At 46.1% G+C, this 63,238-nt stretch overlaps 4 protein-coding genes across 6 annotated transcripts in view; all 4 read left to right on the top strand.

The window, feature by feature from the left end:
- Positions 1–24,151, top strand: part of ctc1 (CTS telomere maintenance complex component 1) — a 29,444-nt gene extending 5,293 nt beyond the window's left edge. Inside the window, exons 4-24 of one of the 2 annotated variants that reach the window (XM_034557290.1) lie at positions 449–671; positions 3,547–3,785; positions 4,564–4,693; positions 4,791–5,066; positions 5,687–5,809; positions 9,399–9,628; positions 9,716–9,860; positions 10,975–11,189; positions 11,359–11,528; positions 11,608–11,722; positions 14,973–15,405; positions 15,481–15,570; positions 15,650–15,772; positions 16,150–16,196; positions 16,314–16,538; positions 17,582–17,650; positions 17,729–17,888; positions 22,783–22,838; positions 22,912–23,068; positions 23,699–23,813; positions 23,889–24,151. In XM_034557290.1, coding sequence (XP_034413181.1) covers positions 449–671; positions 3,547–3,785; positions 4,564–4,693; positions 4,791–5,066; positions 5,687–5,809; positions 9,399–9,628; positions 9,716–9,860; positions 10,975–11,189; positions 11,359–11,528; positions 11,608–11,722; positions 14,973–15,405; positions 15,481–15,570; positions 15,650–15,772; positions 16,150–16,196; positions 16,314–16,538; positions 17,582–17,650; positions 17,729–17,888; positions 22,783–22,838; positions 22,912–23,068; positions 23,699–23,813; positions 23,889–23,980 — 3,433 coding nt within the window. In that variant the 3' untranslated portion in view covers positions 23,981–24,151. Of the gene's footprint in view, positions 1–448; positions 672–3,546; positions 3,786–4,563; positions 4,694–4,790; positions 5,067–5,686; positions 5,810–9,398; positions 9,629–9,715; positions 9,861–10,974; positions 11,190–11,358; positions 11,529–11,607; positions 11,723–14,972; positions 15,406–15,480; positions 15,571–15,649; positions 15,773–16,149; positions 16,197–16,313; positions 16,539–17,581; positions 17,651–17,728; positions 17,889–22,782; positions 22,839–22,911; positions 23,152–23,698; positions 23,814–23,888 lie in introns of those variants that run through there. The other variant, XM_034557291.1, reaches the window with a different exon arrangement.
- A 4,860-nt stretch (positions 24,152–29,011) lies between these two features.
- LOC117747619 (H-2 class II histocompatibility antigen, A-U alpha chain-like) lies at positions 29,012–35,699 on the top strand. The gene is made up of 4 exons (XM_034556988.1): positions 29,012–29,177; positions 31,633–31,878; positions 32,837–33,115; positions 35,088–35,699. Exons 1-4 carry the CDS (start codon positions 29,105–29,107, stop codon positions 35,207–35,209), a joined length of 720 nt encoding a protein of 239 aa, XP_034412879.1. The 5' UTR covers positions 29,012–29,104; the 3' UTR covers positions 35,210–35,699.
- Positions 35,700–36,561: 862 nt separating this feature from the next.
- Positions 36,562–46,376, top strand: LOC117747618 (H-2 class II histocompatibility antigen, E-S beta chain-like). 2 transcript variants are annotated; one of them, XM_034556986.1, is made up of 6 exons: positions 36,562–36,687; positions 38,666–38,938; positions 45,127–45,340; positions 45,544–45,614; positions 45,705–45,821; positions 46,049–46,376. In XM_034556986.1, exons 1-6 carry the CDS (start codon positions 36,633–36,635, stop codon positions 46,072–46,074), a joined length of 756 nt encoding a protein of 251 aa, XP_034412877.1. In that variant the 5' UTR covers positions 36,562–36,632; the 3' UTR covers positions 46,075–46,376. The 2 variants fall into 2 exon arrangements, with proteins under 2 accessions (XP_034412877.1, XP_034412878.1); XM_034556987.1 differs by having other exon boundaries at positions 45,547–45,614.
- A 3,212-nt stretch (positions 46,377–49,588) lies between these two features.
- tfr2 (transferrin receptor 2) lies at positions 49,589–60,738 on the top strand. The gene is made up of 18 exons (XM_034556981.1): positions 49,589–49,610; positions 49,819–49,854; positions 50,812–50,989; positions 51,081–51,267; positions 51,398–51,538; positions 51,609–51,717; positions 51,793–52,035; positions 52,126–52,265; positions 52,338–52,513; positions 52,596–52,715; positions 52,791–52,873; positions 52,967–53,030; positions 53,123–53,190; positions 59,366–59,436; positions 59,544–59,628; positions 59,724–59,948; positions 60,089–60,229; positions 60,423–60,738. The coding sequence occupies exons 2-18, from the start codon at positions 49,825–49,827 to the stop codon at positions 60,675–60,677; spliced, it is 2,316 nt and encodes a 771-aa protein (XP_034412872.1). The 5' UTR covers positions 49,589–49,610; positions 49,819–49,824; the 3' UTR covers positions 60,678–60,738.
- Positions 60,739–63,238: the final 2,500 nt, after the last annotated feature.

Raw genomic sequence — 63,238 nt, forward strand, 5'->3', positions numbered from 1 at the left:
ATTATTATTATATGATGATTATTATTAAAATATAATTATTAACAATATAATATGATTATTATATTTATAATGGTTATTATAATTGTATTGTATCATTGTTCTTTTATTCTTATTCATATCATTTTTTCTAATAATTGTAATTATCATTATGATGATGATTGTATTAATATTTGTATAATAATAATTTGTAATATAATAATAATTCTTATTTATTATTATTTTTTATAATAATTGTAATTATAATCATTAGGGTGATGATGATAATAATAACTTATGAACGCTGTCGCCACGGCCGCACTGCATTGTGGGATATTTAGACCATAAATTCAATTCATGTACTTTTGTTTTCACATCTCATCTCCCGTACTGTTTCAGTGTACTAAATATAATCAATAACCCCTTTCCTTTGTTCCATGTGACCTTTGACCTCTCCTGGCCCCTTCTCCAGACCCGTGTCCGTCTCAGGGCTGCTCTCCCTGCAGCACCTGGCTTGTGTCAGCAACCTGTCCTGGAGCACCAATCAGCAGCGAGCGTGGGCAAAGGAGGCAGGGATTTCTCTGCCGGGTCACCTGACTCTGCCGCGGGTCAACCTGCTGCTGATTGGCTACCTGAGAGAAGGGCGGGCCGGAGAGTGGAGGCTGACGGACACAAGTGGCAGCGTCAGGTGTGAAGTAAGTCCGTAGGACGCTGTGAGGCTTTCAGGTGTGAGGCGAGTCCGTAGGACGCCGTGAGGTGAGTCCGTGAGGCGTTCAGGTGTGAGGTGACGCCGTGAGACGTTCAGGTGTGAGGCATTCAGGTGTGAGGCGGTAGGACGGCGTGAGGTGTTCAGGTGTGAAGTAAGTCCGTAGGACGCTGTGAGGCTTTCAGGTGTGAGGTGAGTCCGTAGGACGCCGTGAGGCGTTCAGGTGTGAAGTAAGTCCGTAGGACGCCGTGAGGCGTTCAGGTGTGAGGTGAGTCCGTAGGACGCCGTGAGGTGTTCAGGTGTGAAGTAAGTCCGTAGGACGCTGTGAGGCTTTCAGGTGTGAGGTGAGTCCGTAGGACGCCGTGAGGCGTTCAGGTGTGAAGTAAGTCCGTAGGACGCCGTGAGGCGTTCAGGTGTGAGGTGAGTCCGTAGGACGCCGTGAGGTGTTCAGGTGTGAAGTAAGTCCGTAGGACGCCGTGAGGCGTTCAGGTGTGAGGTGAGTCCGTAGGACGCCGTGAGGCGTTCAGGTGTGAGGTGACGCCGTGAGGCGTTCAGGTGTGAGGTGACGCCGTGAGACGTTCAGGTGTGAGGCATTCAGGTGTGAGGCGGTAGGACGGCGTGAGGTGTTCAGGTGTGAAGTAAGTCCGTAGGATGCCGTGAGACATTCAGGTGTGAGGTGAGACTGTAGGACGCCATGAGGCGTTCAGGTGTGAGGTGACGCTGTGAGACGTTCAGGTGTGAGGTGACGCCGTGAGACGTTCAGGTGTGAGGTGACGCCGTGAGACGTTCAGGTGTGAGGTGACGCCGTGAGACGTTCAGGTGTGAGGTGAGACTGTAGGACGCCATGAGGCGTTCAGGTGTGAGGTGACGCCATGAGGCGTTCAGGTGTGAGGTGACGCCGTGAGACGTTCAGGTGTGAGGTGACGCCGTGAGACGTTCAGGTGTGAGGTGAGACCGTAGGACGCCATGAGGCGTTCAGGTGTGAGGTGACGCTGTGAGACGTTCAGGTGTGAGGTGACGCCGTGAGACGTTCAGGTGTGAGGTGACGCCGTGAGATGTTCAGGTGTGAGGTGACGCCGTGAGACGTTCAGGTGTGAGGTGACGCCGTGAGACGTTCAGGTGTGAGGTGAGACCGTAGGACCCCATGAGGCGTTCAGGTGTGAGGTGACGTTGTGAGACGTTCAGGTGTGAGGTGACGCCGTGAGACGTTCAGGTGTGAGGTGACGCCGTGAGACGTTCAGGTTTGAGGCGGTAGGACGGCGTGAGGTGTTCAGGTGTGAAGTAAGTCCGTAGGATGCCGTGAGACATTCAGGTGTGAGGTGACGCTGTGAGACGTTCAGGTGTGAGGTGACGCCGTGAGACGTTCAGGTGTGAGGTGACGCCGTGAGACGTTCAGGTGTGAGGTGACGCCGTGAGACGTTCAGGTGTGAGGCATTCAGGTGTGAGGCGGTAGGACGGCGTGAGGTGTTCAGGTGTGAAGTAAGTCCGTAGGATGCCGTGAGACATTCAGGTGTGAGGTGACGCTGTGAGACGTTCAGGTGTGAGGTGACGCTGTGAGACATTCAGGTGTGAGGTGACGCTGTGAGACGTTCAGGTGTGAGGTGACGCCGTGAGACGTTCAGGTGTGAGGTGACGCCGTGAGACGTTCAGGTGTGAGGTGACGCCGTGAGACGTTCAGGTGTGAGGCATTCAGGTGTGAGGCGGTAGGACGGCGTGAGGTGTTCAGGTGTGAAGTAAGTCCGTAGGATGCCGTGAGACATTCAGGTGTGAGGTGACGCTGTGAGACGTTCAGGTGTGAGGTGACGCTGTGAGACATTCAGGTGTGAGGTGACGCTGTGAGACGTTCAGGTGTGAGGTGACGCTGTGAGACATTCAGGTGTGAGGTGACGCTGTGAGACGTTCAGGTGTGAGGTGACGCTGTGAGACATTCAGGTGTGAGGTGACGCTGTGAGACGTTCAGGTGTGAGGTGACGCTGTGAGATGTTCAGGTGTGAGGTGACGCCGTGAGACGTTCAGGTGTGAGGCATTCAGGTGTGAGGCGGTAGGACGGCGTGAGGTGTTCAGGTGTGAAGTAAGTCCGTAGGATGCCGTGAGACATTCAGGTGTGAGGTGAGACCGTAGGACGTTCAGGTGTGAGGTGACGCCGTGAGACGTTCAGGTGTGAGGTGACGCCGTGAGACGTTCAGGTGTGAGGCGGTAGGACGGCGTGAGGTGTTCAGGTGTGAAGTAAGTCCGTAGGATGCCGTGAGACATTCAGGTGTGAGGTGACGCTGTGAGACGTTCAGGTGTGAGGTGACGCTGTGAGACGTTCAGGTGTGAGGTGACGCTGTGAGACATTCAGGTGTGAGGTGACGCTGTGAGACGTTCAGGTGTGAGGTGACGCTGTGAGACGTTCAGGTGTGAGGTGACGCTGTGAGATGTTCAGGTGTGAGGTGACGCCGTGAGACGTTCAGGTGTGAGGCATTCAGGTGTGAGGCGGTAGGACGGCGTGAGGTGTTCAGGTGTGAAGTAAGTCCGTAGGATGCCGTGAGACATTCAGGTGTGAGGTGACGCCGTGAGACGTTCAGGTGTGAGGTGACGCCGTGAGACGTTCAGGTGTGAGGTGACGCTGTGAGGCATTCAGGTGTGAGGCGGTAGGACGGCGTGAGGTGTTCAGGTGTGAGGTGAGACCGTAGGACGGCGTGAGACGTTCAGGTGTGAGGTGAGACCGTAGGACGGCGTGAGACGTTCAGGTGTGAGGCATTCAGGTGTGACGGCGTGAGGTGTTCAGGTGTGAGGTGAGACCGTAGGGCGCTGTGAGACGTTCAGGTGTGAGGCGCGTCTCACCTGTGTCTCTCTCTCTCTCTCTCTCTCTCTCTTTCCAGTGCCTGTCTCCCTCTCCTCTGTGGCTGAACCGGCCGGTCTTCCTCCCTCACTGGAACTACATCCCCCATAATATCCCGGGACAGGATCAGGAGGAGGCCGGAGGCTACGTTGAGCTGATTGGTTCTCCGGTTCTGTTGTGTCCCGGCCCTGGTCAGGGATTGGCTGTTAGTCCTGCAGGAGGGGCGGGGTTTAGCAGAGCAGTTGGAGTGAGAGAGGCTGCTGGTTTAATGGACAACAGGTGAGTCACCTGTTCCCTCCAGGTGACCTGAGGTGTGACTGAAGGAACAGAACTACACTGTGACTGCCTGTCTCATTCCCCCTCTCTACCTTTCTGTCTGTCTTTCTACCTGTCTGTCTGTCTGTCTCTCTAGCTGTCTGTCTGTCTGTCTCTCTACCTGTCTGTCTTTCTCTACCTGTCTGTCTGTCTTTTTCTCTACCCATCTGTCTGTCTCTCTACCTTTCTGTCTGTCTGTCTCTCTACCTGTCTGTCTCTCTCTACCCTTCTGTCTCTCTCTACCTGTCTGTCTGTCTTTTTCTCTACCCATCTGTCTGTCTCTCTCTACCTTTCTGTCTGTCTTTCTCTCTACTCATCTGTCTGTCTCTCTCTACTCATCTGTCTGTCTCTCCCTTTCTGTCTCTCTACCTTTCTGTCTGTCTTTCTCTCTACCCATCTGTCTCTCTACCCGTCTCTCTCTCTCTCTCTCTCTATCCATCTGTCTCTCTCTCTACCTTTCTGTCTCTCTCTCTACCTTTCTGTCTGTCTCTCTCTCTACTCATCTGTCTGTCTCTCTCTACCCTTCTGTCTCTCACTCTACCTTTCTGTCTGTCTCTCTCTCTACTCATCTGTCTGTCTCTCTCTACCTTTCTGTCTGTCTTTCTCTCTACCCATCTGTCTCTCTCCCCGTCTCTCTCTCTCTCTCTATCCATCTGTCTCTCTCTCTACCTTTCTGTCTGTCTCTCTCTCTACTCATCTGTCTGTCTCTCCCTTTCTGTCTCTCTACCTGTCTGTCTTTTAGGACTCGTGGACAGCGTCTCTCAGTCTTTGGTCTCATGGGTACTGTGTGCCCTCAGCTGGTCGTGGCAGGAACAACCTTCTTCTGCTTCTGGCTGACAGACGACTCTCACGCTCTTCGTGTCCTTGTCAAGGTCTGTGATGTCACTTCCTGTCCACCTGCTGATCTATGAGACTTCACTCTGAACTATCACTCAGTTAATGTGAACAGGTCTGTCTGTCTCTCTACAGGACAGAAGCCGGCTGTGGTGGACTCAGTGTGTGTGCGTTGGTCAGAGTGTGTGTGTGACAGCGTTGCGTGTGTGTGTCCTACGAGGCTGGAGAGGAAACAACATCCTGTGTGTGACCGACCAGTCGGACTTGCACACAAACTACACGCACACGCTGTTGGATACGCCCCCACCACTGATGATGTCACACGTTGATGATGAAGAATGTGAGGAGCCTGAGAGATGCGTCAACCAATCAGGTGTCAGGATGAAAAAGTCCAGAGTCATCAGTTACCAGGTAAAAATACTGATTGCTCTGACGTCATGCACACGTGGTCAACGATAATCCCACGAGACCGAGGCGGCTGCAGATTTTAGAGCCAGGCGCCGCAGTAGCTCTCCAACGACTGCGTGGCCCAGTGCATGATGGGAAACGCCTGGCTGTCGCCACATCAGAGAGCTGATTGGCTGTTAGATTTGACACCAAAGAAAATTCTTATTCTATGTGTAGTTGTAATACTTAACGCTCGATTGTTAGTTGGTTTAATCTAAAAACATCTCTTGTGTGGTTGATAATAATAATAATAGAGCTTATTTATATATTATATATATTTATATAACACATCAAAACAAGCAGCAGAGTGTTTCACAGGCAGACATGAAAAGAACAAAGGATGCAGCTACAAGCACATTTCTACATAAATATATATTTATAAACAGATCAGAACTAACAGGAAGTCACTTTTGTCGTGACTTCCTGTGTATTCTTCGAAGGCAGCCAAAAACTTTCCGACTTGACCTCAGTTCTTTGTCAACGCCTGATGACGCTGCTCTCGTCTGCATTCCAGACGAGACACAGTTCTCTCCAACGAACCTATTGTGACCTGTCTGGTAAGTCCTGCCCCTCTTTTCTGATAGGGCACTGTGACTAAGGTGGTGAGTGAGGGGGCCGGACTGTACGTGATTGACAGGAAGGTGGGACTGTGTATGGCCTATCAGCCGACAATGAGGAGGAAACTGAGAGCAGGAGACTCTGTGGAGGTGAGTCTCAGTCCAGGTGCTAGTCCAGGTGTGATTCTCAGTCCAGGTGTGATTCTCAGGTGTGAATAAAGGTGAGTCGCACCACACCAGGTGTGAATAAAGGTGAGTCTCTAGAAGGACGTAGAATAGAACAAACAATCTTAAACGTCGGAGGCGTTTGAATCTGCAAGAGTAAAGTATGGCTCAAGATGCAGATCAGAACCGGTCCGTGTGGACAAGGAGGATTCACGTCCACCGCTCAGACGGACCCCAGAGACCTCTAGTAAGACCCCGAAGGTGAGACCCCAGAGACAGAAGGAACACCTTAGACCGAGAAGAACACATGCAGATCAACTCAACCAAAGGATCAAGTGGCCCAGGATGTGTCCAGGTTGGACAAAGACCAGGACCAAGTGCTTGAAGTTGCTTCAGCAGGAACTGCAGAAATAAAAGTTAACTTACTTAAAGCCTTCACCTACAACTGAATCAAAGAACGCTTTGGAACATTGGCAAACAGAGAGCAAGTCTGACTGGAAAAGAGAAAAGATCAAAACTCTAAACAAGCTGTTTAAAATGGCCGTTATTGAAAAAGAAGGAACCCGTCTCAGAGAACTTCTGATCGGAGCAAGAACAGGAAGTGAGAAGAAAGAATCCACACAAGCCCACTTAGTATCATCACTTCACTAAGTCCTCTTTGGGGAAGGAGGTGGAACAGTTTGAAACCTTCAGTGATCCATCAAGAGATGTCGCTTTATAGGAAAAACAATATTTGCACCATTGATAAACCAACAACACCATCTTGGAGAGAGAGGTCCAGGAGGTTGACAAGCAGTCTAGATGCTCTAGGACCCAGCGGGGTGCCATACAAAGAAAGGAATGGGTTCTAACCCACCTCCGAAGGCGCTGGGGTCTTTGTTCTACGGTCACCGACAGATCGACCAGTTAAGGATCTCCTTAGTGAGGAGCTTCCATCTATAGTTGCTGAATACTCATGAGCCAGAACAGATCTGTTGGTCTATCTATGCATGTGGTTCCTGTTGCCATCGACCACATGGCAATGCCACCCAGGGCCGGATCTACTCAGGAGGCATCAAGCAGGAGAAAGAGTCACTGCTGAACACCATCACCTTCCTCAAGGAGGGCAGAAACACTAACCACTGCTGAACACTATCACCTTATTCAAAGAGGGCAGAAACACTAACCACTGCTGAACACCATCACCTTCCTCAAAGAGGGCAGAAACACTAACCACTGCTGAACACCATCACCTTATTCAAGGAGGGCAGAAACACTAACCACTGCTGAACACCATCACCTTCCTCAAGGAGGGCAGAAACACTAACCACTGCTGAACACCATCACCTTCCTCAAGGAGGGCAGAAACACTAACCACTGCTGAACACCATCACCTTATTCAAAGAGGGCAGAAACACTAACCACTGCTGAACACCATCACCTTCCTCAAGGAGGGCAGAAACACTAACCACTGCTGAACACCATCACCTTCCTCAAGGAGGGCAGAAACACTAACCACTGCTGAACACCATCACCTTCCTCAAGGAGGGCAGAAACACTAACCACTGCTGAACACCATCACCTTATTCAAAGAGGGCAGAAACACTAACCACTGCTGAACACCATCACCTTCCTCAAGGAGGGCAGAAACACTAACCACTGCTGAACACCATCACCTTCCTCAAGGAGGGCAGAAACACTAACCACTGCTGAACACCATCACCTTATTCAAGGAGGGCAGAAACACTAACCACTGCTGAACACCATCACCTTCCTCAAGGAGGGCAGAAACACTAACCACTGCTGAACACCATCACCTTCCTCAAGGAGGGCAGAAACACTAACCACTGCTGAACACCATCACCTTATTCAAAGAGGGCAGAAACACTAACCACTGCTGAACACCATCACCTTCCTCAAGGAGGGCAGAAACACTAACCACTGCTGAACACCATCACCTTCCTCAAGGAGGGCAGAAACACTAACCACTGCTGAACACCATCACCTTCCTCAAGGAGGGCAGAAACACTAACCACTGCTGAACACCATCACCTTCCTCAAGGAGGGCAGAAACACTAACCACTGCTGAACACCATCACCTTATTCAAAGAGGGCAGAAACACTAACCACTGCTGAACACCATCACCTTCCTCAAGGAGGGCAGAAACACTAACCACTGCTGAACACCATCACCTTCCTCAAGGAGGGCAGGAACACTAACCACTGCTGAACACCATCACCTTCCTCAAGGAGGGCAGAAACACTAACCACTGCTGAACACCATCACCTTCCTCAAGGAGGGCAGGAACACTAACCACTGCTGAACACCATCACCTTCCTCAAAGAGGGCAGAAACACTAACCACTGCTGAACACCATCACCTTCCTCAAAGAGGGCAGAAACACTAACCACTGCTGAACACCATCACCTTCCTCAAAGAGGGCAGAAACACTAACCACTGCTGAACACCATCACCTTATTCAAAGAGGGCAGAAACACTAACCACTGCTGAACACCATCACCTTATTCAAAGAGGGCAGAAACACTAACCACTGCTGAACACCATCACCTTCCTCAAGGAGGGCAGAAACACTAACCACTGCTGAACACCATCACCTTCCTCAAAGAGGGCAGAAACACTAACCACTGCTGAACACCATCACCTTCCTCAAGGAGGGCAGAAACACTAACCACTGCTGAACACCATCACCTTATTCAAAGAGGGCAGAAACACTAACCACTGCTGAACACTATCACCTTCCTCAAGGAGGGCAGAAACACTAACCACTGCTGAACACCATCACCTTCCTCAAGGAGGGCAGAAACACTAACCACTGCTGAACACCATCACCTTCCTCAAAGAGGGCAGAAACACTAACCACTGCTGAACACCATCACCTTCCTCAAAGAGGGCAGAAACACTAACCACTGCTGAACACCATCACCTTCCTCAAAGAGGGCAGAAACACTAACCACTGCTGAACACCATCACCTTCCTCAAAGAGGGCAGAAACACTAACCACTGCTGAACACCATCACCTTCCTCAAGGAGGGCAGAAACACTAACCACTGCTGAACACCATCACCTTCCTCAAAGAGGGCAGAAACACTAACCACTGCTGAACACCATCACCTTATTCAAAGAGGGCAGAAACACTAACCACTGCTGAACACCATCACCTTCCTCAAAGAGGGCAGAAACACTAACCACTGCTGAACACCATCACCTTCCTCAAAGAGGGCAGAAACACTAACCACTGCTGAACACCATCACCTTCCTCAAGGAGGGCAGGAACACTAACCACTGCTGAACACCATCACCTTATTCAAAGAGGGCAGAAACACTAACCACTGCTGAACACCATCACCTTCCTCAAAGAGGGCAGAAACACTAACCACTGCTGAACACCATCACCTTCCTCACCGAGGGCGGAGGCCAAACAGCCTGAGAAGAGGGCGGAGCTGGGCGGTTAGGGTAACTAACTCTAGCTCCCCAGAAGCAGCAACACAGCGTGAACGTTACGTGTCATCATGTTTACGGTATCATAACACAACCAGTTTGTTTTGTGTCCTTTTTTTTAATACCTCCCTGCAGCTCCATCACGTCCACTTCCTGTACCGGCCCTGTCCTGACTTTCCTCCCAGCATGCTTTGCACCTGCTTGCGCTCTAGCCTCCGGGTCACCGCCTTCAGCCGGGTGGCGGCGTCGTCACCTGACTCCAGCTGCCCCGGTGATGGCGCATTGCCCCGGTTACTGCTGGAGAAAAACACGGGAGTGTCCGAGTACCTGTGGGCGTGTCACCTGAGCTCACAGCTCACTCACAGGTGAGGAGGCGTGGAGAACACACACCTGCACAGGTAATGATGGGGATGCAATAATATAAAGATCATTAACTGTCTGTTCTTCTCCAGTCTGGTCCCCCGTGTGTTGAAGAAGCAACAGTGTGTGTGTGTGTTGTCCTGGAAGCTGATGGAGTATGTGTTAGGAGGAGGAGGAGGAAGAAGGGATATCTACTCAGAGATGTTGGACGAGCCTCACACCTGTCCTCTGACACAGGTAGCTACTGTCCAGTGTCTCCCAGTACAGGGCTGACCCATCAGTGTCCCCTATGTCTATCAGTACTGTGTCTCTGTGTCTCTGTGCCCTGTGTCTCCAGTGTCCTCAGTGTCTCCAGTGTCCTCTGTGTCCCCCATGTCTCCCAGTACAGGGCTGACCCTACAGTCCCTCAGTGACTCACAGTGTCCCCCATGTCTCCCAGTACAGGGCTGACCCTACAGTCCCTCAGTGACTCACAGTGTCCCCCATGTCTCCCAGTACAGGGCTGACCCTACAGTCCCTCAGTGACTCACAGTGTCCCCCATGTCTCCCAGTACAGGGCTGACCCTACAGTCCCTCAGTGACTCACAGTGTCCCCCATGTCTCCCAGTACAGGGCTGACCCATCAGTCCCTCAGTGACTCACAGTGTCCCCCATGTCTCCCAGTACAGGGCTGACCCTACAGTCCCTCAGTGACTCACAGTGTCCCCCATGTCTCCCAGTACAGGGCTGACCCTACAGTCCCTCAGTGACTCACAGTGTCCCCCATGTCTCCCAGTACAGGGCTGACCCATCAGTCCCTCAGTGACTCACAGTGTCCCCCATGTCTCCCAGTACAGGGCTGACCCTACAGTCCCTCAGTGACTCACAGTGCCCCCTGTGTCCCCCATGTCTCCCAGTACAGAGCTGACCCATCAGTCCCTCAGTGACTCACAGTGCCCCCTGTGTCCCCCATGTCTCCCAGTACAGGGCTGACCCTACAGTCCCTCAGTGACTCACAGTGCCCCCTGTGTCCCCCATGTCTCCCAGTACAGAGCTGACCCATCAGTCCCTCAGTGACTCACAGTGCCCCCTGTGTCCCCCATGTCTCCCAGTACAGGGCTGACCCTACAGTCCCTCAGTGACTCACAGTGCCCCCTGTGTCCCCCATGTCTCCCAGTACAGAGCTGACCCATCAGTCCCTCAGTGACTCACAGTGCCCCCTGTGTCCCCCATGTCTCCCAGTACAGAGCTGACCCATCAGTCCCTCAGTGACTCACAGTGCCCCCTGTGTCCCCCATGTCTCCCAGTACAGAGCTGACCCATCAGTCCCTCAGTGACTCACAGTGCCCCCTGTGTCCCCCATGTCTCCCAGTACAGGGCTGACCCTACAGTCCCTCAGTGCATCAGTGTCTCAGAGCTCAGCCGGTCTCTGGAGTCCGACTGCTGGTCTTTGGTCTCTCTAAGCTCTCTGCTGCCTGCTGGTGGATCTAGTCTGACCAGGTCTCAGATCAACACAGCACTGGCCTGGTCCTGCAGGACTCTGACCTCTAACCTCCAGGAACGGCCCCAGACTGGAGACAGACTCTGGTAAAGAGAAGTTACTGTATATCTCTGTCTCTCTCTCTAATAATATAGAACATGTATATATTGGAGAAGTTACTGAGCACTAATAATCTATATTATGAATGAGTGGATAGTCTGTTATTGGCAACACCATAACAGATCAATAGCTGACCTCCAGGTGTGTGTTGGTCAGGCGGCGCCCCCTGCTGGTGGTCGGGGTGCTGGAGCTCCCGTCACAGACGTCATCATGTGACCTCACGCTGCACCTCAGAGACACCACGGGAGCTGTGGCCTGTGTTGTCACGGAAACCAGCGAAGAAGAGGAGGGAGGTCAGAGGGCAGCCTTCAACACTGCCTGGCTAGGTACACACACACAGACACACAAACAGGTGAGGTCAAAGATCACCTCACAGCCTGATATGAATGTGTGTGTGTGTTGCAGGCTGTCTGGTGTGTGTCCAGCAGTTCACCATGGTAACGGAGAGGTTCCTCCAATCAGATTTCCCCTCCTACCAACACCTGGACCAGGAGGAGTACATCACACACAGACACTGCAGGTACACACACACACACTGCAGGTACACACACACACACACACACACTGAAGGTACACACACAGACACTGCAGGTACACACACACACTGCAGGTACACACACAGACACACTGCAGGTACACACACAGACACTGCAGGTACACACACACACACACACACTGCAGGTACACACACAGACACTGCAGGTACACACACACACACTGCAGGTACACACAGACACACACACACACTGCAGGTACACACAGACACTGCAGGTACACACACACACACACTGCAGCTACACACACAGACACTGCAGGTACACACACACACACTGCAGGTACACACACAGACACTGCAGGTACACACACACACACACTGCAGGTACACACACACACTGCAGGTACACACACACACTGCAGGTACACACACAGACACTGCAGGTACACACACACACACTGCAGGTACACACACACAAACTGCAGGTACACACACACACACACACACACACACACACTGAAGGTACACACACACACACACACACACACACTGAAGGTACACACACACACACACACACTGAAGGTACACACACAGACACTGAAGGTACACACACAGACACTGCAGGTACACACACACACTGCAGGTACACACACAGACACTGCAGGTACACACACACACACTGCAGGTACACACACAGACACTGCAGGTACACACACAGACACTGCAGGTACACACACACACTGCAGGTACACACACAGACACTGCAGGTACACACACACACTGCAGGTACACACACACAGACACTGCAGGTAAACACACACACACACTGCAGGTACACACACAGACACTGCAGGTACACACACACACTGCAGGTACACACACAGACACTGCAGGTACACACACACACTGCAGGTACACACACAGACACTGCAGGTACACACACACACTGCAGGTACACACACACACACACACTGCAGGTAAACACACAGACACTGCAGGTACACACAGACACACACACACACTGCAGGTACACACACACACACACACTGCAGCTACACACACAGACACTGCAGGTACACACACACACTGCAGGTACACACACACACACACTGCAGGTACACACACAGACACTGCAGGTACACACACACACTGCAGGTACACACACAGACACTGCAGGTACACACACACACACTGCAGGTACACACACTGCAGGTACACACACACAGACACTGCAGGTACACACACACACATTGCAGGTACACACACACACTGCAGGTACACACACACACTGCAGGTACACACACAGACACTGCAGGTACACACACAGACACTGCAGGTACACACACAGACACGCACACATTGCAGGTACAAACACTACAGGTCCACACACACACACTGCAGGTACTAACAGACACTGCAGGTACACACACACAGACACTACAGGTACACACATACACTGCAGGTACACACACAGACACTGCAGGTACACACAGACACTGCAGGTACACACACAGACACTGCAGGTACACACACACAGACACTGCAGGTACACACAGACACACTGCAGGTACACACACACAGACACTGCAGGTACACACACAGACACTGCAGGTACATACACACACACACTGCAGGTACACACACACACACTGCAGGTACACACACAGACACTGCAGATACACACACATACACTGCAGGTACACACACAGACACTGCAGGTACACACACAGACACTGCAGATACACACACATACACTGCAGGTACACACACACACACTGCAGGTACACACACAGACACTGCAGGTACACACACAGACACTGCAGGTACACACACACACACACACTGCAGGTACACACACAGACACTGCAGATACACACACAGACACTGCAGGTACACACACAGACACTGCAGGTACACACACACACAGACACTGCAGGTACACACACAGACACTGCAGGTACACACACACACACTGCAGGTACATACACACATACACTGCAGGTACACACACACAGACACTGCAGGTACACACACAGACACTGCATGTACACACACAGAGACACTGCAGGTACACACACAGACACTGCAGGTACACACACACACACTGCAGGTACATACACACATACACTGCAGGTACACACACACAGACACTGCAGGTACATACACAGACACTGCAGGTACATACACACAGACACTGCAGGTACACACAGACACTGCAGGTACACACACACACACTGCAGGTACACACACACACAGACACTCCAGGTACATACACACAGACACTGCAGGTACATACACACAGACACTGCAGGTACATACACACAGACACTGCAGGTACATACACACAGACACTGCAGGTACACACACACAGACACTGCAGGTACACACACAGACACTGCAGGTACACACACAGACACTGCAGGTACACACACACAGACACTGCAGGTACATACACAGACACTGCAGGTACACACACAGACACTGCATGTACACACACAGACACGCACACATTGCAGGTACAAACACTACAGGTCCACATGCAAACACTGCAGGCACACACACACACACACACTGCAGGTACACACACACTGCAGGTACATGCACACATTGCAGGTACACACACACTGCAGGTACACACACACTGCAGGTACACACATTGCAGGTACACACTGCAGGCATACACATTGCAGGTACACACACTGCAGGTACACACACTGCAGGTACACACACTGCAGGTACACACACACTGCAGGTACACACACACTGCAGGTACACACATTGCAGGTACACACACACTGCAGGCATACACATTGCAGGTACACACACTGCAGGTACACACACTGCAGGTACACACACACTGCAGGCATACACATTGCAGGTACACACATTGCAGGTACACACACTGCAGGTACACACACACTGCAGGCATACACATTGCAGGTACACACACTGCAGGTACACACACTGCAGGTACACACACACTGCAGGCATACACATTGCAGGTACACACACTGCAGGTACACACACTGCAGGTACACACACACTGCAGGTACACACACCCACCCACTGCAGGTACACACACACGCTGCAGGTACACACTCACACACACTGCACGTAGACACACTACAGGTACACACATGCTGCAGATACACTCACACTGCAGGTAGACACACAGACACACTGTAGGTACACGTTGCACGTACACATGTACACATTGCAAGTGCACACACACACACTGCAGGAACACACACACATAATAATGTCTGTGTGACAGAGTCTACCTGCAGTTTTCTCTGGACCACCTCCACATCCTGAGTCCGTCTGTTGCCATGGTTACACATCTGGGACAGAGGGGGGAGGAGTCAGGATGGGATGTCACAGGCAGGAAGCAGAGAGAAGAAGAAGAAGGAGAGGCTCATTCTGCAGGTAAGAAGAGACGAAGAGAAGCCTCCGCTTCCGCCGTTACCGCGACTACCGGCCCTGTGGGCGGCGGCTTCCGGCCCTGCATCTCCATGGTGATCAGGGTAGAGCAGAAAGAGGCCGCGGCCTGGAGGAACATGACAGCGAGGCTAAAGGGGGAAGAGGCGGGGCTAACACTGTGCTTCTCGGTCAGAGCCACTGTGATTGGTCCAGTGGTCAGCTGGGGGCGGGACCCCAAGAACGGACCAATGACAGACAAAGAGACGGAGACAGAGAGCGAGGACAAGGTGAGACCCTTCTTCACCTGAAACATCCCATAATGCACCTGTGTTGAGTGCATCAACCTGTCTGTCTGTCTGCAGGTGGTCCTGGTGCTCTCAGGTGGGTCCGCTCGCTGGTTCCCTCTCCTCCAGCCCGGATGTTTCTACAGACTCACTGCTCCCAACACACAGGTAAACACACCTGTGGTGATGTCACAGCTGAGAGTTCAGAGATGTTCATCTGTATGTTTGGTGTGTGTCTGGCCATCAGGATCCCAGTGTTTTGATTGGCTGTGGGGTTTCTGGGCTGAACGGGGTGGAGCTACACACTGACTCCACCCTCCAGGTCGGATCTGATTGGAGGCTCCACACTCTACCCCGCCCACTGCTGCAGGTGAGTCAACTCGTCCTTCCCTCCGTATCTTTGCTGCTCCATCCATCACTTGCACAATGCGCCGAGCAGCCATCTTGTACAAATCCGACTTCAGGCAACTTTACAGTTTAAATTTCCGAAGCTTAAACTGGTCACCATCTATGAAGAGGGGGTGGAGCTGGAAAGGAGCACGGCCAGGTAGCGTTAGCACGGTTAGCTTGTGTAAATCAGATTACCTCGGCAACGTTACCGATGATGGAAACCCTTTGATTTGTGCACCTGGTCGAAGACAAACAACGAATACATGACGATCATTAATAGAAAAACAACAACGACCCCTTCTCGTCTCTGTCCAGCTTACGAGGTAAATAACCCTCTCTCCCCCTGTGTGTCATCAGGCTCGCTCGCCCACAGTCCGGTCCGTCTCTGACATCTTGGACTGCAGGTAAACTGAGGATCACTCAATGTGTTGATGGTCTCAGGTGTGTGTTCCCTGCTCTATGACTCAAAGGTTCCTATTATTCTCCCACCGTCCGACACTCACCTGTTGATGTGTGTGCAGGTCAGAGTTGGTGTGTTTTCAGGCTCAGGTGTGTGACAGGATCAGTCTCAACGACAGGACCAGTGACTCTGGTGCAGGTGTGTGTGCCGGTGTACGACTCACAGTGTGTGACCAAACTGGGAGGACTCTTCAGGTGTACCTGGACTTGAGCCACACCCCCTACCCACCAGGCCTGTTGCCCGGCAACAAACTGCTGCTGTCTTCTTTCCAGCGGAGAGTGTCCAGGTAACACACAGTCTGAATGTTGTATTGTTATCTGAACGTGAATGGATCTTTTCTAGTCTTCAACACTACACCATTCACCCTAACCCATTCACCCTAACCATTCACCCTAACCCATTCACCCTAACCCATTCACCCTAACCATTCACCCTAACCCCTAACCCATTCACCCTAACCCATTCACCCTAACCCATTCACCCTAACCCATTCACCCTAACCCATTCACCCTAACCCATTCACCCTAACCCCTAACCCATTCACCCTAACCCATTCACCCTAACCCATTCACCCTAACCATTCACCCTAACCCCTAACCCATTCACCCTAACCCATTCACCCTAACCCATTCACCCTAACCCATTCACCCTAACCCATTCACCCTAACCCCTAACCCATTCACCCTAACCCATTCACCATACCCCTAACCCCACTACATCATTCACCCTAACCCATTCACCATACCCCTAACCCCACTACATCATTCACCCTAACCCATTCACCATACCCCTAACCCCACTACATCATTCACCCTAACCCATTCACCCTAACCCATTCCCCCTAACCCATTCCCCCTAACCCATTCACCCTAACCCATTCACCATACCCCTAACCCCACTACATCATTCACCCTAACACCTTTAGGCTCGTTGAGATTCAATTCAATTCAATTCAGTTTATTTTGTATAGCCCAATATCACAACCTCCCCTCAGAGGGCTTTACAATCTGTACACATAGACATCCCTGACCTTTGACCTCACATCGAATCAGGAAAAACTCCCCAAAAATAACCTTTGACAGGGAAAAAAGTGAAGAAACCTTCAGGAGAGCAACAGAGGAGGATCCCTCTGTTGCTCAGCTGCCTTCAAAGAATAAAAAGAAAGTCAAAGTGACTTTTGGATCTGTAGGCTGCTTGTAGTTTACAAACTGTGTGTGTGTGTGTGTGTGTGTGTGTGTGTGTGTGTGTGTGTGTGTGTGTGTGTGTGTGTGTGTGTGTGTGTGTGTGTGTGTGTGTGTGTGTGTGTGTGTGTGTGTGTGTGTGTGTCAGGTCAGGAGGTGTGTACTGCAGCTCTCTTCCTGTCAGCTCAATAAGTGTCATCGCACTGGGAGATACGAGGTGACCACTCACACACTCTGGATCAATAGTGTGCATTTATATTGGTACTTATTCATTTATGGATCTGTTTCCCATCAGCTCTGTCCGGCCTCCTCCTGCTCCCATGATGCATCTGGGTGTGTGGGCCGTGAGCAGAGAGCAGAGGTGCATTGTGGGTCAGGTCAGATGTCATGTGGTGTGTTTCCTGTTCCTGCAGCTGCAGTGGAGCTGCTCGCTATGTGGGAGTCTGTACATACAGGTGCTGTACTCTACTGGGTTCTACTGTACTCTACTGGGTTCTACTGTACTATACTCTACTGGGTTATACTGTACTCTACTGGGTTCTACTGTACTCTACTGGGTTCTACTGGGTTCTACTGTACTATACTCTACTGGGTTCTACTGTACTCTACTGGGTTCTACTGTACTCTACTGGGTTCTACTGTACTCTACTGGGTTATACTGGGTTATACTGTACTATACTCTACTGGGTTATACTGTACTCTACTGGGTTCTACTGTACTCTACTGGGTTCTACTGTACTCTACTGGGTTCTACTGGGTTATACTGTACTATACTCTACTGGGTTATACTGTACTCTACTGGGTTCTACTGTACTCTACTGGGTTATACTGGGTTATACTGTACTATACTCTACTGGGTTATACTGTACTCTACTGGGTTCTACTGTACTATACTGGGTTCTACTGTACTCTACTGTACTCTACTGTACTCTACTGGGTTCTACTGGGTTATACTGTACTATACTCTACTGGGTTATACTGTACTCTACTGGGTTCTACTGTACTATACTGGGTTCTACTGGGTTATACTGTACTATACTCTACTGGGTTATACTGTACTCTACTGGGTTCTACTGTACTATACTCTACTGGGTTCTACTGTACTATACTCTACTGGGTTATACTGTACTCTACTGAGTTCTACTGGGTTCTACTGTACTATACTCTACTGGGTTATACTGGGTTCTACTGGGTTCTACTGGGTTCTACTGTACTATACTCTACTGGGTTCTACTGTACTCTACTGGGTTCTACTGGGTTCTACTGTACTATACTCTACTGGGTTATACTTTACTCTACTGGGTTATACTGTACTATACTCTACTGGGTTATACTATACTCTACTGGGTTCTACTGTACTCTACTGGGTTCTACTGGGTTCTACTGTACTATACTCTACTGGGTTATACTGTACTCTACTGGGTTCTACTGGGTTATACTGTACTATACTCTACTGGGTTATACTGTACTCTACTGGGTTCTACTGTACTCTACTGGGTTATACTGTACTATACTCTACTGGGTTCTACTGTACTATACTCTACTGGGTTATACTGTACTCTACTGGGTTCTACTGTACTATACTCTACTGGGTTCTACTGTACTCTACTGGGTTCTACTGTACTCTACTGGGTTCTACTGGGTTCTACTGTACTATACTCTACTGGGTTCTACTGGGTTATACTGTACTATACTCTACTGGGTTCTACTGTACTATACTCTACTGGGTTCTACTGGGTTCTACTGTACTATACTCTACTGGGTTCTACTGGGTTCTACTGTACTATACTCTACTGGGTTCTACTGCACTCTACTGGGTTCTACTGTACTATACTGTACTATACTCTACTGGGTTCTACTGTACTCTACTGTGTTCTACTGTACTATACTCTACTGGGTTCTACTGCACTCTACTGGGTTCTACTGTACTCTACTGGGTTCTACTGTACTATACTGGGTTCTACTGTACTATACTCTACTGGGTTCTACTGTACTCTACTGGGTTCTACTGGGTTATACTGTACTATACTCTACTGGGTTCTACTGTACTCTACTGGGTTCTACTGTACTATACTCTACTGGGTTCTACTGCACTCTACTGGGTTCTACTGTACTATACTCTACTGGGTTATACTGTACTCTACTGGGTTCTACTATACTCTACTGGGTTCTACTGGGTTATACTGTACTATACTCTACTGGGTTCTACTGTACTGCACTCTACTGGGTTCTACTGGACTCTACTGGGTTCTACTGTACTATACTGGGTTCTACTGTACTATACTCTACTGGGTTCTACTGTACTCTACTGGGTTCTACTGTACTATACTCTACTGGGTTATACTGGGTTCTACTGGGTTCTACTGTACTATACTCTACTGGGTTCTACTGTACTCTACTGGGTTCTACTGTACTCTACTCTACTGTGTTCTACTGTACTCTACTGGGTTCTACTGTACTATACTCTAATGGGTTCTACTGTACTCTACTCTAATGGGTTCTACTATACTCTACTGGGTTCTACTGTACTCTACTGGGTTCTACTGGGTTCTACTGCACTCTACTGGGTTCTACTGGACTATACTCTACTGGGTTCTACTGCACTCTACTGGGTTCTACTGTACTATACTCTACTGGGTTATACTGTACTCTACTGGGTTCTACTGGGTTATACTGTACTATACTCTACTGGGTTCTACTGTACACTACTGGGTTCTACTGTACTATACTCTACTGGGTTCTACTGCACTCTACTGTGTTCTACTGTACTATACTCTACTGGGTTATACTGTACTCTACTGGGTTATACTGTACTCTACTGGGTTCTACTGGGTTCTACTGTACTATACTCTACTGGGTTATACTGTACTCTACTGGGTTCTACTGGGTTCTACTGTACTATACTCTACTGAGTTCTGCTGTACTCTACTGGGTTCTACTGCACTATACTCTACTGGGTTATACTGGGTTCTACTGTACTCTACTGGGTTATACTGTACTCTACTGGGTTCTACTGTACTCTACTGGGTTCTACTGGGTTATACTGTACTATACTCTACTGGGTTCTACTGCACTCTACTGGGTTCTACTGTACTCTACTGGGTTCTACTGTACTATACTGGGTTCTACTGTACTATACTCTACTGGGTTCTACTGTACTCTACTGGGTTCTACTGTACTATACTGGGTTCTACTGTACTATACTCTACTGGGTTCTACTGTACTCTACTGGGTTCTACTGTACTATACTGGGTTCTACTGTACTATACTCTACTGGGTTCTACTGCACTCTACTGGGTTCTACTGTACTATACTCTACTGGGTTCTACTGCACTCTACTGGGTTCTACTGTACTCTACTGGGGTCTATTGTACTATACTGGGTTCTACTGTACTATACTCTACTGGGTTCTACTGTACTCTACTGGGTTCTACTGTACTATACTCTACTGGGTTCTACTGCACTCTACTGGGTTCTACTGTACTATACTCTACTGGGTTATACTGTACTCTACTGGGTTATACTGGGTTCTACTGCACTCTACTGGGTTCTACTGGACTATACTCTACTGGGTTCTACTGCACTCTACTGGGTTCTACTGTACTATACTCTACTGGGTTATACTGTACTCTACTGGGTTCTACTGGGTTCTACTGTACTATACTCTACTGGGTTCTACTGTACTCTACTGGGTTCTACTGTACTATACTCTACTCCACAATCCATGAGACAGAAGGAGGTAGAGAGGAGCGGGGGGGGGGGGGGGCATCAGCAGGGCCACGGAGGCAGGAGGCATCGCAAAAGAGGCGGGACCAATGAGGTCGGCCTTTGAGGCAGGAAGCACAAAGAAGGAGGCAGGGCCAATGAGAAGGAGGCCAGGTCCAGACACAGCCAGGACCCTCTGAGGCAAGAAGTCACAACGACTCCGGGGAGGAAGCAGAGTTAGTAATGTGCAATGGAGAGATGTAAATTCATCCATAAGGAGAGAGAGAAGAGGAGATAGGTGCTCAGTGTATCCTAAAACATCCCCCAGCAGCCTATAAGCCTATAGCAGCATATCAAGGGGCTGGACCAGGGCAAACCTGATTCAGCCCTAACGTTCAAAATAATACGTATCAAATTAAATAAACCGTGAATAAAATGAAATAATGTGCCAATGAAAATATCGCTATAATCTGTGAACGCTTCAGCAGTCTGTTTGAGTTGCTCTTCATATCTGTAACAGCTGGAGTACACACACACACACTACACACACACACACTACACACACACACACTACACACACACACACACTACACACACACACACTACACACACACACACACACACTACACACACACTACACACACTCACACTACACACACACACACTACACACACACTACACACACACACTACACACACACACACTACACACACACACACACACACACACTACACACACACACACTACACACACACACTACACACACACTACACACACACACTACACACACACACACACACTACACACACACACGCACACACACACACTACACACACACACTACACACACACACACACACACTACACACACACACACACACTACACACACACACACACACTACACACACACACACACACACACCCACACACTATACACACACACACACTATACACACACACACACACACACTACACACACACACACTACACACACACACTACACACACACACTACACACACACACACACTATACACACACACTACACACACACACACACTACACACACTACACACACACACTACACACACACACACTACACACACACACACACACACTACACACACACACACACACTACACACACACACACACACACACACTACACACACACACACACACACACCCACACACTATACACACACACACACACTATACACACACACACACACACTACACACACACACACTACACACACACACTACACACACACACTACACACACACTATACACACACTATACACACACACTACACACACACACACACTACACACACTACACACACACACACACACTACACACACACTACACACACACACACTACACACACACACACACACTATACACACACACACACACACACACACACTACACACACACACACACACTACACACACTACACACACACACACACACACTACACACACACACACACTACACACACACACACTACACACACACACACACACACACACACACACACTACCCTGATTGGTGAAGAACCCGTGCTCTAGTGTTCTCTACTGCTTCATACCGAGCACATGAAGAAGGGACAGAAACAGTTGTTCTGACGTCTTTGTTTCACAGACTTGTTCCAGTTCTCAGTGTCCGTCGACTTCGTCCGTCTTTCAGTCCAAAGCAAAGTAAGACTTCTTCTCTTCATATGTGTGTATTTTTGTGTACTTCTACTTTATAAGTGTGTACTTGTGTGACCAGGCTGGTGATCGATGACGGCACCGGTGAGGCCCACGTGTGGTTCTCGGGTGCTCTGGTTCGTCCTCTGCTTGGATTGGCTGATTCTGAGTGGGAGGGGCTTCAAAGAGCACTGAGGGTCAGAGGTCACGTCAGAGTCTACCCCCGGGGGCGGAGCGTGGTCAGTGTCACTTCCTGTTTGATTCGGCCCAGCCCCAATGCCCCCTCAGGCCTCCCTGACGTCAGCTGAGAGGGCTTGAAATGGTGTGAATATGTGTGTATGTATATATATATATATATATATATATATATATATATATATATATATATATATATATATATATATATATATATATACACACACACACACACACACACACACACACACACACACACACACACACACACACACACACACAGCTCTGCTTGCATTCTTCTGATTTCATGTGCTTTTATGCTCCATCTTTATTTTTGTTGTAAATGTATCGGGCTGAACGTTGTCGTCCTATTTGTTTTTACATCTCCATGCTCCCATTGGTAGCTGCCTATTTAATGCCACGTTGCAATGAATTGTGGGTAATTCCCTTGGGCACAAAGTCGGCATCTAAAGCAATTAGTTATGGGTTCAAGATGTCTGGACATGCAAGATTGTTGTGAAACATGGTGCTACAAAGAGATGGTATGTTGTGTGGCTGGAGAAGAGCTCGTGTTGAACCTTTAATACAGTGTGAGGAGCAACGAAGATGTTCTGTTCATTCATGTTGCTATAAGTAAGTCAAATAAAGGTTTTCTAAAAGTCTCTCTCTCTCAGGTGTGTGACCCTGACGACCCCCTCCTCCATTTCCTGTTGTGCGTGTGCAGCCGTGACGTTGTGTGTCGTCAGCTCTCTCTCACCTGCCGAAAACAGAACAAGCCGATATCAGAAGGTACTCAGACATTCTCACCTGGTCGACACCTGCAGACGGCGGCCATGTTTAAGAAGTTCATGTTGTTGGTTTCAGATATGAAACGGTTCAGCAGAGGAGAACGAGACTTCCTGACCAGAGTGACTCCTCCTCCACAGCTCACCTGTCTGCACCTGAACTCTGACTGATCTCACCTGAACTCTGACTGGTCTCACCTGAACTCTGACTGGTCTCACCTGTCTACACACTGACACACAGACAGGATGTCGGCCACAGGAAGAGGCGGAGCCAGTTTACTTTCCTTTGAATGGTATATCTTAATTTTACAGGATTTGTTGATAAAAGTTGTTAAATCTTCATTTATTTCTCCTGAAGTCTGTTTCCTTTTTCTCAGTAGAGTCAAGTTCATTGATCTCACACGCGCACACGTACACACACACACACACACACACACACACACACACATGCGTACAGGCACACGCATACACACACGTGCATATACACACATACACACACACACAGACACATGCGTACAGACACACGCATACACACACGCGCATATACACACGTACATACACACACACAGACACATGCGTACAGACACACGCATACACACACGCGCATATACACACGTACACACACACACACGCGCACGTACACACACACGTGCACACAGGCGTGCACATACACACACACATGTGTACAGACACACGTGTACACACACACACACACACTGGGTGTCCTGTGCTGCTCTGGGTTCTCCACTAGAGGACGCTGTTCCACATTAAACTAAACTGCTCTATAAAGAGTTGAGCTAACAGGTCTCAGCCTGGAGGAGGTTCTGCAGGTGCTTGAGGGTCTCAGCCTGGAGGAGGTTCTGCAGGTGCTTGAGGGTCTCAGCCTGGAGGAGGTTCTGCAGGTGCTTGAGGGTCCTTGAGAAGCTTCTGGGGTTCTCAGGGCTTTGCAGGACTATATTCATGTATTTATGTGTGAAGCTCCTTGTGAGCCCTCAGCTTCACCTGCTCAGGTTTCCACACCTTTGAGACTAGAGCTTGATGAACCTGTAAGGGGCGGAGCTCCTCCTCCTCTCTGATGTTCACTGACAAACTTCTGCTCCTGGTAACTGATGACTCCTCTCAGCTCTGCTTCTGATTGGCTGCTGACTGAACAGGAAGTGAAAATAAAGAGTGGGACTTTCCAGAGACGCTGAGTTCAGGTTTCTGATGCTCGAACAGAGACAGAGACACACACACACACACACACACACACACACACACACACACACACACACACACTTTGTCATGTGTAGCCACCAAGAGGATCCAAACACCGACAACGTTGAAAATAAACTTTATTCTCCACTTCACTTGTGGAATTATTTAAATTGAGGAATAACAGATGGTTGATCACTAGGCCGGACCAACACTGGGGAATGACACAAACGGGTTAAATACACTGGGAAGGTGCAGCTGGTTGGACACAGGAGGAAACAATCAGGGACAGGAAGTGAAGGGAAACAGAGGACACGAGAGACGGGGACTTCAAAATAAAACAAGAAAGACACTCCAGATCCTGACATTTATTAATGTTATCTCCACTACAGTAATAATAAAAACATTGATAGTAACTATATAATACATAATATATACTATATAATATATATAATACATAGAATATAATACATAATGTATAATGTATAATATATAATATATAATACATAATATATAATGTATAATATATAATATATAATACATAATATATTATATATTATACATAATATATAATGTATAATATATAATACATAATACATAATATATAATATATTATACATAATATATAATGTATAATATATATAATACATAGAATATAATACATAATATATAATATATAATATATAATACATAATATATTATATATTATACATAATATATAATGTATAATATATAATACATAATACATAATATATAATATATTATACATAATATATAATGTATAATATATATAATACATAGAATATAATACATAATATATAATATATAATACATAATATATAATGTATAATATATAATACATAATATATAATACATATATAATACATAATACATAATATATAATATATTATACATAACATATAATGTATAATATATAATACATAATATATAATATAAAATACATAATATATAATATATATATAATACATAATATATAATATATTATACATAATATATAATGTATACTATATAATACATAATATAATATATAATATATAATACATAATATATAATATATATAACACATAATATATAATATGGTTCACAGGATAGAATGAAAGGTCAAATAAAATCAATAAAGGAAGTGAAAGTCAAGAACTGGACACACACAGACGCTGCTGCGTTCAAGTGCTGCCGGAAAGCCCAGCGTCATGATGCTAAGTGACTGTTACTCTCTGTGGTCTCTGTGAACACAGAACCAGGAAGTGTTTTCACTTCCTGGTTCTGTGGAACACAGAGAGTGTGTCTCTTGTTTCTGCTTCTCCTTCCGTTGAAGAGTTTATACATAAAACACTTTTACTGAGACTTTATCATAATTATCATGTAATACATTAATGACATTATGAATTATAATGTTATAGTGTCCCATGTTAAAAACAAGGATTTGAAAACTCAAAACAAAACAATACATGAACATTAAATCGGAGCTAAATGCTTAATTGTCACTGGATCTGTGTAATAAAATATTAAAGTTTTCCTGTTGTGATTAATATTCAGTTCAGCCTGTCAAGAGAGGTCTGAGGTCACATGACCTCTGATTACAAATGTATTCTTATCATGAATATGAAATCTGTATTCAATTCATTATTATTACTTAGATGTTCTGTAGTTTAGTAGATGTTCTAACTAAACTCTGTTTTAAGAGCCAAAGATCCTCTGAACAACAGACGTTCTGTAGTTTAGTAGATGTTCTAACTAAACTCTGTTTTAAGAGCCAAAGATCCTCTGAACAACAGACGTTCTGTAGTTTAGTAGATGTTCTAACTAAACTCTGTTTTAAGAGCCAAAGATCCTCTGAACAACAGATGTTCTGTAGTTTAGTAGATGTTCTAACTAAACTCTGTTTTAAGAGCCAAAGATCCTCTAAACAACAGACGTTCTGTAGTTTAGTAGATGTTCTAACTAAACTCTGTTTTAAGAGCCAAAGATCCTCTAAACAACAGACGTTCTAACTAAACTCTGTTCTAAGAGCCAAAGATCCTCTGAACAACAGACGTTCTGTAGTTTAGTAGATGTTCTAACTAAACTCTGTTCTAAAAGACAAAGATCCTCTGAACAACAGATGTTCTGTAGTTTAGTAGATGTTCTAACTAAACTCTGTTCTAAGAGCCAAAGATCCTCTGAACAACAGATGTTCTAACTAAACTCTGTTCTAAGAGCCAAAGATCCTCTGAACAACAGACGTTCTGTAGTTTAGTAGATGTTCTAACTAAACTCTGTTCTAAAAGACAAAGATCCTCTGAACAACAGATGTTCTGTAGTTTAGTAGATGTTCTAACTAAACTCTGTTCTAAGAGCCAAAGATCCTCTGAACAACAGATGTTCTAACTAAACTCTGTTCTAAGAGCCAAAGATCCTCTGAACAACAGACGTTCTGTAGTTTAGTAGATGTTCTAACTAAACTCTGTTCTAAAAGACAAAGATCCTCTGAACAACAGATGTTCTGTAGTTTAGTAGATGTTCTAACTAAACTCTGTTTTAAGAGCCAAAGATCCTCTAAACAACAGATGTTCTAACTAAACTCTGTTCTAAGAGCCAAAGATCCTCTGAACAACAGATGTTCTAACTAAACTCTGTTCTAAAAGACAAAGATCCTCTGAACAACAGATGTTCTGTAGTTTAGTAGATGTTCTAACTAAACTCTGTTCTAAGAGCCAAAGATCCTCTGAACAACAGATGTTCTAACTAAACTCTGTTTTAAGAGCCAAAGATCCTCTGAACAACAGATGTTCTAACTAAACTCTGTTCTAAAAGACAAAGATCCTCTGAACAACAGATGTTCTGTAGTTTAGTAGATGTTCTAACTAAACTCTGTTCTAAGAGCCAAAGATCCTCTGAACAACAGATGTTCTAACTAAACTCTGTTTTAAGAGCCAAAGATCCTCTGAACAACAGATGTTCTAACTAAACTCTGTTCTAAGAGCCAAAGATCCTCTGAACAACAGATGTTCTAACTAAACTCTGTTCTAAAAGACAAAGATCCTCTGAACAACAGACGTTCTGTAGTTTAGTGATGTTCTAACTAAACTCTGTTCAGAGACAGAGATCCTCTGAACAACAGATGTTCTGTAGTTTAGTAGATGTTCTAACTAAACTCTGTTCTAAAAGACAAAGATCCTCTGAACAACAGATGTTCTGTAGTTTAGTGATGTTCTAACTAAACTCTGTTCAGAGACAGAGATCCTCTGAACAACAGATGTTCTAACTAAACTCTGTTCTAAGAGCCAAAGATCCTCTGAACAACAGATGTTCTGTAGTTTAGTAGATGTTCTAACTAAACTCTGTTCTAAGAGCCAAAGATCCTCTGAACAACAGATGTTCTGTAGTTTAGTAGATGTTCTAACTAAACTCTGTTCTAAGAGCCAAAGATCCTCTGAACAACAGATGTTCTGTAGTTTAGTAGATGTTCTAACTAAACTCTGTTCTAAGAGCCAAAGATCATCTGAACAACAGATGTTCTGTAGTTTAGTAGATGTTCTAACTAAACTCTGTTCTAAAAGACAAAGATCCTCTGAACAACAGACGTTCTGTAGTTTAGTAGATGTTCTAATTAAATACTCTGAACATCTGTCTGTCAGTAAAAAAATCTGACTCGGAGGACGTTAACGGTTTAACGGTTTAAATACATTTGAGTGATTTTGTAAATAATAAACTAGTTTTTTTTATCTACTTTATTTAACTATCTAATTCATAAATGTTCATCTTTAATGTTTAAGATGAAACTTTAGTTTTTCAGCTCGACGGCAACGTCTGAATTTAAAAACCTTATTTTGAAAAAGTCAACATTAGGAAAAGGTTTCATCTTAAACAATAAGCTTTATTTTTTATCTCCAGCTGTCTTTATGTTAAAATTCATGTGAGCAGCAGCAGTCTTTACCTGGAAACAGATGATGTCACACCATCTCTGCTCTGTCATTGGTTGTTATGTGTCAGAGCTCAGCTGCTGCTGGAGTTTCTGTCAGTCCTCTTCAGACTGGTTCAGAGTCTCAGAGGGGTTCAGGTCTATAGAGTCTCAGACGGGTTCAGGTCTACAGAGAGCTGATGAAGATGATGGTGGTGATGAAGATGGTGGTGGTCCTCATCCTCTCCGGTGTCCTCTGTGACTCAACTGAAGGTACGTTTCTGTCTCATAGTTCAGTTTCAAGTTATGATGGTTCAAAACAATCAAACAGCCAGTGAGTTTGTTTACTGACAGCCTGAACAACAAACAAACAAACGAGCAGTTTGTTTACTGACAGCCTGAACAACAAGCAATCAAACAAGCAGTTTGTTTACTGACAGCCTGAACAACAAACAATCAAACAAGCAGTTTGTTTACTGACAGCCTGAACAACAAACAATCAAACAAGCAGTTTGTTTACTGACAGCCTGAACAACAAACAATCAAACAAGCAGTTTGTTTACTGACAGCCTGAACAACAAACAAACAAACAAGCAGTTTGTTTACTGACAGCCTGAACAACAAACAATCAAACAAGCAGTTTGTTTACTGACAGCCTGAACAACAAACAAACAAACAAGCAGTTTGTTTACTGACAGCCTGAACAACAAGCAATCAAACAAGCAGTTTGTTTACTGACAGCCTGAACAACAAGCAATCAAACAAGCAGTTTGTTTACTGACAGCCTGAACAACAAACAATCAAACAAGCAGTTTGTTTACTGACAGCCTGAACAACAAGCAATCAAACAAGCAGTTTGTTTACTGACAGCCTGAACAACAAACAATCAAACAAGCAGTTTGTTTACTGACAGCCTGAACAACAAACAATCAAACAAGCAGTTTGTTTACTGACAGCCTGAACAACAAACAATCAAACAAGCAGTTTGTTTACTGACAGCCTGAACAACAAACAATCAAACAAGCAGTTAGTTTACTGACAGCCTGAACAACAAACAAACAAACAAGCAGTTTGTTTACTGACAGCCTGAACAACAAACAAACAAACAAGCAGTTTGTTTACTGACAGCCTGAACAACAAACAATCAAACAAGCAGTTTGTTTACTGACAGCCTGAACAACAAACAATCAAACAAGCAGTTTGTTTACTGACAGCCTGAACAACAAACAATCAAACAAGCAGTTTGTTTACTGACAGCCTGAACAACAAACAAACAAACAAGCAGTTTGTTTACTGACAGCCTGAACAACAAACAAACAAACAAGCAGTTTGTTTACTGACAGCCTGAACAACAAACAATCAAACAAGCAGTTTGTTTACTGACAGCCTGAACAACAAACAATCAAACAAGCAGTTTGTTTACTGACAGCCTGAACAACAAACAATCAAACAAGCAGTTTGTTTACTGACAGCCTGAACAACAAACAAACAAACAAGCAGTTTGTTTACTGACAGCCTGAACAACAAACAATCAAACAAGCAGTTTGTTTACTGACAGCCTGAACAACAAACAATCAAACAAGCAGTTTGTTTACTGACAGCCTGAACAACAAACAAACAAACAAGCAGTTTGTTTACTGACAGCCTGAACAACAAACAAACAAACAAGCAGTTTGTTTACTGACAGCCTGAACAACAAACAATCAAACAAGCAGTTTGTTTACTGACAGCCTGAACAACAAACAATCAAACAAGCAGTTTGTTTACTGACAGCCTGAACAACAAACAAACAAACAAGCAGTTTGTTTACTGACAGCCTGAACAACAAACAATCAAACAAGCAGTTTGTTTACTGACAGCCTGAACAACAAACAAACAAACAAACAAGCAGTTTGTTTACTGACAGCCTGAACAACAAACAATCAAACAAGCAGTTTGTTTACTGACAGCCTGAACAACAAACAAACAAACAAGCAGTTTGTTTACTGACAGCCTGAACAACAAACAATCAAACAAGCAGTTTGTTTACTGACAGCCTGAACAACAAACAAACAATCAAACAAGCAGTTTGTTTACTGACAGCCTGAACAACAAACAATCAAACAAGCAGTTTGTTTACTGACAGCCTGAACAACAAACAAACAAACAAGCAGTTTGTTTACTGACAGCCTGAACAACAAACAATCAAACAAGCAGTTTGTTTACTGACAGCCTGAACAACAAACAAACAAACAAGCAGTTTGTTTACTGACAGCCTGAACAACAAACAAACAAACAAGCAGTTTGTTTACTGACAGCCTGAACAACAAACAATCAAACAAGCAGTTTGTTTACTGACAGCCTGAACAACAAACAATCAAACAAGCAGTTTGTTTACTGACAGCCTGAACAACAAACAAACAAACAAGCAGTTTGTTTACTGACAGCCTGAACAACAAACAATCAAACAAGCAGTTTGTTTACTGACAGCCTGAACAACAAACAATCAAACAAGCAGTTTGTTTACTGACAGCCTGAACAACAAACAATCAAACAAGCAGTTTGTTTACTGACAGCCTGAACAACAAACAATCAAACAAGCAGTTTGTTTACTGACAGCCTGAACAACAAACAATCAAACAAGCAGTTTGTTTACTGACAGCCTGAACAACAAACAATCAAACAAGCAGTTTGTTTACTGACAGCCTGAACAACAAACAAACAGCTGAACCTTGTGTTTTCTCTCCAGTTTTCCATGAGGACATTAGTCTCGTGGGATGTTCAGACTCTGATGGAGAGAATATGTATGGTCTGGATGGTGAAGAGGTTTGGTTCGCAGACTTCAAACACAAGACAGGAGTCGACCCTCAGCCCAGTTTTATAGATCACATTACCTACCCAGAAGGTTATGACGTTGCTGTGACTAATTTGGTGATCTGCAGAAGGAACCTGGAAATTGCACGTAAAGCCTTCAAGGACTTCCCACTGGAGCGAGGTAAAGACCAACACTTCATACTTATATATACTTATATATATATATATATATATAAGTATATATATATATATATATAAGTATATGTGTGTATATATACACACTTATATATATATATATATATATATATATATATATATATATACACACATATTCACACCTGAATAACAAACAAACAAACAGTCAGTTTGTTTACCGTCAGTCTGAATAACAAACAAACAGTCAGTTTGTTTACTGACAGTCTGAATAACAAACAAACAGTCAGTTTGTTTACCGTCAGTCTGAATAACAAACAAACAAACAGTCAGTTTGTTTACCGTCAGTCTGAATAACAAACAAACAAACAGTCAGTTTGTTTACTGACAGTCTGAATAACAAACAAACAGTCAGTTTGTTTACTGACAGTCTGATTAACAAACAAACAGTCAGTTTGTTTACCGTCAGTCTGAATAACAAACAAACAAACAGTCAGTTTGTTTACCGTCAGTCTGAATAACAAACAAACAGTCAGTTTGTTTACTGACAGTCTGAATAACAAACAAACAGTCAGTTTGTTTACCGTCAGTCTGAATAACAAACAAACAAACAGTCAGTTTGTTTACCGTCAGTCTGAATAACAAACAAACAAACAGTCAGTTTGTTTACTGACAGTCTGAATAACAAACAAACAGTCAGTTTGTTTACTGACAGTCTGATTAACAAACAAACAGTCAGTTTGTTTACTGACAGTCTGATTAACAAACAAACAGTCAGTTTGTTTACTGACAGTCTGATTAACAAACAAACAAACAGCTGATGTTGAACCAATGAGCAGAGAGAACGTCAGTTCCAGATGTTAGAAGGACTCATGTTTACTTTACGTAAAGTTTACTTTCGTAAATAGATTCATATTTAAAACATGAGTTTCACTGATGTAACGATTCATCACAGGACACATTTTAACAGAACGTGTTCTGTTCAGATCCTCCTTCCAGTCCCATGATCTACCCCAGAGACCAGGTGGAACCAGGACAGAAGAACATCCTCATCTGTCATGTGACTGGTTTCTTTCCTGCTCCAGTGACGTTCTCCTGGACGAAGAACCAGGAGAACGTCACTGAAGGAACCAGCAACAATGTTCCCTTCATCAACAAAGATGGAACCTACAACCAGTTCTCCAGACTGGAGTTCAGCTCACATCTGGGAGACATCTACGGCTGTACGGTGAAGCACTTGGACCTGGAGCAGACCCGGTTCTGGGGTGAGACAACTCCTCATGTCCTCTGTTTTAGTTTTCTGTCTCCAGATGTGAACATGAAGCTCATTGTCTCTGTTTTCTGTCTCCAGATGTGAACATGAAGCTCATTGTCTCTGTTTTCTGTCTCCAGATGTGGACATGAAGCTCATTGTCTCTGTTTTCTGTCTCCAGATGTGGACATGAAGCTCATTGTCTCTGTTTTCTGTCTCCAGATGTGGACATGAAGCTCATTGTCTCTGTTTTCTGTCTCCAGATGTGGACATGAAGCTCATTGTCTCTGTTTTCTGTCTCCAGATGTGGACATGAAGCTCATTGTCTCTGTTTTCTGTCTCCAGATGTGGACATGAAGCTCATTGTCTCTGTTTTCTGTCTCCAGATGTGAACATGAAGCTCATTGTCTCTGTTTTCTGTCTCCAGATGTGGACATGAAGCTCATTGTCTCTGTTTTCTGTCTCCAGATGTGGACATGAAGCTCATTGTCTCTGTTTTCTGTCTCCAGATGTGGACATGAAGCTCATTGTCTCTGTTTTCTGTCTCCAGATGTGAACATGAAGCTCATTGTCTCTGTTTTCTGTCTCCTGATGTGGACATGAAGCTCATTGTCTCTGTTTTCTGTCTCCAGATGTGGACATGAAGCTCATTGTCTCTGTTTTCTGTCTCCAGATGTGGACATGAAGCTCATTGTCTCTGTTTTCTGTCTCCAGATGTGGACATGAAGCTCATTGTCTCTGTTTTCTGTCTCCAGATGTGAACATGAAGCTCATTGTCTCTGTTTTCTGTCTCCAGATGTGGACATGAAGCTCATTGTCTCTGTTTTCTGTCTCCAGATGTGAACATGAAGCTCATTGTCTCTGTTTTCTGTCTCCAGATGTGAACATGAAGCTCATTGTCTCTGTTTTCTGTCTCCTGATGTGGACATGAAGCTCATTGTTTTAGTTTTCTGTCTCCAGATGTGGACATGAAGCTCATTGTCTCTGTTTTCTGTCTCCAGATGTGGACATGAAGCTCATTGTCTCTGTTTTCTGTCTCCAGATGTGGACATGAAGCTCATTGTCTCTGTTTTCTGTCTCCAGATGTGGACATGAAGCTCATTGTCTCTGTTTTCTGTCTCCTGATGTGGACATGAAGCTCATTGTTTTAGTTTTCTGTCTCCAGATGTGGACATGAAGCTCATTGTCTCTGTTTTCTGTCTCCAGATGTGAACATGAAGCTCATTGTCTCTGTTTTCTGTCTCCAGATGTGGACATGAAGCTCATTGTCTCTGTTTTCTGTCTCCAGATGTGGACATGAAGCTCATTGTTTCTGTTTTCTGTCTCCAGATGTGAACATGAAGCTCATTGTCTCTGTTTTCTGTCTCCAGATGTGAACATGAAGTTCATTGTCTCTGTTTTCTGTCTCCAGATGTGGACATGAAGCTCATTGTCTCTGTTTTCTGTCTCCAGATGTGAACATGAAGCTCATTGTCTCTGTTTTCTGTCTCCAGATGTGAACATGAAGCTCATTGTTTTAGTTTTCTGTCTCCAGATGTGGACATGAAGCTCATTGTCTCTGTTTTCTGTCTCCAGATGTGAACATGAAGCTCATTGTTTTAGTTTTCTGTCTCCAGATGTGGACATGAAGCTCATTGTCTCTGTTTTCTGTCTCCAGATGTGGACATGAAGCTCATTGTCTCTGTTTTCTGTCTCCAGATGTGAACATGAAGCTCATTGTTTTAGTTTTCTGTCTCCAGATGTGGACATGAAGCTCATTGTCTCTGTTTTCTGTCTCCAGATGTGGACATGAAGCTCATTGTCTCTGTTTTCTGTCTCCAGATGTGGACATGAAGCTCATTGTCTCTGTTTTCTGTCTCCAGATGTGGACATGAAGCTCATTGTCTCTGTTTTCTGTCTCCAGATGTGGACATGAAGCTCATTGTCTCTGTTTTCTGTCTCCAGATGTGGACATGAAGCTCATTGTCTCTGTTTTCTGTCTCCAGATGTGGAGAAGACTCAGCCCAGCGTTGGACCGGCGGTCTTCTGTGGAGTGGGTCTGACTGTCGGTCTTCTCGGTGTCGCTGCTGGAACGTTCTTCCTCATCAAAGGAAACGAGTGCAGCTGATTGTTTTAATCATCTTCATCATTCAATCCAGAATAATTCATGTTGATAATTATTTTTCTCATTATTGTATGAATTGATCTTGAATATCTGCGTGCTCTTATTTTTAAATAGAGATGAAACCATGATCAGCTAGCTCTCCTCTGATTGGCCGATCACATTTAATTATCTCCATTATATAGTTTTAATAGTTTTGACTTCTGTGTCTTTTAAAAATCAAACTTTGTAGTTTATTTCTTCTTAAAGTGAAATGCACTTCACAGCTTCAGTAATCTAAAATAAATCAGACCAGTTTCAAAGCAGCCAATCAAATCATCTCCGAAGCAGCGATGTCATCACAGGAACCAATCAGCAGCCTCAGAACACAACGAGCACGTTAACGTGATGCTAGATGTCCTAGACAGGTCTGATCCTTCTGCACTTTAATAAACAAGTCTTATTAAATGTAGAGAACTTTTAATGTCAACATGAATAATAATAAAGAAATAAAACATGAAAACTGTTTGTTGATTCTCTTCAGTGTTTGTTCCAACACGTCGGATACAACCTGGGTTAATTTAGAGCCTTATGCTAAGATAAGCTAGGCTTAGCTGTAGCTTCATGTTTAGCATCTGATGTTCTGACTTGTTTCACCTGCTCAGTCTTTAAGGCCACACCCACTCAGGTTCATCCAGCTGACGACACTCCAATCAGCACCTGCAACAGACAACCAGGACAACAGTGACACCTAGGGGATGGGAGGAGGAGGGTCGTCATATACATTTTAAATAAATGACAAATGACAAATAATTAATGTTAAATACTAAATATGAATATTAATAAATAATAAATAAATGGATTTTATTCTCACAGATAATCTGATAGACCGCACATCTACAGAGAATACATGAACACTGGGGTAATAATAATAACTTTATTCATATAGAACCTTTAAAAACAGAGTGTAGTAGTAGCAAAAGTTTATAAAATAAAACAGAAAGATCAAAACAAAGTCTAAAACATTACAGTAGATGCAACTATTAAACCAATTAATATAATAAAAAAGCAAAGAAATAATAATAAAACAATTTAGTAATAATCAGCAATAAAATAAAGCTGTAAACCAACAACGTCTGTAAAAATGGGTTTTAAGAAGTGATTTAATACTAACCAAGAACTATTACTACCACTAATACTAATAATATGAATAATGATCAATAATATCATAATTATAAAGTAATTATATTATACAAAAAATAAATAATATAATCTATCTCCAGTGTCCTCTGACTGTGTGTGCTCCAGCAGCAGGTTTTGGGCTGACTTGTCTGCCTGGTAACAGGTGACGATGATGACGATGAGGTCATGTGACATGTCCTCTGCTTATACAGCAGCTCTCCAAGAGACTTTGCCAGAGTTTGTCGTGTTGTTTGGTGAACAGAGGAACATGGCTTCATTCTTTCTCAGCTTCTCCCTCCTCTTCATCGGCCTCCACTCAGCAGGTAGGATCAATACACCGATCACAGACCAATACACTGATCACAGATCAATACACCGATCACAGACCAATACACTGATCACAGACCGATACACTGATCACTACACTGATCACAGACCGATACATTGATCACAGACCGATACACTGATCACTACACTGATCACAGACCGATACACTGATCACTACACTGATCACAGACCGATACATTGATCACAGACCGATACACTGATCACTACACTGATCACAGACCGATACACTGATCACTACACTGATCACAGACCGATACATTGATCACAGACCGATACACTGATCACTACACTGATCACAGACCGATACACTGATCACTACACTGATCACAGACCGATACACTGATCACTACACTGATCACAGACCGATACACTGATCACTACACTGATCACAGACCGATACATTGATCACAGACCGATACACTGACCAATACACTGATCACTACACTGATCACAGACCGATACACTGATCACAGACCGATACACTGATCACTACACTGATCACAGACCGATACATTGATCACAGACCGATACACTGACCAATACACTGATCACTACACTGATCACAGACCGATACATTGATCACAGACCGATACACTGATCACTACACTGATCACAGACCGATACACTGATCACTACACTGATCACAGACCGATACACTGATCACTACACTGATCACAGACCGATACATTGATCACAGACCGATACACTGATCACTACACTGATCACAGACCGATACACTGATCACTACACTGATCACAGACCGATACACTGATCACTACACTGATCACAGACCGATACATTGATCACAGACCGATACACTGATCACTACACTGATCACAGACCGATACACTGATCACTACACTGATCACAGACCGATACACTGATCACTACACTGATCACAGACCGATACATTGATCACAGACCGATACACTGATCACTACACTGATCACTGACCACTACACTGATCACTACACTGATCACAGACCAATACACTGATCACTACACTGATCACAGACCGATACACTGATCACTACACTGATCACAGACCGATACACTGATCACTACACTGATCACAGACCGATACATTGATCACAGACCGATACACTGATCACTACACCGATCACTGACCACTACACTGATCACTACACTGATCACAGACCAATACACTGATCACTACACTGATCACTGACCACTACACTGATCACTACACCGATCACAGACCAATACACTGATCACTACACTGATCACAGACCACTACACTGATCACTACACTGATCACAGACCAATACACTGATCACTACACCGATCACAGACCAATACACTGATCACTACACTGATCACTACACCGATCACAGACCAATACACTGATCACTACACTGATCACAGATCAATACACTGATCACTACACTGATCACAGACCAATACACTGATCACTACACTGATCACAGATCAATACACTGATCACTACACTGATCACAGACCAATACACTGATCACTACACTGATCACAGACCAATACACTGATCACTACACCGATCACAGACCACTACACTGATCACTACACTGATCACAGACCACTACACTGATCACTACACTGATCACAGACCACTACACTGATCACTACACTGATCACAGATCAATACACTGATCACTACACTGATCACAGACCACTACACTGATCACTACACGGATCACTACACCGATCACAGACCACTACACTGATCACTACACTGATCACTACACCGATCACAGACCACTACACTGATCAATACACCGATCACAGACCACTACACTGATCACTACACCGATCACTGATCACTACACTGATCACTACACCGATCACTGACCACTACACTGATCAATACACCGATCACAGACCAATACACTGATCACTACACGGATCCCTGATGCCTACATTGCTGATTGATAACCCTGTATCTCTCTGGTTCTTCAGATGGATTCATGAACTCCGCGGTGGGGCGTTGTGTCTTCAACTCCTCTGAGCTGAAGGACATCGAGTTCATCGACTCGTATTATTACAACAAGATTGAGTTCACTCGGTTCAGCAGCGCAGTGGGAAAGTTTGTCGGCTTCACTGAGTACGGAGTGAAGAACGCTGCCATCTGGAACAAGGACGCCTCCTTCGTGGCGGCTGAGAGGGCTCAGAAGGAGACGTACTGTCTACACAACATTCAGAACTGGTACAGCAACATCCTGACCAGGTCTGGTGAGTCTGGGTTTGTGTTGTTATTATTATTATTAACTTCAGATGAGGCTTTTATTATTATTATTCATTTCAATTATTTCATTTTCACACAAAAGACTTTAACGGTTGGATTTAAATTAAGTTTTCTAAAAGTTTTCTGATTTATAATATCAGACATATTTTAACAACCGTTCACGTCAGACTAAAGACTCTGACGTCACCTGGTGGTGGAGCTCTGCTACTACAACTAATAGTACTAGTACTCAGTATTAATAAGTACTTTTAATGTTCCTCACTTCTTTACTTTCACTCTGACAGAATCACATCAATATATTTTGGAAGTCTGCTGATATATTTTATACAAATGTAGTATTTTACTTTGAATGTTAAAAAGTAGTAGTAGATAGATACTTTATTAATCCCCAAGGGGAAATTTGTTGTCATAGTAGCGCCCAACACTTTACAGACACCAAATGGAATAGACAAAATAAACTAAACACACAAAATAAAATAAAATATAAGAACAGGGATGACAGATATATACAAAATAAAAAATAATATATATATAAAAAATATATATATACACAATAGAATACAAATAACTGTACAGTGTGTATTAAGGACATTAATTTAAGTTTAAACAGAATGCAAAGTATGTGTAGTGTATATGAAGTGTAAATCAACATAAATGTAAATGTGAATGTGTACAGTGAAAATGAAAATGAGTCCACAGAGGGTCTGGCCAGAGATGTTTTACAGTCTAATTGCCGTGGGAGTCCTTGTGACAGGCCTTCAGGTCCTTGGTGATCCAGGGCTTGTTGTTGGGGAAGCAGCGCACAGTTGGGGATGGGATGGTGGTGTGTTCACAGAACTTGATGTATTCTGTGATACAGTCCGTCATGCTGTTGATGTCCACCCCATGTGGTCCACACAGCACATCCCAGTCCGTTGACTCGAAGCAGTCCTGCAGGGCGTCATCAGCCTCCAGAGACCACCTCCTCACAGTCCTGGTGGTCACAGGCAGCCTCTTCACCAGAGGAACATACTTGGGTGTCAGCAGGACCAGGTCGTGATCGGAAGTCCAGAGTTCTATTGTTCCTTGTGGGGCAGTATACACATTGCTGAAAAGTTGGCAGAACTTTAACCAGGGTGGTGTGATTAAAGGGAAACCGGGGCCCCCCCCCGGAGCCAGACCCAGGAGGGGAGCTCGTCGGCGAGCGTCTGGTGGCCGGGCTTTCGCCCATGGGGCCCGGTCGGGCTTAGCCCGAAAAAACATCATGGAGCAGCAGTCACCCTGTGGACCCACCACCCGCAGGGAGAATTATCGGGGTCGGGTGCTATGTAGACCGGGCGGCAGGCTAGGCGGGAGACCTGGGCGGGCCGATCGCCGGCGGCATAGACTAGCTCTAGGGACGTGGAATGTCACCTCACTAGCGGGGAAAGAGCCGGAGCTGGTGCAGGAGGCGGAGCGGTACCAGCTAGATATAGTTGGGCTCACCTCCACGCACAACATGGGCTCTGGAACCAAGCTCCTGGAGAAGGGTTGGACTTTGTCCTTTTCTGGAGTTGCCCAGGGTGAGAGGCGCCGGGCGGGAGTGGGAATACTCACGAGCCCCCGGCTGAGCGCCGCTGTGTTGGAGTTTTCCCCGGGGAACGAGAGGGTCGCCTCCCTGCGCCTAAGGGTTGCGGGGAGTAAGGCTCTGACTGTTGTTTGTGGTTATGCACCGAACAGCATTTCGGAGTATCCGGCCTTCTTGGAGTCGGTGGGAGGGGTCCTGGAAAGGGCGCCGCCTGCCGACTCCATAGTTCTCCTGGGAGACTTCAACGCTCACGTGGGCAATGACAGAGAAACCTGGCGGGGCGTGATTGGGAGAAACGGCTTGCCCGATCTGAACCCGAATGGTGTTTTGTTGTTGGACTTCTGTGCTAGCCACAGTTTGTCCATAACAAACACCATGTTCGAACATAAGGTGGCTCATAAGTGTACCTGGTACCAGAACACCTTAGGCCGGAGATCAATGATCGACTTTGTAATCGTATCATCTGATCTGCGGCCGTATGTCTTGGACACTCGGGTGAAGAGAGGAGCAGAGCTGTCAACTGATCACCACCTGGTGGTGAGTTGGATCAGATGGCGGGGGACTCGGCTAGAGAGACCTGGCAAGCCCAAACGTGTAGTGAGGATGAACTGGGAACGTCTGGCAGAGGATCCTGTCCGGGAGGTCTTCAACTCCCACCTCCGGAAGAACTTCTCACAAATCCCGAGGGAGGCTGGGGACATGGAATCCGAGTGGACCTTGTTCAAAGCCTCTATTGTGGACGCGGCTGCTCGGGGCTGTGGCCGGAAGGTCATCGGTGCCTGTCGTGGCGGCAACCCGAGAACCCGGTGGTGGACACCGGGGGTGAGGGAAGCCGTCAAACTGAAGAAGGAGGCCTTTCGGGCCTGGCTGGCCCAGGGGTCTCCTGAAGCAGCTGACGGGTACCGGCGGTCCAGAAGGGCTGCAGCGGCGATGGTCGCGGAGGCTAAAACTCGGGCATGGGAGGAGTTCGGGGAGGCCATGGAGAAGGACTTTCGGTTGGCCTCAAGGAAGTTCTGGCAAACCATCCGACGGCTCAGGAAGGGAAAGCAGGGTCTACCCCAGGCTGTTCTCAGCAGGGAGGGGAACTGCTGACCCGGACTGGGGACATCGTCGGGCGGTGGAAAGAGCACTTTGAGGAACTCCTAAACCCGGCCAACATGTCCCCCGGAGAGGGGGCAGCGCCAGAAGACTTTGGGGTGGATTCACCCATATCCCTGGCAGAGGTCGCTAAGGTAGTCAAAAAGCGCCAGGGGTGGATGAGATCCGCCCTGAGATGCTGAAAGCGCTGGACATTGTTGGGCTGTCTTGGTTGACACGCCTTTTCAGTGTCGCATGGGGGTCGGGAACGCTGGAGGGATTATATCTCCCGGCTGGCCTTGGAACGCCTCATGATCCCCCAGAATGAGCTGGAAAGTGTTGCGGGTGAGAGGGAGGCCTGGGTCGGCCTGCTGAACCTGCTGCCACCGCGACCCGACCCCGGATAAGCGGGTGATAATGGATGGGTGTGATTAAAGTCACCAGTGATCATCAGAAAAGCCCCCAGCTGTTGGTTCAGCAGTCCAGACACAGAGTGGATGGTGTCCACTGCTTCCTCAGCGTCAGCTGATGGCGGCACATAAACAGCAACAACAATGGCGGATGTGAACTCCCTCGGCAGATAGTACGGGCGCATCCCCTCGGCTAACAGTTCAATTTCGGGCTACAGAGACGCTCCTTCACACACGTGGACAGCTGTTGGCCCGGCGCCATCTTGATTCCCCCATCTTGAATAGTACTAGTAGTAGTAGCTCTGTGGAGCCGTGTATTCTTATAGACCTCAGTAGTAGTAGTAGCAGCTCTGTGGCGCCGTGTATTCCTATAGACCTCAGTAGTAGTAGTAGTAGTAGTAGTAGTAGTAGTAGCAGTAGTAGTAGTAGTAGTAGTAGTAGCTCTGTGGCGCCGTGTATTCCTATAGACCTCAGTAGTAGTAGTAGTAGTAGTAGTAGTAGTAGTAGTAGTACTAGTAGTAGCTCTGTGGCGCCGTGTATTCCTATAGACCTCAGTAGTAGTAGTAGTAGTAGTAGTACTAGTAGTAGCTCTGTGGCGCCGTGTATTCCTATAGACCTCAGTAGTAGTAGTAGCAGCTCTGTGGCGCCGTGTATTCCTATAGACCTCAGTAGTAGTAGTAGTAGTAGTACTAGTAGTAGCTCTGTGGAGCCGTGTATTCCTATAGACCTCAGTAGTAGTAGTAGTAGTACCTCAGTAGTAATGACTTCATGAACTTCTTCAATGAAAAAATTTGAACTATTAGGCAAGATTGATGATCTCTTTCCCTCAACTACTGCCGATCTGTCATCAAGAGGAGTGGCCTTGGAAACGGCTGTATGCCCTGGTGTATATTTGGATAGCTTTTCTCCCATCAACCTAGACCAATTGTCTTCAACGGTTTCTACTTCTAAACCGTCTACCTGTCTCTTAGACCCCATCCCAACGAGGCTGCTTAAAGACATGTTGCCTTTAATTGGCACCTCTCTGTTGGATATTGTTAATGTCTCTTTACTAACAGGCCATGCACCACATCCCTTCAAAGTATTACCTTTAGGTAGTACCTCTCTATTAGATATTATCAATGTGTCTTTACAGGCCATGTACCAGTGTGCATCCCTACCTATGAGGCTAGACTACTGGATCCTGACTAAGTACCTTCTTTAAATAAGTTTATCTGCTAGAATACTATTGTATTTGCTGATTCTCTCCTTAATTCAGCTGTGGCAGGAAGTAGAGATTCTTGTCAACCTTGATCTTCACAAAAGTGGCAGATACAGCTGAAACTAATTATCGTCAACTCGGATGCATAACCAGGTAGGGTCTTTAAGCATCAGCTTTAGCGTCAGTGAAAACTCGTCGTAAGAAGAGTCGGAGGATAAAGACATAGGAGTCTTTCGTTGGAGTAAAGACTCGGAGGATAAAGACATAGGAGTCTTTTGTTGGAGTCAAGACTCTGAGGATAAAGACCCTCTCCTGAAGAAACCCACCCTCAACTCGTCTGAAGTCAACAACGACAGATCTGTCTCTCTTCTTCCTTTTCTTTCCAAAACTCTTGAGTGAGCTATCTTTAACCACGTATCTCCCTTTCTCCACCACCATAACCTTCTTGACCCTCACCAGTCTGGATTTAAGGGTGGCCACTCAACATAGACTGCCCTTCTTGTTGTCTTTGAGCAGCTTCACACTGCTAGAGCAGCCTCTCTCTCCTCTGTCCTTATCCTTCTAGACCTTTCTGCTGCCTTTGATACAGTGAACCACCAGATCCTTATTTCCTCCCTCCAGGACCTGGTATCTCAGGCACTGCGCTCCCTTTTCTCATCCTACCTCAACGACCCACTCTGATGACACCCCATTGATCCTCTCGTGTCCCCAATCTGAAACACAGGTAGCAGCACGGATGTCTGCCTGTCTGACTGACATCTCTCAGTGGATGTCTGCACACCACCTGAAAATCAACCCTAACAAAACTGAACTACTTCTTCCAGGGAAAGGCTCTCCCATCCACAACCTGACCACCCACGACCTGGCTACCACGTTCAACAACTCCGTGTTAGCCCCAACCCCGACTACCAGGAACCTCGGTGTGTGACTTCCAACATTACTGCGACAACACGTTCCTGTAGGTACATGCTGCACAACATTTACAACCTTTAGTTATCAAGCTCCTCTTTTATGGAACCAGCTTCCACATTCAGTCCGGGAGGCAGACACAGTCACCTCATTTAAGAGTAGACTTAAGAATTTCCTCTTTTTTCTTTTTTTTTTTTCTGTTTATTTGGGAGTTGTTCCTGATCCTTTGATTTCAAAGGTCAGGGATGTCGTATGTGTACAGATTGTAAAGCCCTCTGAGGGGAGTTTGTGATACAAAATAAACTGAATTGAAAACTGAATTAATATTTTTGAAGATTTTAGAATTTCTTAGAACCTATATGAAACATTGTATAACCTTTAAGAATGACTGAGAACCTTTTACAACTTCTTAGAACTTTTTAGAACCACTGATACACTTTTACTAACTTTTAGAACCTTCAATAACATTATTGACCCTTTTAGAACCTCTGATTACCTTTTACAACCGTTCAGAACCTCGGATAAAATTTTAGAACCTCTAAGAACATTTTAGAACTTCTTAGAACCACTGAGAACCACAAGAACCATCGACAACCTCTAATAATCTTTGAGAACCACAAGAACCATCAACAACCTCTAATAATCTTTGAGAACCACTGATACCATTGTAGAACCTTTTAGAACCTTCTGTGCCAGCAGGGTGTGGTTGTAGTTTTGTGCATTTCTTCAAAGCTGCAGCTGGTACTACTGATACTTGTACTGCAGGTGGTACTACTGATACGTGTACTGCAGCTGGTACTATTGATACTTGTACTGCAGGTGGTACTACTGATACTTGTACTCCAGGTGGTACTACTGATACGTGTACTGCAGCTGCTATTGATACTTGTACTGCAGGTGGTACTACTGATACTTGTACTCCAGGTGGTACTACTGATATTCCCTGTAATACTAATAAAGGTATTTTTGGGTTCTGCATAGTATAATTCATAGTATCAGTACTCACCATCCTTATAATAATGTGTGTTCCAGCTCCGCCCTACGTGGTTCTGAGCAGCATGACGCCCCCTGGTGGTAAACATTCGTCCATGTTGGTCTGCAGCGTCTTCAACTTCTATCCCCAGAGGATCAACGTGAGCTGGATCAGAGATGGACTGAAAGAGACTGCTGGGGTCACTTCTACTGATGAGTTGGCAGACGGCGATTGGTACTACCAGGTCCACTCTCACTTGGAGTACACGCCCAGGTGAGTCCATGTCCAGCTCCAGGTCTAGTTAGGTCTTGGTAGGTCCAAGTCCAGGTCCAGTTAGCTTCAGGTTCAGTTAGTTCCAGGTTCAGTTAGTTCCAGGTTCAGGTCCAGTTCAGTTAGCTTCAGGTTCAGGTCCACATCCAGGGCCAGTTGTATGAGTTAGTGTGTAAGAAATGCTGATGTGTTGTTGTGCGTGTCAGCAGGTCTGGAGAGAAGATCTCTTGTGTGGTGGAGCACTTCAGCCTCAGTAAACCTCTGGTTACCGACTGGGGTAAATACCGGTCTTTGTGCACACCTGTTCACCTGTCTACCAGCCTCTTAACCTGTCTCTCTGCTAACCTGTCTACCTGTCTGTCCTCAGACCCATCCATGCCCGAGTCTGAGAGAAACAAGATCGCCATCGGAGCCTCAGGACTGATCCTGGGTCTGACCTTATCTGTGGCTGGATTCATCTACTACAAGAGGAAGGGCAGAGGAGGTCAGAACAGGGCACACGTTAGTTCAGTGATGGTTTACTTTAGTCCAGACTCAGAGACCAGGTCCATCAGAGTCTGGAAGTAGTTCACCTACAACCCCTGAAACCTGTCTGGTGTTTCTCTAAAACAATATTGTTCTGAATGATGTTTCAGATCCGTTCAGTCTAGTTTGAATGATGAAGTATCTGGATTTGAGAATGACTAACCCTTTCTATTCTCTTTAAACCAGGTCGGATTCTGGTCCCTAATAACTGAGCCGGTCCTGGTCTTGGTTCTGCTGTTGGTCAGATGGAAGGAAAAGCAGCAGCTGCTTCAACCCGCTTCATGCTTTCAGCTGAGCACACTAATGCCACCTGCTGGACCGGCTCAGCACCTGATTCTCTTATGATCTGGACTACATCTTTACGCTTTACTCTGTGAAATCAATATATCAACAAACTGGCTCAATGGCTTTAATTCCGATATAATCCAGTTATGTGAATGATTTGGGGGTCGTAGGTTGTGTGATTGTCTTTACTGGAGTGAAAAGTTTTCACAATAAACCATCAGAAAACTGACTCACTGTGGATTTATTGAACAAACGTTAATACAGAGGACGTATCTATTCTATAATGTTACAATTAATCGATGCAAAGTATCACAGCATAAAGCTAAACTAGCAGCTGGTTAGTGTAGCTTGGCATAAAGACTGAAAACAAAGGGAAACAACTAGCATTGCTTTGTCAAACGTAGCCATCCACCAGCAGGGCTGCGTGATTGTTGTCCATAATGTATCCACTCAGCGCTGAGGTCACCATATGTATTTATATATGTATTAGAAGCTCTAAGGTCACCATATGTATTTATATATGTATTAGAAGCTCTGAGGTCACCATATGTAATTATATATCTTAGGTCCATGTCCTTCTTCTTCTTCTTCTTCTTCTTCTTCTTCTTCGTCTTCTTCTTCTTCTCCTTCTTAGGTCCATGTCCCTCTTCTTCTTCTTCTTAGGTCCATGTCCTTCTTCTTCTTCTTAGGTCCATGTCCTTCTTCTATTTCTTCTTCTTAGGTCCATGTCCTTCTTCTATTTCTTCTTCTTAGGTCCATGTGGCCATCACAGTAATTCTTTGTCCGGTCTGTGACACAAAGTCCGGATGAATCGTCGGCAATAACTTTAAGGCCTAAAAGGATCTCAGCTGCTTCTTTGTCACCATGTTGGTCAGCCCTGGACTGGGGTCACATACTATACAACAAGTAGTCTTTCTTCCTGAAGGCCAGCTTACGCTTCTAATCACTTTCACCTGCCCAGAGTATGTAAACTCTGTGTTCCTGTTTGTCTCTGTGCCGAGTGTCCCTCCTGGTCCTGGTCCTGGTCCTGACTGCCTTCTTGTGTACCAAACCTCTGTTGATGAGTAAAGATTGTTTTACTGACACCTCGTCCTGTGACTTGGCCGTGCTTTTCCTGTGGTTCACCAGGAATGAAGAAGAACCAGAACAAAGAGGAACCAGAATGAAGAAGAACCAGAACGAAGAGGAACCAGAACAAAGAGGAACCAGAACAAAGAAGAACCAGAACGAAGAGGAACCAGAATGAAGAAGAACCAGAACGAAGAAGAACCAGAACGAAGAGGAACCAGAATGAAGAGGAACCAAAACAAAGAAGAACCAGAACAAAGAGGAACCAGAATGAAAAAGAACCAGAACGAAGAGGAACCAGCACAAAGAAGAACCAGAACGAAGAAGAACCAGAACAAAGAAGAACCAAAACGAAGAGGAACCATAACAAAGAAGAACCAGAATGAAGAAGAACCAAAACAAAGAGGAACCAGAACGAAGACGAACCAGAACGAAGAGGAACCAGAACAAAGAAGAACAAGAACGAAGAAGAACCAGAACGAAGACGAACCAGAATGAAGAAGAACCAGAACGAAGAGGAACCAGAACGAAGAAGAACCAGAACGAAGAGGAACCAGAACAAAGAAGAACAAGAATGAAGAAGAACCAGAACGAAGACAAACCAGAATGAAGAAGAACCAGAACGAAGAGGAACCAGAACGAAGAAGAACCAGAACGTAGAGGAACCAGAACGAAGAAGAACCACAATGAAGAAGAACAAAGAAGAACCACAACGAAGAAGAACCACAACGAAGAGGAACCACAATGAAGAGGAACTAGAATGAAGAAGAACCAGAACGAAGAGGAACCAGAATGAAGAGGAACCAGAACGAAGACGAACCAGAATGAAAAAGAACCAGAACGAAGAGGAACCAGAATGAAGAAGAACCAGAACAAAGAGGAACCAGAATGAAGAAGAACCAGAATGAAGAGGAACCAGAACAAAGAGGAACCAGAACAAAGAAGAACCAGAACAAAGAGGAACCAGAATGAAGAAGAACCAGAACGAAGAGGAACCAAAACAAAGTAGAACCAGAACAAAGAGGAACCAGAATGAAGAAGAACCAGAACAAAGAGGAACCAGAACAAAGAAGAACCAGAACGAAGAAGAACCAGAACAAAGAAGAACCAAAACGAAGAGGAACATAACATAGAAGAACCAGAATGAAGAAGAACCAAAACAAAGAGGAACCAGAACGAAGAAGAACCAGAACGAAGAGGAACCAGAACAAAGAAGAACAAGAACGAAGAAGAACCAGAACGAAGAGGAACCAGACCGAAGAGGAACCAGAATGAAGACGAACCAGAATGAAGAAGAACCAGAACGAAGAGGAACCAGAACGAAGAAGAACCAGAACGTAGAGGAACCAGAACGAAGAAGAACCACAATGAAGAAGAACAAAGAAGAACCACAACGAAGAAGAACCACAACGAAGAGGAACCACAATGAAGAGGAACTAGAATGAAGAAGAACCAGAACGAAGAGGAACCAGAATGAAGAGGAACCAGAACGAAGACGAACCAGAATGAAGAAGAACCAGAATGAAGAGGAACCAGAACGAAGAAGAACTAGAACAAAGAGGAACCAGAATGAAGAAGAACTAGAACGAAGAGGAACCAAAACAAAGAGGAACCAGAATGAAGAAGAACCAGAACAAAGAGGAACCAGAACGAAGAAGAACCAGAACGAAGAGGAACCAGAACGAAGAAGAACCAGAACAAAGAGGAACCAGAATGAAGAAGAACCAGAACGAAGAGGAACCAGAACGAAGAGGAACCAAAACAAAGAAGAACCAGAATGAAGAAGAACCACAACGAAGAGGAACCAGAAGGAGGAGGAGCCAGGGGGGGAAGAGGAGGAGCCAGGGGAGGAGGCAGAGGAGGATGCAGGGGAGGGGCCAGGGGAGGAGATAGAGGAGGAGCCAGGGGAGGAGGCAGGGGAGGAGCCAGGGGAGAAGGCAGAGGAGGAGCCAGGGGAGGAGGCAGAGGAGGAGCCAGGTGAGGAGCTAGGGGAGGAGCCAGGGGAGGAGCTAGGGGAGGTTTGTGTATGTGTAGAAAATGAGTGAGGAGTCCTGTACAGATTGTAAAGCCCTCTGAGGATCATTTGTGATTTTGGACTATACAAAATAAACCAAGGAGTCCGAACACACACACAAAAACACACTCAAAAACACACTCAAAAACACACTCAAAAACACACACAAAAACACACTCAAAAACACACTCAAAAACACACACAAGCAGACAAACTAAGTGAATGACTCGAGCTCGTTGGAGGCAGCGCGTGTGTAGCAGCAAGTCAGGTGACGCGAGCAGGAGCGTCTTATTGGACGGTCCAAAGTGCACACACACACATACACACACTTTGAGTGACTGAGGAGAAGCTGACGGACGCAGAGAGAAGACGAACAAAGAGGTTAGTGGATCAACTCACTGAATCTTTAGTCCTCTCAGCTGATCAATAACACCCTAATATGAGAAGTTCAGCCTCAGTGTGTGTTTACCGTTAATAAAGTTAACCAGATCAAACAACATACTGACCTCTGACCCCTGTGAGGAGCCAAACGGTGAGCTCTGCTGGTCAGTGACCCTTCCTTGAGCTGACGATGCTGCTCATTTTGCAGGTCGCCATGGACGCCATCAGGACTCGTCTGACACAGGTGAGACTCAACAAGCCCCCCCTGAACCTGAACCTGAACCTGAACCTGAACCTGAACCTGAGGGACTTCAGGTTCATCTTATGATGAGGAACCTTTAGAAGCCTCACAGACACGGTTCACCAAGACACTCGTAAAGTGGCACAGAAACCTCCTTAGTGTCTTCATGTCTTTTTTAACCTCACGCTATGAACTGTGGGTAATTCATGCAGCAGCGTGGACGAACAGGAAGGCTGAGGTCCAATAGTCCTTCTTGGTGAGGAAGGTTAAGTATCTAGGTGATAAGTGCTGGTCCAATTCTCTAGATGTAAAGGAAAGGAGCTTAAATGCTTCCTTACTTAGCTCCATTAGCAGAGGAAACACTGGACCTTCCTTTACTAAAGGAAAGGAGCTTAAATGCTTCCTTACTTAGCTCCTTTAGCAGAGGAAACACTGGACCTTCCTTTACTAAAGGAAAGGAGCTTAAATGCTTCCTTACTTAGCTCCTTTAGCAGAGGAAACACTGGACCTTCCTTTACCAAAGGAAAGGAGATAACGCTAATAATTTCAATAATCTGTTAAACCTGCAGGCAAACTGCTGTAAACTGATCAAACTGACGTATTGATCTGCTCTCTGGAGTCGAACTGCAGCCTCAGCCGTCATTCTTATATTTGACTTCAGTTACAGAAGCTTTGATGAAAGAATTAAACTGGCGTCATGTTTCTGATTATCAACTATTTTTTCACATTACAATAAAACACTATCGGTGTTTCATGAACTATTGTCTGCATATTCTTATGATCCGATTATAATCTGCATTGAAACATAACAACAAAGAGTGATATGAGACATTGTTACGATCAGATTATATATAATGACGTTTTCCACAGAGGTTGGGGTGGTTAGGGTTAGACGTTAGGAGGTCAATATTTGGATGAAGGGAACAAGGTCCTCCCCCTATGACCTCTCTCTCTGCCCAGTCTTCCTTAGTGGGTGTGGTCGAGGATGAAGATGAGGACGAGCTGGAGATGAGCTTTGTGACATCAGATGAGGAGGAGGAGGGGCCTAGCGGTGAAATCACAGCATTGGTGCGACGACACGGTTACCAGAGAGCTGGCTTGTTCCTGTGTGTGTGCGTCGTCGTTATCTTCACCACTGGTACACACCTACACACACACACACACACACACACCTCCACTGATAAGTTGGATCATGTGATTAAAGTGGGCGTGGCCTGTCTCTTTCTCAGCATTCCTATTGGCCTACGCAGTGTTTGGTGGCCGGTGCTCCCTGGTAGGGGGGCAGGGGGCGGAGGAGGAGGAGCAGCGAGGCGGGACTAAACCACCTGGAGGGGGAGGGGCGGGGCTTTACCTGGGAGAGCTGAGGTTGATGATGAGGAGGCTGCTGCAGGATGAAGATATCCACAAAACAGTCAGGTGGTACCCTGTTCCCCTCGTTATGAATGTGGTCTAAGTTCAGTCAGGACCTGGTTCAAGACCAGCCCATCTCTTCCTGTCCCCACAGAGTCAGCTGTTTGTTTTGAGTGTTTGTGTTTGTCACCATCAGTCGGGTCAGCAGAACCAATCATCCTCCGGGTTCCTCTGACGGGACGTCTCTGGCCTCAGAGGTGCTCCGGCGCTTTAGACTGCTGCAGATGGACCACACCTGGACCGAGTCTCTGTACGCCACGCTGCAGTTCCCCCACAGGTGTGTAGATGGTGACACCTTTTCAGAGGGTAGAGAGTGTGTTTGTTTGCTTGTTTGTGTGTGTTTGCAGGTCTCAGAGGAGCTCCCTGTGGCTGGTGGACTCTGCAGGACTGATCTCAGAGCAGATTCCCCTGAACCCGTCTGACTACTGTCCATACAGCGGCACAGGAAGTACTACGGTGAGACAGGAAGACAGGATGTGTTTATCTCCATAGTAACCCCAGGTGTCCTGAACGGTCTGTGTCTCTCTGTAGGGAGGCGTGGTCTACGCCAACTACGGCCGCCCGGAGGATTTTAATTGGCTGGAGAGCACTGGGGTGTCTGTGGTTGGCTGTGTGGTGGTGATGCGTGTTGGGGGCGAGGTCAGTTACGCTGAGAAGGTCTGGTTGGCTGAGCGGAGCGGTGCGGGCGGAGCATTGATCTACCCGGACCCCGCCGACCTGCCACAGGACCCCCGGCGGCTCGGACTGAACACGCACACCGCCGTGTCTGAACACGTAATGCACACACATCTAGAGAAACACACGTGTTCCTTGTCCTGCTGCTCCGGACCAATCGGCATCCCCCTCTGTGTCCTCCAATCACAGGTCCACCTGGGGTCAGGTGACCCCTTCACCCCCGGCTTCCCGTCCTTCAACCACACTCAGTTCCCTCCTGTCCAGTCATCCGGCTTGCCGCTCATCCCGGTGCTGCCGATCACCGCCAGTGTGGCCGCCAAGCTGCTCAGGTGAGCCCCGCCGCCTCAGCTTACCTGCCTAGGTGTTGCAGTAACCTCACAAGGTGTTTCTTCGTGTCTCAGCCAGCTGTCGGGTGCGTCCTGTCCTCGTTCATGGCGAGGTCGGCTGCCGTATGTGCACTGCGTGGTCGGTCCAGAGTTCAGTTCCGGTCACACAGTCGCGATGTCGGTCCACAACGTCATGATGCCGGTCCTGCTGAACAACATCTTCTCGTCTCTGGAGGGCCGAGTGGAGCCAGGTACGGTCTGTCAGGTGCATGAGTGGAGCCAGGTACGGTCCATGAACGGAGACTATCAAATGAGGAACTCTCTCTCCGTCAGATCACTACATCATCCTGGGGGCTCAGAGGGACTCGCTGGGTCCAGGGGCCGTGACGTCTGGAGTTGGAACTGCGGTCCTGTTGGAGCTGGCTCGAACCTTCTCTGCCATGGTGAAGAACGGTGAGACTCACCTGGAGACAGGTGTGCTTATTAGACCGATAGATGAGGTGTTGCTCAGTGGTTGTGTGTGTACAGGTTTCAGTCCCAGACGGAGTCTGCTGTTCGTCAGCTGGGATGCTGGAGATTTTGGAAATGTTGGAGCTACTGAGTGGCTGGAGGTTTGTTCAATTAGAAATGTCCACAATTAATTCAGCCCCTTACCAGTCTCCCCCTTGTTGTTTCCATAATAACCAGTGACCTCTATGTGCCAGGGTTACCTGTCCATGCTACACCTGAAGGCCGTAGCCTACTTCAGTCTGGACCAGGCCGTCATGGGTAACATCTCCCAGCCAATCACAGGACACCTTGTTTAAAATGTCGACCAATCAGCAGACAGAAGCAGTAAGCTGCAGTGTGTCTGTCTGCAGGTGATGACGTCCTGTCGGCCTACACCAGTCCTCTGCTGGTGGACCTGCTGGATGCCGCAATCAGACAGGTGTGTGTATTTATGTGCGTCATGTTGTCGTGGCACGACTCAAGTCCAAGTCTGTTGAGGAAACATTCCCTCAAAGTCGTTGCCTAAAAATCAAAAACTGCCATTAGGCCTGTATTTGTTTTGGCTGGTCACGGAGGTCACATGTCCTCCTCAAATGGCAGAAATTAACTCAAATGGCAGTCGGACCATTGGGACAATTTCAGTTCATTTTTCATGTTTTTAGTGATTAATGGAAACTTTTCCAATTCAAAGATACGCTCATAGAGATCAACTCACACACATTTGGTGATCATAGCTGGAAGTTAAAATCCCCTAAAATAGGCACAAAGGTCAGAATTTCTCAACGCATAGTCAGGTCTGCAGAGAGAACTCTGGTTCCAGCTTGCCCTCCATCCTGGACTTGTACACCTCTAGAGTCAGGAAGCGGGCAGGAAAGAAAAACCTTCACACCCTGGACACAAGCTGTTCCATCTCCTCCCCTCTGGTAGGCGCTACAGAGCACTGTATGACACAGGAACAGCTTCTTTTCCACTGTCACTCTGGCCGTCACTCACAATTAATCACCTCCATCTGCACTACTTGCACTATCACCACTTTCTGCACTAACATCCCCAATTCATTTCCATTATTGTTGTTTTTATATTGTACATACTGTGGCAAACCAGGAGGAAAAGCCAAACAGATAGAGCACAGGGGGCGGATCCCTAAGCTCGGGTTGAGGGAGGTGATCAAGGGAGTGTACGTCCCAGTGCAGGTGCTGCAGACAATCGGCTCATGGCAGTGGTCACAACTGTAGCATCAGGTGATTAGAGGGAGCATATATTCTCTGCACTGGGAAGCAGCAGGGGACACAGGCTGAACCGGAGACGACAAGGATCTCTGGAACCTCAGGAGAGCACACTCACCTCTCTCCTCTGCTCTGCCCACACAGGACAAAGGAACTGTTGCACACCAGGAGTGAGACCGAAGGCCAAAGACCCCGACCGGGAGGAATCATTTGTTGATGTTGGACCCCCATCCCCCCTTTCCCCTATCTGATTTATTAAAGGACACTTTTTGTTACGCTACCACTGTCTCTGAATCTCCTGATTTTGTTCTGAATCTTGCCTCCAAGTCCCCCTGGTTGCCACATTTGGTGGAGAATGCGGGCACGGTGATCCGTCGCTAAAGATTCAGAATAAAATAGGTACTCAGAGAGAGACCCGCAGTGCAATGGTGAACACACTAGCACAGCTCATACAGAATCAAATCCATCAGGCCCAGAGCCTTAGAGTATTACAGGACGCAATTACAACTCTGGGCCAGCACCTGATAAGACCAGAGAGGCCTATGGAACCCAGTGAAGTGCTCACCAAGCAGACTGGGGAAGATGACATTGAAGCCTACCTAGAGGTTTTTGAGAGAACTGCAGAGAGAGAGCGGTGGTCTGAAGCGGAGTGGGCAGGTATACTAGCACCTTTTTTAACAGGTCACGCGCAAAAAGCCTGTCGGGACCTCGCCCTCACAGAAATGAATAATTACGAGGCGTTAGCCCATTATGGTGACAACCTCCAGACCAGGGCCCAACAGTTCGACTGCTGGTCCTATGACGCTACTGCACCAGTGGGCCCCAGGTTGCAATCCTGATGCGGCTGACAGGCAGTTGGTTAACCACGGGAGATGCTGAGTTGTTATGGATTGTTGTGTTAGAGCACTATCAGGGTATGCCAAACTACATGTCTCCCAAAGACAGTGGATGATCTAGTGGAGGTATTGGAAAACCACCAGGTCACAGTGGAGCTGATGCGGAGCAGTCAGCAAGATGGAAACACCTGTGGCCAAGAGGGCCATTTAGCTTTGAATTGTCCGGTGAATGATATACTGATGCCGACGGCGGGCTCATCAGATCCACAACAGAATGCCGGCAGCTACCTAACAATTTGCTGGGCCCATGAGGGCACAGGGGCCCCAAAACCTCCGGTCAAAATAGGGGACCAGGATGCAGAAGCCCTACTGGACTCAGGGAGTGCTGTCACTGTCCTACGGCCAGGGCTGACAAATGGCCACAGGTGTATCTCCAGTGTCCATGGGGATTCGCAGAATTATACCACCACCCACATTAAGGTTCAGACCACAAGGGGAACTTTAGAAGTCATGGCGGGAGTGGTAGAAAATGTGCCGGTACCAGTGTCGATTGGTCGGGACTACCCCATATTCTGGCATTTGTGGGGCAACAGGTGACTGGCAACAGGAGAAGCCGTACAAACAGACCTCGGAGCACCCGGAATACCAAATTGGTACATGCCTGTGCAGCATCATCTAGCCCGACAGGGGAGACAGACGAGGAAGCAGACACCCCAGCAAGGGAGGACCCACAGGTGACTTAGGCCTCGTCAAACAAAGTGTTTTCAGAGTTCCCCCTGGCAGAGGAAAATGCTGCTTGAACAAGCCAGACAGAACCTGACGGTGGTTCTGTGAACAATGGCCTCCTATATAGAGTAGCTAAGCTGGGGGAACTTGTCGTTGAACAGTTGCTGGTCCCTAAATGCTATGATCCAAAAGTGTTGTACCTAGCCCATTCACACCTGTTGGGAGCTCACCTGGGAGTAGAGAATACCTACGACAGAATCCTGGGTTGCTTCTACTGGCCAGGGGTGAAGAGGGCTGTCCAGGATTACGGCAAAAGCTGCAGAGTGCCAGAAGACAGCTCCAAAGGAACAATACCATAATCCCTTGATCCTGTTACCCTTAATTGATGTTCCCTTCCAGAGAGTGGCCATGGATATAGAAGGACCCCTGCCGATGTCCAGTAGGGGGCATCGTTATCTCCTGGTCATCGTGGACTATGCCACCCGCTATCCAGAGGCAATCCCATTACACAGCGCAAGTGCTAAGGCAGTTGCCAAAGAACTGTTCCTCCTGTTTAGCCGAGTAAGCATTGTCAAAGAGGTCCTAACTGACAAGGGAAGCTGCTTCATGTCTCGGGTAATGAAGGAGATGTGCAACTTGTTGAAGGTGAGTCAAATAGGAATCTCAGTGTACCACCCACAGACGGATGGCCTTGTAGAACGTTTCAATAAGACCCTAAAACAAATGTTGAGACAGACTATTGATGTGAATGGGGAAAAACTGGGACCAACTAATCCCCTTTGTTTTCAATCAGAGAAGTTCCGCAAGCTTCCACAGAGTTTTCGCCGTTTGAGTTGAGACGGAGACCCAGGGGCATGGTTGATCTGGTTAAAGAAGCCTGCGAACAACAGCCATCACCCCAGCGCTATGTGATTGAGTACGTTGACCAGATGCAAGAAAGGATGGGTAAAATATGGCCTCTAGTGCGGGAGCATATGCAGCAAGCACAACAAGCTCAAGCCCGAATCTACAACCGGAAAGCTCAAGTGCGAGAGTTCCAGTCCGGTGAGTTTGTACTGGTCCTGGTGCCAACGGCCGAATGCAAGTTCCTGGCCAAGTGGCATGGGCCCTATGAAGTGATGGAAAAGGTGAGTGAGGTCAACTATAAGGTGAGACAACCTGGGAGAAGGAAACCCTGTCAAATGTATCACATCAATCTCTTGAGGAAATGGCATTTCCCTGACGATGTTCCGCTTCCAACGTTAACTGTTGAAATCCCAGATCCTGTTGATCTCACCAAGGGTTACTGTCAGGTTTCCCTCACAGAAAGAGCCAAGGAAAAGACGACCGTTGCTACCCCGGAAGGCCTGTACCACTATAAAGTCCTGCCCTTCGGAGTTCATGGAGCGCCAGCCACCTTCCAGAGGATGATGGACTAGGTGCTCCGACCTCATCGAGAGTATGCAGCTGCCTAGTTAGATGATGTGATAGTTCACAGTCTGGACTGGACCTCCCACGTAGGCCACTTGAGAACTGTCTTGGGAAGTCTACGGCAAGCTGGCCTGCCAATCCCAAGAAGTGCCAACCTTGGTCTAGAATAGGCACAATACCTCGGCTACACTATTGGGAGAGGCATCGAAGACCCCAACTCTGGAAGGTGGAAGACATTACCACCTGGCCAAAGCAATCAACGAAACGGAAAGTAAAAACATTCCTGGGACTGGTGGGCTATTATCAGTGTTTTATCCCTCACTTTGCTACCATTGCAGTTTCTGAAACACAAAATGAACTATTTGACTGTAGAGAAGGAATGTCTGAAAATTGAATGGGCGCTAACCAAGCTGCGATATTCACCCATGGGCAGAAAATTCACCCTGGTAACGGATCATGCACCATTAAGATGGATGTTAACCGCCAAGGACACTAATGCACGGGTTACACGGTGGTTCTTGGAGTTGTAAAACTTTAATTTTGCTGGTGGAAAAGCCGAGCAGACAGAGCACAGGGGGCGGGTTGGTGGTTATGCTCAGAGGGCTTTACAACATCCCTGTCCCAGGACCTCACATCGGATCAGGAAAAACTCCCCAAAAATAACCTTTGACAGGGAAAAAAGGGAAGAAACCTTCAGGAGAGCAACAGAGGAGGATCCCTCTCCCCGGATGGACAGATGAATAGATGTCATGTGACCAGATGAACAGAGTTACAGAGTTACATAAACATTCAATGAATATGAGAGAAATGTATGAATAATTAGTAGTAGGCATGGACCGATCCAGACCTCCACAATCCATGAAACAGAAGGAGGTAGAGAGGAGGGGGGGCGGGGCACATCAGCAGGGCCAATGGGAGGCCGGTTCACCAGCATCAGACACCTCCAGGTCCAATGGACCCTATGAGACGTGAAGTCACAAAGACTCCGGGGAGGAAGCAGAGTTAATAAGGTGCAATGGAGAGATGTAAATTCATCCATAAGTAAAGAGAGAAGAGGAGATAGGTGCTCAGTGTATCCTAAAACATCCCCCAGCAGCCTATAAGCCTATAGCAGCATATCAAGGGGCTGGACCAGGGCAAACCTGATTCAGCCCTAACTATAAGCACTATTAAAGAGGAAAGTCTTAAGTCTATTCTTGAATGAGGTGACTGTGTCTGCCTCCTGGACTGAAAGTGGAAGCTGGTTCCATAAAAGAGGAGCTTGATAACTGAAGGCTCTGGCTCCCATCCTACTTTTTAGGACTCTAGGAACCACAAGTAGCCCCGCATTTAGTGAGCGCAGCTCTCTAGTGGGGCAATATGGTACTACAAGCTCCTTAAGATATGATGGTGCATCACCAATCAAGGCTTTGTAGGTGAGGAGAAGAATTTTAAATGTGATTCTTGATTTTACAGGGAGCCAGTGCAGCGCAGCTAATACAGGAGTCATGTGATCTCTTTTCTTAGTTTTTGTGAGTACACGAGCTGCAGCATTCTGGATCAACTGGAGGGACTTAAGAGACTTATTAGAGCAGCCTGATAATAAGGAGTTGCAGTAATCTAGTCTGGAAGTAACAAACGCGTGAACCAGCTTTTCTGCATCTTTTTGAGACAAGATGTGCCTGATTTTTTAAATGTTACGTAGATGAAAAAATGCAATCCTTGAGATTTGCTTAACGTGGAGTTAAAGGACAAGTCTCGGTCAAAGATAACTAGAGATTCTTTACAGTGGTGTTGGATGCCAGGGCAATGCCATCTACAGAAACCACATCACCAGATAATTGATCTCTGAGGTGTTCAGGGCCAGTAAAATAACTTCAGTTTTGTCTGAGTTTAACATCAGGAAGTTGCAGGTCATCCATGTTTTTATGTCTTTAAGACAAGTTTGAAGTTTAGCGAGCTCATACCACTTAACATACTCTGTTGTCTTTAATGTCTTTTTATATTTATCTTGTTATTTGTATATTAAATGTATGTACGACAAGAGCGTACCTGTATCCGGAGTCAAATTCCATGAATAGACACATACATGGCCAATAAAGCCAATTTTGGACACAAATTGTGGGCGGGGTCTAAAATAATGTAACGTGATCAAATCCCCTCAAAAGCATCACTAATGTCTCAGGGTTGACAAGTCTGCCATCATCTGCAAAAGTTAGTCAGATTGGAGAAATATTTTTTTCTAAACTGAGAGGGGCCTCATACAAATGTAGAAATAGCAGGTTTGCAATACATTTGCATTGCTGCCAAATAAAAACCAATGGGTGTACTGGACTCATGAAGTCACTTCCTGTCGTGGAGAGTTGTTCTGTGACGCAACGTGCGACAGGAAGTGGTTAAGTTGTTTGATCCTGATGTTCCTGGTGGTGGTTGAAAGGTGGAGCATCCAAAGCATGCAGGGCAGAGCGTCTACAGCCAGGCCGAGAGAGAAGGAGGCAGCTGGAGGATGTGAGACAACAAACACACATCAATAATATCTTCAAATTATTATCTAATAAATGCTTGTGCCAGGAGGAAAAGGCCTGATTTATTTAATAAAAACCTTTCCTCCTCAGAATCAAGCCCTTGTATCTGAACAGCGGAGCATACAGTTTTACAGCGTTTGCAGGAGTTCCAGCGATGGAGCTCAGATTTACTGAGGTAAATTCTGTTCTTGAACGCATCGTGCTGGTCTTGTGTCATGTGGCGTGTCATAGATCGTTACAGGTTAAAGTCATGTGTGTGCGTCTGTTCAGGAGCGAGCATACCCGTTCATCAACACGCCGCTGGACAGCGCCGCCCGCCTACAGGAAGTGCTAGGGGGTCGTCTGGGGTTCACAGGGCGGAGCATAGGCGAGCTGGTGGGGGAGATGGTGCTGCGATTGGCTCACGACCACATCCTGCCGCTGCGCATCACTTCCTACGCTCGCACGGTGCTGCAGTTCAGCGCTCAGCTCAACAAGCACTCTGCTGAGCTGCAGGTAAGCTGCTTTACTTCACCTGTGTTACTGTGGGCTGACAGGTGGGAACATAGGTCGATATATATGTGTGTTCACTGTCTTTTGTCCTGAAAACACGATTGTGTGCTAAGAACATGTTTGTACTGTGTCTCTATCTTCAGTCCAGAGGTTTGTCTCCTCAGTGGGTTTTCAGTGCCAGAGGAGATTACAGCCGAGCAGCCGAGACGCTGCAGAGAGCCATCGACTACAGTGACCTGCACGACCCGACAGCGGCGGCCTTCTACAACAGTCGCATCATGAGGGTACAAATACTACACACACTTCCACTGATACCGCTCTGTTCTACAACAGTCGCATCATGAGGGTACAAATACTACACACACTTCCACTGATACCGCTCTGTTCTACAACAGTCGCATCATGAGGGTACAAATACTACACACACTTCCACTGATACCGCTCTGTTCTACAACAGTCTGTGTCTCCGTCCTGCAGGTTGAATACTACTTCCTGTCTCAGTACGTTTCCGTGGTGGAGACTCCGTTCCGTCATGTGATCCACGGCCGTGGTGACCACACTCTGAGCGCGCTCAGTGAGCACCTGGGCCTCCTGACCTCTGACCCCGAACGCTTCGACGAGAAACGCTTCAGACGGCAACTCGCCTTCTTTACCTGGACGCTGCAGGGTGCCGCCAACGCCCTGAACGGAGACGTGTGGAGCATCCACAACACACACACCAGTACACATTGATACGCACACCAATAAATAAACCGATACACACACACTGATACACATTAATACACACACAGATACACACACCAATAAATAAACCGATACACACACACTGATACACATTAATACACACACACTGATACACACACCAGTACACGTTGATACACACACACTGATACACATTAATACACACACACTGATACACACACCAGTACACGTTGATACACACACACTGATACACACACCAGTACACATTAATACACACACACTGATACACACACCAGTACACGTTGATACACACACGGATACACACACCAATAAATAAACCGATACACACACACTGATACACATTAATACACACACACTGATACACACTATTGTTCATCTGGTCACATGACATCTGTTGTACTTCAGGTCACATGACATCTAGTGTTCATCTGGTCACATGACATCTATTGTTCATCTGGTCACATGACATCTATTGTACTTCAGGTCACATGACATCTATTGTTCATCTGGTCACATGACATCTATTGTTCATCTGGTCACATGACATCTATTGTACTTCTGGTCACATGATATCTGTTGTTCATCTGGTCACATGACATCTATTGTTCATCTGGTCACATGACATCTATTGTTCATCTGGTCACATGACATCTATTGTTCATCTGGTCACATGACATCTAGTGTTCATCTGGTCACATGACATCTATTGTTCATCTGGTCACATGACATCTGTTGTACTTCAGGTCACATGACATCTATTGTTCATCTGGTCACATGACATCTATTGTTCATCTGGTCACATGACATCTATTGTACTTCTGGTCACATGATATCTGTTGTACTTCTGGTCACATGACATCTATTGTACTTCTGGTCACATGACATCTATTGTTCATCTGGTCACATGACATCTAGTGTTCATCTGGTCACATGACATCTATTTTACTTCTGGTCACATGATATCTGTTGTACTTCTGGTCACATGACATCTATTGTTCTTCTGGTCACATGACATCTATTGTTCTTCTGGTCACATGACATCTATTGTTCATCTGGTCACATGACATCTATTGTTCATCTGGTCACATGACATCTATTGTTCATCTGGTCACATGACATCTATTGTTCATCTGGTCACATGACATCTATTGTTCATCTGGTCACATGACATCTATTGTACTTCTGGTCACATGATATCTGTTGTTCATCTGGTCACATGACATCTATTGTTCATCTGGTCACATGACATCTATTGTTCATCTGGTCACATGACATCTATTGTTCATCTGGTCACATGACATCTAGTGTTCATCTGGTCACATGACATCTATTGTTCATCTGGTCACATGACATCTGTTGTACTTCAGGTCACATGACATCTATTGTTCATCTGGTCACATGACATCTATTGTTCATCTGGTCACATGACATCTATTGTACTTCTGGTCACATGATATCTGTTGTACTTCTGGTCACATGACATCTATTGTACTTCTGGTCACATGACATCTATTGTTCATCTGGTCACATGACATCTAGTGTTCATCTGGTCACATGACATCTATTTTACTTCTGGTCACATGATATCTGTTGTACTTCTGGTCACATGACATCTATTGTTCTTCTGGTCACATGACATCTATTGTTCTTCTGGTCACATGACATCTATTGTTCATCTGGTCACATGACATCTATTGTTCATCTGGTCACATGACATCTATTGTTCATCTGGTCACATGACATCTATTGTTCATCTGGTCACATGACATCTATTGTACTTCTGGTCACATGATATCTGTTGTACTTCTGGTCACATGACATCTATTGTTCATCTGGTCACATGACATCTAGTGTTCATCTGGTCACATGACATCTATTGTACTTCTGGTCACATGACATCTATTGTACTTCTGGTCACATGACATCTATTGTTCTTCTGGTCACATGACATCTATTGTTCATCTGGTCACATGACATCTAGTGTTCATCTGGTCACATGACATCTATTGTACTTTTGTCACGTCATCAGAATCAGCTTTATTGGCCATGTATGTGTGCACATACATGGAATTTGACTCCGGTTACACGTACGCTCTCGTCGCACATACATTTAATTTACAAATAGCAAAATAAATATAAAAAGACAACAAAGACAACAGATTAGAAACATGTAAAAACAACAACATGTATGTACAATATAAAAACAACAACAGTGACAATGAATTTGGGATGTTAGTGCAGAAAGTGGTGATGGTGCAAGTAGTGCAGATGGATGTGTCTGATTAATTGTTCATCAGAGTGACGGCCAGTGGAAAGAAGCTGTTCCTGTGTCTGGTGGTTTTAGCGTACAGTGCTCTGTAGCGCCCCCCAGTGGTGATGATAGACTGGGTGCTAGATGTGGTTTTTCCCAACCTCACCTGCTGCGTCCTGTCTGTCAGGAAGTTAGTGATCCAGTGACAGGTGGAGGCTGTCAGTGATCCACTGACAGGTGGAGGCGGGCACGCTGAGCTCTCCCAGATCAGCTTTATGCTAGTACCTCCGGGATGATGGTGTTGAACGCAAGGCTGAAG

This window comes from Cyclopterus lumpus, chromosome 18 (assembly GCF_009769545.1).
Source record: "Cyclopterus lumpus isolate fCycLum1 chromosome 18, fCycLum1.pri, whole genome shotgun sequence".
NCBI lineage: Eukaryota > Metazoa > Chordata > Actinopteri > Perciformes > Cyclopteridae > Cyclopterus > Cyclopterus lumpus.

What these genes read in the sequence shown, in the direction of transcription:
- LOC117747619 (XM_034556988.1), top strand. Translation starts at nt 29,105, where the DNA reads ATGAAGATGATGGTGGTGATGAAGATGGTGGTGGTCCTCATCCTCTCC. An exon ending in GGACTTCCCACTGGAGCGAG is followed by an intron (nt 31,879 to 32,836) that starts GTAAAGACCAAC and finishes TGTTCTGTTCAG; the next exon opens with ATCCTCCTTCCAGTCCCATG. An exon ending in GGAGCAGACCCGGTTCTGGG is followed by an intron (nt 33,116 to 35,087) that starts GTGAGACAACTC and finishes TTCTGTCTCCAG; the next exon opens with ATGTGGAGAAGACTCAGCCC.
- LOC117747618 (XM_034556986.1), top strand. Translation starts at nt 36,633, where the DNA reads ATGGCTTCATTCTTTCTCAGCTTCTCCCTCCTCTTCATCGGCCTCCAC. An exon ending in CACTTGGAGTACACGCCCAG is followed by an intron (nt 45,341 to 45,543) that starts GTGAGTCCATGT and finishes TGTGCGTGTCAG; the next exon opens with CAGGTCTGGAGAGAAGATCT. An exon ending in ACCTCTGGTTACCGACTGGG is followed by an intron (nt 45,615 to 45,704) that starts GTAAATACCGGT and finishes GTCTGTCCTCAG; the next exon opens with ACCCATCCATGCCCGAGTCT.
- tfr2 (XM_034556981.1), top strand. Translation starts at nt 49,825, where the DNA reads ATGGACGCCATCAGGACTCGTCTGACACAG. An exon ending in TCAGGACTCGTCTGACACAG is followed by an intron (nt 49,855 to 50,811) that starts GTGAGACTCAAC and finishes CTCTCTGCCCAG; the next exon opens with TCTTCCTTAGTGGGTGTGGT. An exon ending in GAAGGAGGCAGCTGGAGGAT is followed by an intron (nt 59,437 to 59,543) that starts GTGAGACAACAA and finishes TTTCCTCCTCAG; the next exon opens with AATCAAGCCCTTGTATCTGA.